The sequence below is a fragment of the Trachurus trachurus genome (genome assembly GCF_905171665.1).
Source record: "Trachurus trachurus genome assembly, chromosome: 13".
NCBI lineage: Eukaryota > Metazoa > Chordata > Actinopteri > Carangiformes > Carangidae > Trachurus > Trachurus trachurus.
This window is the reverse complement of record NC_139892.1, coordinates 31,150,523-31,202,662: the sequence shown is the minus strand read 5'-3', so window position 1 is coordinate 31,202,662 and position 52,140 is coordinate 31,150,523. Positions and strand designations below refer to the sequence as shown.

The following is a 52,140-nucleotide window of genomic DNA, read 5'->3' as shown; positions in this document are numbered from 1 at the left end:
TATATATATATATATATATATATATATATATATATATATATATATATATATATATCTTCGTCAGACCACAGGAGTTAGCATCATGTCACAAGATGTCCATTTTTGAAGGAATAGTGTACAGTATAAGCCTAAAAAGCAACATTTTGACTTGTTGAACCACATACAGCGATAACAGTTAATTTCAATCCTTACACCTGTGCTTTTCCAACTGTCCAAAAAAAAGTGTATCCATGGCAAAGTCCTCTCGTGTAGAGAGAAGGCCAGGCTGTACTGCAGGATGAGACAAAACATGCAGCAAGCACATTTTTATCAGAGATGTAGTTTTTCTTCATTCAACAGTTTTTACTCAAAATGAACAGAACTCTCCTGCTTTGACTATTTGTGTGTTATCTCAGTCCAAACCTTTATGGTGTTTGGCCAACAAAAATGTGTTTACCCACAAAGCACTATATTCGGAACAACTGTCCACCTGCTTATTTATCTAGTCTGCCAGTCATGTGGCAATATTGCAAAGGATAAAATCAAGCTGATACAAATCAGAAACATCAGTTGTATGTTCATACTGTATCAAACATCAAGACTAAGGGAAAATGTGATCTTAGTGATTTTCATTGAGTCATTATTGTTGGTGCCAGATGGGCTGGTTTGAGTATTTCTGAAACGACTGATCTCCTGGGGTTTTCTGGGATTGTCTCTAGAGTCTACTCAGAATGGCACAAAAAAGAAAAAAAGAAAAAAGTCCAGTGAGTTAAAACTCTGTAAATGGAAACACCTTGTTAACGAAAGAGGTCGGATAAGGGTGGCCAGACTGGCTGGGGCGCATGATCTGATATCACCAAGTAATTAACAGCCCAGGAGCGCTGTTATAACCAACCGGTTAGGTTTAGGGTTAGGGTTAGTCCTGGGCTGTTGTTTACTTGGTGATATCAGATCGTGCAGCTGGGACTGACAGAATGGCTATGGTACCTTAGAAAACCGCTCTTTGCAGAGAACACAAAAGCAGCTCAAAATGAACTAACACATCAAATTGTCAGGTAGATGAGCTACATATTGGACAAGAAGCCTGGTCTGAATCTGGGTTTCTGCTGAGTCCCATGAACCCAGAGATCCAACCAGCCCTCTGGCAACAGCCCAGGCTGCTGCTGGTGTAATGGTGTCGTGACTGTTTTCTTGACTCTGGGCCCCTTAATACTATTCAGTCATGGTTCCAATCTGTTGATGATCATGGCCAGTTTACCATTTTCTAATTGTTCAACATGGTAATGAACAATGCCACCAAGTGAAAGTTAGCTCAAACTGCTTTGATGAACATGGCAAGGCAAGGCAATTTCATTTATAGCCCATTTTTTACAAACAGTTTGTCTCAAAGGGCTTTAAACAACATCCTCTGCCCTTAGACTCTCACATCGACTGAGGAAAACTCTCAAGAAAACCTTTTTAATAGGGAAAAATTGGAGAAACCTCAGGGTGAGCAACAGAGGAGGGATCCCTCACCCAGGACGGGCAGACGTGCAATAGATGTTGTTACAGACAAGAAAACAAGACATGACAATAAATACAGTTGATACAGTACATAGTTGATGTGGAGATTGAATGTTCGGCTGACAGCTAATTACATGATGTGATTTAGATTTATATGTGATTTACTGTAGTTATTGCTGTTGTTGTTACTGTTTCAAACAAGCTAATGGCTCACATGACAGTTAAACACCGGATACTAAAATCCTGCTAGCTGTCATATTAATAGTGAAATTGATAATTATTTCGAAACAGGGCTCATGTGTATTCCTGTCAGATTGGTTCTTCATGCCTCACTTCCTTCAGGTCATACGTGCAAAAAAAAGGGAAAACAAATTTGCACGTACCTCTGAGAACAATTCACGAAGTTGCCTCCTACACCCAGCAGTATAAAATACATCCTTGCAAGTAATGTGATGGTGCCAAAGGCGAAGCTCTGAAATGACAACAGTCACACTTGTCTTCGTAACACTGTTCAGTTGGATAGTGTCCTCTGGCACATGGCTCAACCAGGACCAGTGTACTGACCTCAGTCATTATGGACATGATGCAGATACTAAGGGCCTTATCTTAAGCGCATTATATAAAAACGCTGTTATTCATGACAAAACAAAACTGACATGTGAGAGGTAAGTAGATTGTTAGTAAACTGTGATGTTTTCTGAGTTCTCTATTTCCTGCTCTTGTGCTGCTGCATTATCTTGCTTTTTTCTTGTCAATGATACCCAAGTGTGATTTACCACAGATTCAGCAGCAATTAGCTTGTAATTTAATGATTTTCTCAGCAGGGAACCGACCTGAATTATAAGGGGTCTAAACACCATACTGTGAGACCCCTTAAAAGACAATTAGACAATCTCTTGAGGAACTTTTATGAGGCAATTACAATTTGAAGTCATTATAGTGTAATCATGGACAAGGAATCACAATTGGGTTATTACGCTTTTTGTGTTGCACTGTTTATCTGAAGATGTTGCTGTAAAAGCATTTCAGTTTATGTGCAGCTTGTAATGGTGAACAGTTGGAAAAATGCAGCATATAACAATAATTAGAAGCAATGTTTGTGAACGTGTTTGGTTAGTAATATAATCATTCACTGTTTGTGAACTTTTTTCTCTGTCCTTTTTAGATCTCATGGCAAGAGATTAGCCTTGAACAGGATTTTCACTGAGGACAGGATCACAGACTGTATACGCAGATACTGTGGTTTTGTGAAGCCTTTAGAGAGGGTGAAGGAGGCTATGCATGGAGAGGAGCAAAACAGGCATGTCTACAAATGTAAAATTCAGCAGGTGTTGGTGTATTACTGGTCGAGGACCAGCCTTAAGCCTATTCTACTGACAATGCAGGTGAGTGCAAGTTTTAAACAGAGGTAATATTAACCATGCATGTAAAATTAAATAGAAGGTCAGTGTACGGTGCTTATTAATTTTTGGTAATGCAAATTTATAATGAAATGTATAATGAGTTAATGTGTTTGTCTGTAATTTCCTTCACACAGATAAAGACTGATAATCACACCACATATTTGAATGACAGGAGTACCTGTGCTTCATCTGTTCGCCTGAGATCTGCAGCACTCTGCTGTCACATTGTTCTAGTGGACCACCGGAAAACAATGGATTCTGTCTGCATCTGTAAGACACAAAACCTTAAAGTCAAACTTCTGCATGGTGTTTTGTACAGAGAGTTTGATCTCACATTCCTACAATCCCTGATCTTCATACCAACGGAGAGACAAGTGAATCAGATGTCCTCTGAAGAGTCAAGAGAGGCTTACATCAGGATCTGCCACTTTCAGGTTTTAATCTTCTTTTGTAATTCTGCTTTATTTTCTGAGGAGCAGTTTTCATATTTTACCGTCAGGAATGGATGTTGTTAGAACAATATAGCTGATATCAAAGCAATATGAAAATACCTTTGTGTGGATGTGTTTAAGTAATTTGAGGCTTGCTCATAACATATACAAGCTTATTTTTAATTTATTGTCACAACACCCACTCATTGCATAAACCTGTGAGGAACAAGCAGTAATTCATTTTTATATCATCAGATGCTGTCAAAGTGTTATGCAACACATCATCCAAAAGAAGCATTTCCAATACAAGAAGGTAACAAAAAAAAATGTATTCATTACAAAAACAGTATAATTAAATGTTCTTAAACAATTCCAGTTATAATGTGTAACATTTTTTTTCTTCCTCGTTTTTACTTTCTACACAGGTAGGGTGGAGAGTGTGCAGCCTGACACACATGGATGGGCTGGAGGATTTTTTCTGGCGGCAGTGTTACTGCTTGGAACCTACATGACAAGAAGAAAAATATCATCACACAGCATCAGTGGTGCTCGTGACAGTAACTCTGTGATGGTGATGCTGTTTAACCTGACTTTGCATTGCTTTTCACCATCACTCACCATGCACCGGCCAACTGAGTGGTCCCACATTGCTGTTGGGATTTCTTTTATGGTCTACCTCTCTTGCGCTCTAGGTAGAACTGTGCATGTCTCACTGGCCTGTAGGGCTGCTCATACTGTCATGAAGCTGTTTTATCTAACACCACAAAAATGTAGGGCTTTGCCTTTTACTGCCTTGTTTCTCTGGCTGACTTTCAGTCCTCCCTTTCCAAATAATAATGTGAAACACTGGTTTGAAGACATACTTGTTGAGGGAAGTGTGGGAGCAACACTAAGATCCTGGACTGTGTTTGGGCAGATAGAGCTCATGGCTACTTTCTACTGTTTGCTTGTCTCACTTACTGCTTTGCTACAATCCATCCTGACTAAAGTGACTTATTTGACTCTCCTCTTACGCGTGCCCATGATAACTTCTCTGCAGAATTCAAGGGTACCAACAAAGTATGTACTAATTATCAGGATCAACAGGTTAATGTAAAGTTACTCTTACAGCTTCTTTCTTAACCATGGAAGCTGGCATATCATGTGCAATTGAAGTGACCCCCTTCCTTTTTAATATGTTATGCTTGAATGAAAAGATAAATAAATGAAAAACATAAATAGGAAGCAAAAATCTAAATCAGTTTCATTCAAATCCTCAGGAGCTGAGGTGATGGTGATCTTTGTGAATGTTTTCTTTTTCTTTCATTTTTTTTCCTTCGGCACGAAACAGCAGGAATTGATTTAAACAGTTTCATTACAAAATATAAGAAGCATCTGTAACTATGTTTTCATTAGCTCTGCTCCACATTGACACATTGTATGACTGCAAACAACACTTGTGCAAAGTTATTCATGAGACTGTTAAAATTTGTGTTAATATGAATGTCTCCTGTGTGTTCATTTATGACTATCTATTGTCATAGTGTAGTGCTATAAACCTCCCCCTCTTTATACGTCCATATAAGTTAGTTAGTTTGAAGCCTTAATCGAAATTACGCTTCAATTATACCAGCTCCCTTTAATAATAAAATGACAATGATAATGAAACTTAAAGATGGCGCTAATTCATATAAGCAGTTGCTGATGCTATTGATAAATGTATGTTTAAATAAAAGTACAAATTAGTACAAATTAGAGACTGCAATGAAGAGAAAGATAGTTGAATGGTAAATTAAAAAAACCCTTCTAAGTGTAGCCCTCCCACTCAACTCTAATTTGTCACAGATTTTTCATGGCATACCCCTACACCTGATAACACCTTAAACATGGGAGGCGAATTTGAGGGAGTGTACTAAAATATTCAATTTGGGATCTACTTTTCTAGAGCGTATACTGTCAATGTGAGCTTACAAACTCCCACGTATACCTTTAACACACCAAAGTCCAACCATAACCACATTTATCAAACATAAATAAACATTGCGTCTGAAAATATACATTGCAACAACATGAAATGTGTATTAAATTAATACACATTTCATGTCGGTGATTGTCTGTTTGTATTAATACAAACAGACAATCACCCTTTAAAATGACCTGGTGACCCTTTTAAGTCAATAAAATAAAATAAAATAAAATAATACCCAGGGTTTTTGTAAAACTCAGTTATGGTACCATGTAGTTGGCGCGCATGTTTCAAGCTCATTTGAATCCTCAGCAAAAGTATCTTCTCAGTATGTAGGCATGTAGGCTTGAGGAAGATACTTTTGCTGAGGATTCAAATGAGCTCGAAATATGCGCGCCAACTACATGGTAGGGGTATGCCATGACAAATTTGTGACAAATTAGAGTTGAGTGGGCGAGGGCTACATTTTTTTTATTCTTAATTTACCACAGCATATTTAACCAACTTTTCGAAATGGCACACTTTTTTCAGGTTGTCTGCAGGCCGAGTGCAGCCCCACTAGCTACAACCTTCCAGGTCAAAAGATCTAACTCCCACAGAATTCGCTTTCGCCTTTTCACTTTACCGAGACATTATCTGCTCAGCATTTCCCTCTCCGAGTTTGACGACTATCTCTCCATTGTGCTCGACATGGCATTACGCTTCAGAGGAACAGGGTTCTATACCTACCACATGCATTTACAGTGGGTACTAGTTTCATTTGGAGGGTTTCACGCGAGATTCACGCGTGAGTCACGGGAGGCTCACGCAGATTTTTTGTGGAGGAGTAATTGTGTTTTCACCAGAAGCTGCAATGTGCCCAAACAACCGCCAGGTGGCATCTGTGAGCAGCAGATCGCCTCTATAAGACAGCAGCACGGAGCAGTGAACACGAATGGGGAATGCAATATAATAATAATACAGTATAGTTTTTCAATGAGAAAAATGTAACGACGGCAGCTATACGTCTCACTCTCTTTTATCGATCCTCTTGTCAGCTCCAAACACACCCATCTGCACCGCGATTACGGACCACAGCGTGGTTTTCTACACAGCAGTTAATTAACTCAGTGGGCGATGCTGCCGGTGTGTTTTTAAAATGAGCCAACTACTGTACAGTAGTGTTCATTCCCCACCTTGTTTGACTGAGAGTGTAGCTGGATGATTTCTCATGAATGAACGGGCAATAGCCTATGTCACTTTCGGGCTGGGCAATAAAACAGGATATCCTGAAATAACTTTCCCTCGATAGAAATAGGCTACAAGATGTGTGGATATAGGTTTCATTCATCCATGTTTTGGATGAATGGCCACAGCAGCCGCGACCGAAGATGCAGCCGTGCTGATGTGACCGCAAAAAAACAAAAGTCAGTCGGGGTCAGCTGGTTTACAGCCGGCCGACTCTGAAACACTCGAGACACAATAACATTAGTAACGCAAGAAAGGTATAGTTCACTTAGTAGAGCAGCTCTCACTGTAAGCAAATATTTTATTTCAGTCTGGGATGCCAACGTGCAGTTTTAGTGAACAATGCATTTTCTCTTATCATCATTATTATGATCACTGATATAGCCTATATGTGCGGCTATATATACCTGTTGATATACCGTATGTGTGTGTTTGTGTAATGCAGGGGTGCTTTAAAAAAAACACAGTTGTCTGCACAGCAGGCATTTTTCCTCACAACCGACCTCAAAAGCGAGGGCAGGTCCGCCGAAGCATCATTCCGGGTGTTGTCTTTGTTGTTACTTTATTGCGGCTCCACAGAGAGCACATGGCTACTTAATTATGCACGTGCTGACCCTATATGATTGTGCTGATGCATTCTGGGGGTGGAATATGAGGTGTGTTCATGTCCGCACCATTCTTGGGTCCGGTGTGATTTATCAATGGAATATTGCGGAGAGTTGTGCGTACGCACAGCTTGATCAGTGTTTCCCACAGAAAAAAAAAAATAAAAAAAATAAATGTGTCCAAGTCTCACGTGTGTTTACGTGCGGTGCGCCCGCACACGAGAGAGGCGGCAGGTTGAGAGGCTGACTGGCGGAGATGAGAGCTGGTGAAACGCTATAGCATGATTATTAAAAAAACACCATCTCTGATCTCTGCCTGCACATAGACAGACACAGGTTCACATACACAGGGGCGCACGGCAAATGCAGCTGCAGCGCTATTAAACTAGAGCAACAGCAACTCAATTGTGTTTTATATTGATTTCATATATTTCACTGATTGCAATTAGGCTATAGAATGCTAGTGTGTGTTTTATTGAAAGCGAGGCTAGGTGAATATCGCTAGTGTGGTTTATATGCAGCGGTCTGTAGGACCAGCTTAATAGACACATCAGCGACACATTAGCACCTTCATTTATCTCTGATCAATAGGTGTGCTTGTGGATACTTCACTCAAGTAGGCTACAGCCCTGCCCCCCACAGAACTTCACACAGCTGTTCAGTCAGCTTTGAACAGGAAAACCGGTTCTTACAGTAGCTAGGCTACCTCTCCTCACACTTTTCATAAACTGGAGGACAAAACTATAGGCTTCATTGTTTCGTTTCATTTCGTTAAGTGAAAATCATCTCTGAATTATGGAACTAAAAATAAAACAGGCCTATCTTTGAAAAAAAGATCCTATGATATTTAGCCTAATTGCATTATTTGTATTCAAATGTGACTGAGACCTTTATCTACCTAAACAGAGGGTAACATGAATAAATATCCTGTTTTGTATTTCTCTGGAAACTGTTACATTATGTAACGTGAACGCGGCACTCTCTCCCCCCTCTCTCCCTCCCGAATTGGGCATATTATGATAAATATACTGTAGTCCTAGATAAAAACAATAATTGAAGAAAAAAATAAGCTATTGTCGGCCCGAGGTATAAATGCCCAGAAATCGAATGTTTCATTTGTGTAAGTTGTAAGCTTCAGAAACCATCACACATGGAAAAGTCACGGACTGAGAGACCTGTAGTTTTAATGTAGCCTAAACAAAGTCATTTAGGCTACGTAAGAAAAACACAAACATCTGTGTGAGACCATCTGGGTGGTTCTAGTGTTAACATTAGCCTAATGAAGAATGAAGAAAACATGTTACAAATGAACTATAACAGAATTGACAGCAGAAACAGTGTGCACTTATCTCAAGGACATTTAAATCGAATGCAACTGTAACTTGTAATCCAAGAGGCTTCAGCCTCTTGGATGAGAGGTGAAACGTCTTCCTAGACGAATAACCAAGTCCAGTTACATTCGATTTAAATTTCCTCTATGACCGGGAGTCCGAAACAAACGAGAATATTCACAGGCATGTGCACACGCCGGCCGGAGTCACTCGCAACAATGTAGCTTTCCCTCGATTAAAGTAGTTCTGTCATCTCCCACTTTGTACCGGATAAGAGACAGCACCAGACAGATATGCTAAATGTTTGGATGCAACAAAGTCACTGTTAACAAAATCAGCATCTAATCTGTCCCTTCAAGAGCAGCTGCTGACAGATGTGCATTATTGCTCCGCTCGTGAGTCCAGCAGCATCGGGTCCAGGCTGCTGGCACGGACGAGCGATCGTGGGCTATGAGTGGATTGTTACATTCACCAGAACTTGCAGAACTCAAACTACTCAAACTTGGAGCCACCCAGCCAGGCTACAGGAGAGATCAAAAATATGCAGGGGACCCCCAAAAGGCTGAGAACCACTGATCCTGTTGAACGTAGGCTACTGTAACCACTGTGAAACAATAAAACAACAACATTGATCTGATTGACCGGCGTAGCGGTCCCTCTCTCCATCCACTCTCTAGCTCTCTCGACCACAGCTGCAAATGAAGTACCTATGACCTATGAACAGCGCCACTCTCCATTGCAGCTACGTTGTGGTCAAACGTGGAATTACCCCAAAATCTTTTGAGCTGCATCTCAGTACGATGCTTCCACCTAGTGGCTACAATGTGACCTACAATTTCACGCAACGCGTGAATCACGCTTTCCGTGAGGGAAACGTCCAAATGAAACTAGTACCCACTGTAGCTAACCAAGCAGCAAGGCGCATTCAACAGTTCAACCAGGGTTGGGGGGTCCTTGATTCGGAACTATACTGCTGCCTTTTCGCTGCCCACACTTCACTCTCCAGCGAATTGTGTGGAGTCCCTTCTCATCCTGCTTCAGCACACAGTCAGTAACCCACTATCTCGCTCATGTCCCTCCAATAGTCTATATCTGCTTAGACAGGACACGCCATCTCGTCTTCAGCTGTCCAAAGGAGTGCTCAACTTTCACACGGAGGCACTTAAATGTTCATTGAAAGTCTCTTGTGTGACTGTTAAATTGGGACCAGAGAAGCCCTTCATGAGCCAGGGTAGTAGCGGGTATGCAGCATCACCAACAATGAGTAGTGTCACTTGGACTCCATCTATGACCTTTATTGCTTGGGGTTGTTTACCTGGATATCTGAGAACACAACAAATATTTTTTGTGGTGTCACATATTAAGTAATATTTCACATTAAAAGCAAAAAGCACACTAAGGTTAAAAGAATGCATATGGAACAATTGCAAAATACTTTTTTTAAGATAAGATAATTACGTATATTTTCATTTGTGCCATTGACTTTTTTCTTTCTTTCTTTTTTTTTTTTTTTTTACAAAGCAACAAGCAAACAATACTCTATACCTCACTTAAATGTCACAATTTAGATGATTTAGACTTGAGTCATAGATAAATATAGAAAATGAGTTTAACCTAAACAGATATGTGATGTGGCAAACACAGCAGCATCATGAGTGCTTCCAGGTGTTCCCACACAGATGTCCCTGATAATTAATCGATCATCAACAACTGCCTGCAGGACAATTGATGACCAACCCTTCCTATTCACGTAGCCGCGATAGCCATTGGGGCATGAACAGGTATGTGAGACCCATCGATTGCACCATAGACCTGGGGTATTTTATGTGCCTCATAATTACGTTGTGCTATCTCCAGGGCTTCGTCCACATCCAGCAAACGGATTTTTCTTTTCATCAGCACACACATCTGTGTACAGTGGTTTTGCTGACACCAAATGTTTCCCCTATTACTCTACTCAGCGCAAGCACCTATTGATTTGCTAATAACAGATTGACACCTGGTTACCCAAATAAACAGAAGAAACGACATGAGACATTCAAAGACCTTTAAAAAACAAAAGGTCAACAAAAAAACTTCCAAAATAAAGTACCAAATATGGTTTTCTCCATATTACTGTAATGCAAACCTATTTCCTAACAGCTGTAATTTAATAAACAATATAACAAAATATACTACATATTTGTTTAAAGTCACAAAATATTATAATTTATAGAAGGGCACTACATAAGTGAAGCATGATCATTAGCAAGAATCCTGTTATTGCATCAAGACACTTTGGTTTTCAAGATGAGTTTTACATCAAGAGATTCAGGGAGATCACCAATGGTCACTAGAGAAGATATTCCTTAATTTTTCCCATGATGGGGAAATTGTTTGGCATTGCAGCAGCAAACATCAAGGAGGAAAAAAAAGAACAGACAACAATAAATAATACATACATTGCTATAAAAAATTGAGTTTGTAAAAATACATAAAAAATCATTGTGATATATTATGTACAAACAAATACAAGCTATTTACACCCTATGTTATTGACCAACAGTGTTGGGCACGTTACTTTAAAAAAGTAATAAGTTATAGTTTCTAGTTACTTTCCCCAAAAAGTAACTGAGTTTGTAACAGAGTTACTACATGGTAAAAGTAATTAATTCCCAGGAAAAGCGGTACTTTTAAAAAAAAATTAAATGCTCAAATATGTCAAATTACCTAGACTTCTCTCCCTATACAATTAACCAACTTGCTCAGTTACATAGTGCAGGCTCCACAAGCTGCTGTAGTATCACTCCACCTATCAGCTGTTTGGATCAGCAGCGTGTGGAAGAAACTGAGTGATAAAAGGCTAGAGTAATTAGCACAAATCATTTATGAATAATAATTGATTAATTAAGTGAGTGAACTGAGTGACTTTAACGTTAATATTCAATGCAGCATATCCAAAATATCTTCCATACTTGAGTAACCTAAAAGAAAGTGTGTAGAAAAGATGATTGAGGCCTCCTGTCATCTACATGTCAATCAGCAGGATAAAGAGTCATGACGCACGTGAAAAAAAAAAATCTTCAGAGGATTGGCAGGATGCTCAGATTGGCTGCTGAGGTTTCTCTACTAGCAGAGGAAGCTAATAAAAGTCAGCTCCCAGGTTGTGCTTGCTTTAGTATAGGGTAAGGTGGCTATAGTGATGGGTTGGATCACTGTTATCTTATTCACTTTGCTGGCAGGGATAGAGTCAGAAAACCAAACATGCAAAATGATTGGTCAGACGGGGTTCATGGAATTTTCTCAGGACGGTGATCTTATTATTGGAGGGGTTTTCTCTGTAACTAGTACACGCAAATTGGTTGATAATGGCTACCAAGCTCTTCCGTATTCGTACTGCAAAAAGTAAGTGAATATGCAAGGGATATATTAAAAACTATGTTTTATTATAGGAATGTAATGTTTTATGTGTCAGTCTGTGTTGCAAAATGATAAATTAGTGATGTGTCAACACTGCTGTTTGCAGGTGGAATGACAGGGAATTGAAGTTTGCCAGGACAGTGATGTTTACAGTGGAGCAGATCAACAGAGATGCAAATATTCTTCCTGGAGTCAGTCTGGGCTATAAGCTGTTCAATGGCTGCGGGAGTGAAAACCTGATTCGAGCAGCTGTAGATGCTGTGAATGGAAACCACACAAAGGACTGCAGTGGCCAGATACAGGCTCTCTTAGGCCATTCGTCCTCTGGAGTGAGTGAAGATATAAACATCATACTAAGCTCACTATCTATTCCACAGGTGAGAAGACATGACAGGGAAACAACAAGAAACTGTGCATGATCTATTCACATTTACATCCTTCAAAAATATACTGTGTGTTTCTAACCATGTCCTCTTTCTTTGAAGGTGAGCCACCTCTCTACCTGTGCTTGTTTGAGTGACAAAAGATTGTATCCCACTTTCTTCAGAACTGTGCCAAGTGACCGCTTCCAAATCCTCGGTCTGGTGCAGCTTATGAAATACTTTGACTGGCGCTGGGTGGGGATAATTTACTCTGAAGGCTTGTACTCAGCGGAAGGTACAAATGAGTTTGTTAAGGAAGCAAAGAACGAGGGCATATGTGTTGAATACAGACTGCCTTACTCAAAGACTTCTGAAAAGCAGTTCAACACTATTGTAAAGACTCTGAGTGAGTCTTCATCAAAGGTGGTCCTGTTGTTTGTGTCCTTGTCGTACACCAAGTCATTCTTGTCAGAAATACAGAGTTATAACATAACTGGGAAGCAGTGGGTTGGCAGTGAGGCTTGGATCACACAAGTAGACCTGGCTTCAGATGAAAGAAAGGCAATTTTACAGGGGGCAATGGGATTTGCTCTCCCTCAGGCATCTATTCCAGGTCTTGGTGAATTCTTACTCAGCCTGAAACCTTTTGATGAACCACAAAGTGCCCTAATCAAAGCTTTCTGGGAGAATATCTTTGACTGCAGCTTCTCTCCATCAAATACTTCTGCCCTGTGCACTGGCACGGAAGATCTCAGTACAGTCTCCAGTGACTACACAGAAGTGAAAAATTTCAGGGCTGAGAATAATGTGTATAAAGCCGTATATTTGGTGGCATATGCCATTCATGCACTGTTGCAATGTCAAAATGGCTCAAATCCCCTCACAAGAAAACCCTGTGTGACCAAGAATGATGTTAGGCCAAATCTAGTAAGTTCTGGTTTATCTAATCAGGGATAAAAAAGAAAAAATGTGTTGTTCAATGTTTCTATTATTTGTGGCATGATGCAAAAAGTGAAGTAGTAAGCATTGAGTATACCCTTTGAACATTAAATATAATGATTGTTCCTGATTTGATTGTAAGTTATATGTATGCTAAGATGTTCTGATTGTCTCTCCGTAGGTGTTAGAATACATTAAGTATGTGAATTTCACAACACAGAGTGGGGCAAAGGTTTTCTTTGACAAAAATGGAGACTCAGTTGCCCAGTATGACCTAGTGAACTGGCAGATGAAAGATGATGGATCTGTTGAGATTGTACATATTGGTCAATACGATACCTCTGAGGTGGAACATTTCAAACTAAAGGAAAACACCAAAATAGTTTGGGGAGGAAATAGTAATGAGGTGAAGTGAGAATCATTTCAATTGGTCCTTTTACAGCCAAATCACAGTCTGTTGCATTAGTGAGTGTTTTACATGTGTTTCCCCCAATCAGGTGCCAAGGTCTGTCTGCAGAGAACCATGTCCACCAGGGACCCGGAAGGCAGTAAACAAGCGAAAGCCTGTGTGCTGCTTTGACTGCTTTGAGTGTCCTGAGGGAACAATCAGTAATCAGACAAGTGAGTCAAATTCATACATGTGTATTGGAGTAACGGAAAATAAAAGTGATGAAATTGATTTGATTGAAATTCAATTTAATACTATGTTTGTAGTTTTATTTAATTTCAAATCTTCCACACAGATTCTCCAGAGTGTTTCATCTGCCCCCCTGAATTCTGGCCAAATGAAAAAAAGGACCATTGTCTTCCAAAACCTACTGAGTACCTTTCCTACAAAGAGATCATGGGCGCACTTTTAACCGGATTTGGCTGTGTTGGAGTATTTTTATCTCTCCTCACCTCTATAATCTTTTTGACACATAAAGAGACACCCATTGTAAAAGCCAACAACTCTGAACTGAGCTTCCTGTTGCTCTTCTCATTAAAACTGTGTTTCCTGTGCTCTCTGACCTTCATCGGCCGGCCCTCTGAGTGGTCCTGCATGCTGCGACACACTGCGTTTGGCATCACCTTTGTCCTCTGTATCTCTTGTGTTCTGGGGAAAACTATAGTGGTGTTAATGGCCTTCAGGGCAACACTTCCAGGCAGTAATGTGATGAAGTGGTTTGGACCAGTACAGCAGAGACTCAGTGTTCTGACTTTCACTCTAATTCAGGTTGTGATTTGTATACTATGGCTGACAATCAACCCTCCATTCCCAAAGATGAATTTGAAGTACTATAAAGAAAAGATCATCTTAGAGTGTGCCTTAGGTTCAGTTGTAGGATTCTGGGCTGTGCTGGGTTATATCGGACTTCTTGCTATCATGTGTTTTATACTTGCTTTTCTTGCTAGAAAGCTGCCAGACAGCTTTAATGAAGCCAAACTGATCACCTTCAGCATGTTGATATTCTGTGCAGTCTGGATCACATTCATCCCAGCATATGTCAGCTCTCCTGGGAAGTTCACTGTGGCTGTGGAGATATTTGCTATTCTGGCTTCAAGTTTTGGTTTGTTAGTGTGTATTTTTTTCCCGAAGTGCTATATTATCATCTTCAGGCCAGAGCAAAATTCAAAAAAGCATATGATGGGAAAAATACCAACAAGAACTCTTTAAAATTTGAAAAGTTACCCAAGTGTGACTATAAATAAACCCACTTTTATGTGCAGTCTGACAGATGTTGTAGATGCACAGGCTACTGTTGTGACCTGCTGACTTGTTGTGATGTGCTGAATAAAGTGTAACTACGAAATTAGGTCTTCTCCATTTTTATTGAAATCATTCTGTAAAATATAAGCAGGACATGATGTTCAATTTGCATGAGTTCAATATATTAATTTTGGACATAACATTTTCAAATGACAAACATATTCAACTGATAAGAACTGGAAAAATGCAAAAAGTTTATTAGAGCAACTGCATTACAGAACAGGCAACAAATACATGTTTTGCATAAGATAGTAAACGTTGTAACGTATTGACTCATAGAAGATATGCAAGAGGTTAAATACACATTTATATTTGATATAAAGACACACATTTTCTAGACTACTGCAATTAGTATTGTATCTACATACGGTTAGTCTTAACAGGGGCACCTCTTTATTACTGAAGGTAACACTCTGCCATACATTTGAGTTTAACTGATACAACTAGGCCACAGTGCAGGATATATCTATTTTATCAAATGTTTCTGGGATTCATGCATTGATGTTAGATTCAAATAAATCAATAACAATGTGTCTGAGTTAACCCTTTGATAAATGTAGAATCAGGAGTTGTCCAGCAGATGTCACCATGTTAACTGCAAAAGTTAAAGCAGAAGTAAGGGGAATATTTGTGTTAATATAAGTCTTAAATAGTTATATCTTCCAACAGTAATCACTTATATAGAGTGTTTGGTCTGAAACACGGGTCTGTCAGTCACTCTGCTCTGCTGTAAACCGAGGAGAAAACTTTCCTTGTATCCTACAACCTTTATCCAATGAGGAGAGAGAACGGCATAAAGGGGCGGTCCTCTCTGTGTGTGCAGCCAAGGGATGCCCGTGAATGTGGTGACGTAGGGACGAGGGCGATGACTGCTAACTCCATCGGCTGAAAGGAAGTTACCGGATCGCTTACTTCTGCTTTAAACAATAAATTTGTTTCAACACAGTTCCTCCAAACTGATAGAATGATGTACAGTACAGTAGTACTAATACTTGGGTTTATATCAGATACCATCATGAGCAGCATGGGGGCACCGTGACGGTCCTGTCACCCTTCCTGTTCCCACTTTACACCTCCGACTTCCAGTTCTGCTCACAGCCACCTGCAGAAGTTCTCAGATGACTCTGCCATAGTTGGCTGTATCAGCAGAGGCCGGGAGTCGGAGTACAGGGGTGTGGTGGACAGGTTTGTTGAATGGTGTGGTCTAAACCACCTCCAGCTCAATACGACCAAAACAAAGGAGCTGTTGGTTGATTTTAGAAAATGCAGGACCAGTCCCTCTCCAGTCATTATCGACGGGATGGACGTGGACATTGTGGACAATTATAAGTATCTGGGGGTCTACATTGACAATAAACTGGACTGGGCCAAAAACACAGACGCAGTCTACAAAAAGGGTCAGAGCCGTCTATATTTTTTCAGGAGGCTCAGGTCATTTAACGTCTGCAGCACCATTCTGCAGATGTTTTACAACTCTGTGGTTGCCAGTGTCATGTTTTATGCTGTGGTGTGCTGGGGGAGCAGGTTGAAGACAGCTGATGTCAACAGACTCAACAAGCTGATCAGGAAAGCTGGCTCTGTCCTGGGTGTCGAACTGGAGTCTGTGGTGGAGCGGTCAAAGTGGAGGATGCTGGCGAAGCTCAGCATCATGGACAACACCTCTCATCATCTGATTTTAATCTCAATGGATCATTCCTGAATAAATAAAGGTTAAATAAAAAAAAAATCATCCTCTGCTTTCAGAGCTGTCTATCGTTTTTTAAATAATCAATCAATCAATCCATCCATCCATCCATCCATCCATCCATCCATCCATCCATCCATCCATCCATCCATCCATCCATCTATCTATTTGTTTCTACCAGCAAGAAAGCAACTGGACGCTCTCAAGCCAGGAAAAGTGGCAGATACACAGTTATTGGGGGCGCTCACTCACCTGTGCGACCCGTGCAGCTTGCAGCAGCGTTTGTTTGTTTGATTGTCTGCGTGTTTTGATGTTCCTCTTTTCACGCTCCTAATATTTAATGCCTCGGAGTACAAGTGGAATCACGTTTTAACCATGAAGGGGGTCTACATTGGGATTTTCGCCACACTTTGGACTCTGGTGTGTCAATGCACTAGCGGGCACCAAGATGGTGGAGAAGTGAATGCTGGAAGGATCACCTACAGCTGGGAGTTACTGCTGGCTCTCCGTTCACCAGCAACAGGACACCCCCCCTGCTCACCATGGAGGACTTTTAACACCACAGTAAGTGGATCTCCTCTGAGGAAACGCCGGAGGAAAAGAGGGAGGAGAGATGGCGTTAAGCGCAGGCTGAGAAGATCCGGGCTGGGTGATAGACGTCAGCTTCCACCTCTCCCAACAGTCTTACTCTCCAATGTCCAGTCCATTCGGAACAAAATGGACGAGCTTGAGATCTACGCAAGGTGGAAACTTGAGTTTAGAGAGACGTGTCTCCTCGCGTTCACTGAGACGTGGTTGGGAGAACGAGATAAGAATGAGGATCTTCACATAACTGGCTTCGGCCCCCCTATCCGTCTCGATCGCTCTCCTCTCGCTACAAACAAGTCTAAGGGAGGCGGAGTATGTTTTTATATTAATGAGAGATACTGTAAGACTGTAGTGGTGCGGAAGAGAATATGCACATCGGATATTGAACTTTTGTGTATCTCACTTCGTCCCTTCTATCTGCCGAGGGAATTCCCTCAGCAGTTTTTTCCCTTGTTTACATTCATCCGAGAGCTGACGTCACGGCAGCTTGTCAGCTGATCGAGGACGTGAGCAACAAATTGAACGCGCTCTGCCCTGATGCTCCTAAATTTGTTTTAGGAGATTTTAATCACTGTCGAATTGACAAAACATTGAGAACATATGAACAGTATGTCACCTTGTGGTATATTGATGTGTTGATGAAAAGAAGGGATCACCGCTGACACGTCTTCAATTGTATTCAAAAAAGAAGTTTATTAACAAGAAGAAGATCAGTGTACAAAAATGCTGAATCCTGGAGCATCTCTGGTCCAAAATGAGATCTCTCTCTCTCAACCCAAAAACCTTCCTTTTTATATGTTGGCTTATCTCCAACACTCCACCTTCTCCAGACAGAGAGAAACCTCCCGTCCAGATGTCCAATGACCTTTGACTTGACCCTTTAACTTTTAGGCTAGCGAAAAACCCCATGTCCTGTATCCCATGTCTCTTACCCATTAGAGAAGACAACCGGGTCATTCAGTCGTCTTGGACCATGCCTATCCCATTAGGTCGGATGACTTCTAAGCAAATTATGGAACGCATGAAGTAGAGCATCTGTCCAAAAAAGGCCTACATACATACAAAGAAGAACATACAAACATACAAAGAAGAACATACAATACTTTAAGTTATTAAAGTAAAAAAGTTAAGGTGTATAATACACTACAACCTGTCCAACAACTATGAGGAACTCCACTATCGACCTGTGCTATGGTTCAGTAGCCAATGCTTACCGGTCCATTCGTATGCCCTCCTTTGGAGCTTCCTATCATAGCAGTATTCTACTTCTACCGATCTACAGGCCAGTCTGTAAACGACGAGAGCAGACTATAAAGACAGTGAAATGCTGGTCAGAGGACAGTATTGACAATCTGAAAGCTTGCTTTGAATGCACAGCTTGGGATGTTTTTTATGATTCTTGTTCCAACCTGAATGAACTGACACAGACTGTCTCCTCCTATATATCCTTCTGTGTTGACATTAATATCCCCCAGAAGAACATCACTGTCTACCCCAACAACAAACCGTGGGTCACTAAAGACTTAAACATTTTTATAAATAAGAAGAAAAAAAATATTTTACACAGGGAACAACCAGGAAAGGAAAGACATCAACAAAGAGGTTAAGAACGAAATTCGGAAAGTCAAAAGAGCTTATAAAGACAAGGTGGAACACAAGTATAGCAGTGGTGATCTGAGGGCGGCCTGGAGAGGCATTAAATCCATGGCCTCAGTCACTAACTTCCAGGATGAAAACATCAGGGCACCAATTAGAATAGAGGGTAGCAATGAAGATCTGCCCAATGCTTTTAATCTTTTTTACTCCCGGTTCGAAAACCATGACCTCTCAGACAAATTTTCTCTCCAATGTATTTCCACTGTCACTGACTGTGATATGGTCATCAGTGAGGAGTGTGTAAACAACCTCCTGAAGAAGGTCAATGTAAGAAAGGCCTGTGGCCCAGATGAAATTTGTGGACGCACATTTGTGCTGACCAACTTAGCGGTGTTCTCCACCACATTTTTCAGATGTCACTTAATTGCAGTCAAGTACCTGATTTATGGAAATCCTCAACCATAATCCCTGTTCCAAAAAACTCATCCCCCAAACAATTCAATGATTTTAGACCAGTAGCACTTACATCACTGTGTATGAAGGTCTTCGAGAAAATTATGAAGAACATGATTATGTCACGTAGGGGAGCATTAACCTACTCCAGATTGCTTATCAGGCAGGGAAAGGCGTGGAGGACGCCAAGCTTTTTATCCTTAACTGCCTCTACAAACACCTGGAAAAACCCCAAGCCCATGCTCGGCTCTTATTCGCTGACTTCTCTTCAGCTTTTAATTTGATGCAGCCGCATCTTTTACTCAAGAGGCTAATAAGTGATTTTAATTTGCCCCACCAGATTGTTTTATGGCTGTCAGATTTTTTAACCAACAGAAAGCAGAGGGTTTATGTAAATGGATGTGTTTCAGACTCCCTATCTTTGTCCACCGGTTCACCACAAGGGTGTGTCCTTTCCTCCCTACTTTTTATTTTATATACAGATGAATGCAGGAGCGTTAGGCAAGGCAGCTACCTAGCCAAATTATCTGACGACACTGCACTGCTGTCCCTTCTTCAGGGATCTGAAGCAGGACACGGGGAGGCTCTTGTTGATTTTGTTTCATGGTGTGACAACAACTACTTAGACTTAAATGTGTCCAAAACGAAGGAGCTTATAATTGATTTTAGATGCAACAAAATCCCAGCTGCAGATAGCACCATCCATGGTAAAACTGTGGAAAGAGTTCCCTCATATAAATATCTAGGTACCTTTTTTGATGAGAAGTTAAAATTTGATGTGAACACTGCAGACATTGTAAAGCGAGGGCAACAGAAAATTAATCTTCTCCGCAAATTGAACTCTTTTTCTGTCAGCCCTGTTATTCTGTGTCGTTTTTACCAGTCTTTTATCGAAAGTCTCCTGTGTTTTTCCTTTATCTGCTGGTTTCCCAGCCTCACAGTGAAAGATAAAAACAGCTTGTACAGCATTATAAAACAGTTTTTGTGACCAACAAACTTTGAGGAAAGTAAATGGTCACGTGCTGTCAAGTGAATTCTCTCTGTTGCCCTCAGGTCGTCGCTATGTTTCACCTGTCTGCAAGACAAACCGTTTTTTAAAATCTTTTATCCCCTCTGCTATTCGCCTCTTAAATTCTTTATAATGATTTTATTCCTCTTACCATGCACATTTTATTGGTCAAACATGTGCAACGTATGTATTTATTCACTCATTCAACTGATCTTTGACAACACTGTACCCTTGGCATCCTATTCTATTTATTTACCTTATCTTTTATATGTATTTATTGTGTGTACTGTGATTTTTTTGGACTGTGCGAGCTGCTGAAATCAATTGCCCCTGGTGGGATTAATAAAGTTGTTTGAAGTTGAAGTTAAAGCGAATGTGACAGTTGAGGGTCCTGTCACTATACCTCCAATTGATCATGCCAAATTCTGGCGTTGTCGGCAGGATCCATGTACTGTAGCACTAGTGGTGGGTCCATGGATTCCTAATGTGTGGCAGCCTGCATGGAGCACGAAGACGTGCTTGTGAAAAGAGGGGGAGAGATGTGACAGTTGAGGGTCCTGTCACTATACCTCCAATCATGCGCCCTGGCTACTTGGCCAAGGGGATGTCCCTTTGGCCAAGTAGTTAGCGTGCATGACTCTTACCCGGGAGTCTGGGGTTCGAAGCCCGCCCGGGCCCTCTTCACCTTGCCACACGAAGAAAAGGAAATCTGAGTCCAAGCCTTGAGAGCTATGTTGCAATGAGTAGGAGAACCGCTGCAGTAAGCTTGGAAGCCTATAGGTGGAGCCACCATGGGTGATAGTAGCTTGATGGTCTTCTGACTTGACAGCGTCCAGTCGCTATTTTTTATACAAGCCCACGCACCAAACGCCCAAATTCACCTGCGCTCTGTCATTCTCCTCAGCACCATACCAGAGGTGCAGGTTACTGGCAATGGAAAGGTCCTGATCAGGAAGCGTATCATTGCCTGAGACATCCTCCACATATCTGACCACGTGATGGCTCTCTTAATCATCGCAGCCAGGTTGTCCATCTTCTTGCTGATTCTGGCTCACAGCTTTGATTTGGTAGCTCTCCTCTTCCATCTTTATGACTTCAGAGATCACAAGGTCTTCCCTTTCTTTCTTCGTTGATTTGTACCAATCCCCACCCAAAACCTGGTCTGCCTTGCTGCAGAAACCCAACGATCTCCTGTTTTTTTCTGGCAATGGATTGCCTGGTTGACTGTGTGGCATCCCACTTACATCCTGTGTGAACTCTGGCTTTGCTGTTTTGGACAAACAGGTCAGGTGAGTCTCTCAGCTAAAACACACAACGCTTATAAATAAACAGTTAAACACACATAAAGATTGCAGGATGCCAATACCTCACTGGTGCAAGGTGTGATACATTAATATTGGCATGAGGCATGTCTGTATTGATATGGATGTGTATAAAAACATACTTACTCATCAACACACATACATATTGTATACAGTTACACTAATCCAATCAATTCTCAAGAAATACAAATGTGCTCCTGTGCCAGTCTCACCATATTTTAGAGCGTCAAAATCATGTGTGTCATCATGTGTTTAATGCCATCAATAAATGACAAGGACTTAAAAGTGTAATACTGTATAAAATAAATAAAAGACTTATAGAGTCACTCAAAATAGTAAGTGTATTAATGACATTATGTAATTTGTGAGTGATTGTGTTACATATGCCTATACTTTAATTATGGCAGCCATATTTCCCTGTCCTGTGGGAAATGAAATAGCCTTTTATGAAGAGAGCACATCTCCCTACACTCGACTCTGTTGTTATAAGAGCTGAGTCCTCACCTCTTAAAAAAAACATGCAGAGACTTATTCATTTATGGTTGTCCATTCTTTACATGAGCACAGTGTATGGCTGTGAACTGTTTGCCAGATTTGACATGCCAAGTCTGTTCAAGCAGGGAGATATAATGATCGGGGGGATTTTCCCAGTTTTCAACAAAGAGATTGGCAGCACCACTACATATGAAAGGGAGCCACCTGCAGTGAAGTGTACAGGGTAAGTTTTACAAATCTTACTTATACACCTTTCACATGTGCTTCTTCATTTTGTAGCTGTTCTTCATTGTCATACCAAAATCCCTTTAGATTTGACCTGCGAGCTTTTCGATGGACCCAAGTCATGATATTTGCAATCGAAGAAATCAACAAAGAGTCTGCTCTACTTCCAAACATATCTCTTGGCTACAGGATCCTTAACTCCTGTGCATCTCCTACAAACACTTTACGTGCTGCACTATCTCTGGCTAGTGGGCCAGAGGAGATAAAATCAACCTCCCCCTGTCCTCCAGCTATATCTGCCCTCATCGCAGAGGCAGGATCATCTCAGTCCTTAGCTGTGGCTGGAGCTCTGGGACCATTTCAAGTGCCAATAGTAAGATATGAAATAATGTTTTATTTTGTTGGTGACCTATGATATTTGATGATGATGCTTTTGTTGAGTTGGCTTGTATTTCATCAGATGATCTTTTTATAGGTTAGTTACTTCGCAACGTGTGCTTGTCTGAGTGACAAAGCTAAATACCCTACTTTCTTCCGGACAATCCCCAGCGACTTTTTCCAGGCAAAAGCTTTGGCAGCACTGGTCAAACGTTTTGGCTGGCAGTGGATTGGGACCATACAATCAGATAATGACTATGGTCGAAATGGGATCCAGGCTTTCAGTGAAGAGGTGAAAAAGCTTGGTGTTTGTATTGCATTTGTTGGTACAATTCTACGCACATTCACTAGAGATAAGATTCTGGATGTTGTGGAAATTATCAAACAGTCCACTGTCAAAGTTATTCTGGCTTTTGCACCTGAGGGTGACTTTTATCCCCTGATGAAAGAAATAGTCAAACAGAACATTACTGGAATTCAGTGGATTGCTAGTGAGGCCTGGATAACAGCATCACGGCCCTCCACACCTGAAATCTACCAAGCTTTTGGTGGAGCCCTGGGATTTGTGGTGCAGAAGATGGCTATTCCAAATCTAAAACCGTTCCTGACAGGCATTAGCCCTTACACAGATCCAGATGCGGCATTTGTGAAGGTCTTCTGGGAGATTATGGTGGGCTGTAGAGCTGTTTTACCTGGAGAGCAAACAGCTACAACAACTGAAGTATGCACAGGCAATGAGACATTAATACATTCCCAGGATATGTTCTTTAATGTCACAGAGCTCAGAGTGTCCTATAATGTGTATACAGCAGTTTATGCCATTGCACATGCCCTACATCAGCTGATATTCTGTCATCCAGCTGGAGAAAAAACCACGAGGGCATGTTTAAATATTTCAGAAATTCAATCCAGACAGGTGAGAATTAAGTCAACTGACTGTCTGCACACCAACAATGATTTTATCTTTAGAGAGATTAATATGAACTCTTGACTTTCCTTTTACCTCAGGTCACTGCTCACCTACATAAGGTAAATTTCACAAATCAGTTTGGGGATAATGTGTTCTTTGATGAGAATGGCGACCCTCCTGCTTCCTATGACATTATTAACTGGCAGCTGAGAGATGGTCAGGTACGACATGTGACACTGGGTCATTTTGCTTCTGCTGCTAATGGTGATTATAAACTCAGCATCCAGGAGGAAGAGATAGTGTGGAGGACAGGGAAAATGGTAATCATGTAGACATATTTTTTCATGCAATAATATTGTCTTTATTAATATGTCTATTTGAATAATGACATTAACTGAATATGGCTGCACTAATCTTTTTTTCCCCTACAGGTTCCCTCATCAGTGTGCTCTAATGTTTGTCCAGTGGGAACTAGGAAAGCTCAAATTAAAGGAAAACCCACTTGCTGTTTTGACTGTATCCCATGTGCTGATGGAACTATAGCCAACACAACAGGTACAACTACGTGTCCAAAGTATGTGTATATGCAGTTACTGTAGTAGAAGTGAGACGAATCTCCCTGCACAGCCACAATTCCTCAGGTGCTGGTGGGCAGCAGGAGGCCTGACGACGCACAAGCAAAACGCGTTGTTCACAATAAATTGTATCAGCACAGAGTCTTATCAGTGTGCAGTGGTTGTTTTTCTCAATCTGTTTAACATGCAGTTAGTGTTTGCATATATTTCATGTTGACAATACTTATACATGCCACTGTACCTGCATTGTGTTGAATTTGTATTGTCAGCAAACAGGATTATCCAGTTGGATAACTCATACTTTCTATTTATTTGCCCCCACAGGTGCAGCAGACTGCACACCATGTCCACAGGAATACTGGTCCAGTGAAAAGAAAGCTGAGTGCGTTCCCAAAACAATAGAATTCCTGATCTACCATGAGCCAATGGGGATAGCTATCACAGTTGTTTCCCTACTAGGGGCCTCCCTGTCACTGGCTACTGTTATAGTTTTTGTCAAGTACAGAGAAACCCCTGTGGTTAAGGCCAGCAACTCTGAGTTGAGCTGTTTCCTGTTGTTTTCTCTTTTTCTGTGTTTTCTCTGTCCTCTCACTTTTATTGGCAGACCCACAGTCTGGACTTGCATGCTCCGCCACACGGCTTTTGGTGTGACATTTGCGTTTTGTATTTCTTGTGTGTTAGGAAAAACCATTGTTGTTGTAACAGCTTTCAAAGCCACGTTTCCTGGAAACAAAGTTGCAGGAAAGTTTGGTCCTGCACAGCAAAGAATTATAGTTTGCTCCTGCACTTTAATTCAGATTGTAATATGTATATTGTGGCTTAAATTAAATCCCCCTTTCCCAGACATGGTCTTCAGATACAGCAACAAAAAGATTGTATTAGAATGTAACACAGGCTCTGAGGCTGCATTCTATGTAGTGCTGGGCTATATAGGAATCCTTGCAATCATTTGTCTGGTACTGGCATTTCTAGCAAGAAAGTTGCCTGATAACTTTAATGAGGCCAAATTTATCACCTTCAGCATGCTGATATTTTGTGCAGTCTGGATCACATTCATCCCTGCATATGTCAGTTCTCCTGGGAAGTTCACTGTAGCAGTGGAAACGTTTGCAATTTTGTCTTCAGCATTTGGCTTATTGATCTCTATTTTTGCACTTAAATGCTACATAATATTGATCAAACCAGAAACAAATACCAAGAAACATGTCATGACAAAAAAAATTGGACAAAAAATATAATTTCTTGATTTTAAAGGACAATACTGGTGGTACTGCCAATCTTTTATGGTGTTTGTATGAGGATCTGCATTTCATATGACTTCATAGAATGCATCAAATGTTCTGCACCATCAGTAAAGACAATGGAAGGAGATTATAAATGAGTTTGTGATTTATAAGTAATTGATTAATCATAATTAGCCTACTCAATAATTGTAATTTAAATTGACAGAATAATAAATACTGTATGTATGACTATGCACTGCTCATACTTGTGTGTTCAGTAAATGTGTTTTATAAAACTAAGCTGTGACGAGTAATTGTTTATTTACAAAAAAAAAAGAAAAGAAATCTGTGATCACTATATAAATTATATTTGGCAATAGGAGTGGACTGACAAAAAAATAGCCCTGACATTTTTGAACACACAGCGCTTACAAATAAACAGTTAAACACACATAAAGATTGCAGGATGCCAAGACCTCACTGGTGCAAGGTGTGATACATTAATATTGGCATGAGGCATGTCTGTATTGATATGGATGTGTATATGATGATTTATGAGTATGAACCTGTAAAAAAAAACATACTTACTCATCAACACACATACATATCGTATACAGTTACACTAATCCAAACAAATGTGCTCCTGCGCCAGTCTCACCATATTTTAGAGCATCAAAATCATGTGTGTCATCATGTGTTTTATGCCATCAATAAATGACAAGGACTTAAAAGTGTAATACTGTAAAAAATAAATAAAAAATAAAATGAATAAAAGACTTATAGAGTCACTCAAAATAGTATATGTACTGAGTGTATTAATGACATCATATAATTTGTGAGTGATTGTGTTACATATGCCTATACTTTAATTATGGCAGCCATATTTCCCTGTCCTGTGGGAAATGAAATAGCCTTTTATGAAGAGAGCACATCTCCCTACACTCGACTCTGTTGTTATAAGAGCTGAGTCCTCACCTCTTTAAAAAAAAACATGCAGAGCAAACATGCAGAGACTTACTCTCTTATGGTTGTCCATTCTTTACATGAGCACAGTGTATGGCTGTGAACTGTTTGCCAGATTTGACATGCCAAGTCTGTTCAAGCAGGGAGATATAATGATCGGGGGGATTTTCCCAGTTTTCAACAAAGAGATTGGCAGCACCACTACATATGAAAGGGAGCCACCTGCAGTGAAGTGTGCAGGGTAAGTTTTACAAATCTTACTTATACACCTTTCACATGTGCTTCTTCATTTTGTAGCTGTTCTTCATTGTCATACCAAAATCCCTTTAGATTTGACCTGCGAGCTTTTCGATGGACCCAAGTCATGATATTTGCAATCGAAGAAATCAACAAAGAGTCTGCTCTACTTCCAAACATATCTCTTGGCTACAGGATCCTTAACTCCTGTGCATCTCCTACAAACACTTTACGTGCTGCACTATCTCTGGCTAGTGGGCCAGAGGAGATAGAATCAACTTCTCCCTGTCCTCCAGCTATATCTGCCCTCATCGCAGAGTCAGGATCATCTCAGTCCTTAGCTGTGGCTGGAGCTCTGGGACCATTTCAAGTGCCAATAGTAAGAGATGAAATAATGTTTTATTTTGTTGGTGACCTATGATATTTGATGATGATGCTTTTGTTGAGTTGGCTTGTATTTCATCAGATGATCTTTTTATAGGTTAGTTACTTCTCAACGTGTGCTTGTCTGAGTGACAAAGCTAAATACCCTACTTTCTTCCGGACAATCCCCAGCGACTTCTTCCAGGCAAAAGCTTTGGCCGCACTGGTCAAACGTTTTGGCTGGCAGTGGATTGGGACCATACAATCAGATAATGACTATGGTCGAAATGGGATCCAGGCTTTCAGTGAAGAGGTGAAAAAGCTTGGTGTATGTATTGCATTTGTTGGTACAATTCTACGCACATTCACTAGAGATAGGATTCTGGATGTTGTGGAAATGATCAAACAGTCCACTGTCAAAGTTATTCTGGCTTTTGTACCCGAGGGTGACTTTTATCCCCTGATGAAAGAAATAGTAAAACAGAACATTACTGGAATTCAGTGGATTGCTAGTGAGGCCTGGATAACAGCATCACGGCCCTCCACACCTGAAATCTACCAAGCTTTTGGTGGAGCCCTGGGATTTGTGGTGCAGAAGATGGCTATTCCAAATCTAAAACCATTCCTGACAGGCATTAGCCCTTACACAGATCCAGATGCGGCATTTGTGAAGGTCTTCTGGGAGATTATGGTGGGCTGTAGAGCTGTTTTACCTGGAGAGCAAACAGCTACAACAACTGAAGTATGCACAGGCAATGAGACATTAATACATTCCCAGGATATGTTCTTTAATGTCACAGAGCTCAGAGTGTCCTATAATGTGTATACAGCAGTTTATGCCATTGCACATGCCCTACATCAGCTGATATTCTGTCATCCAGCTGGAGAAAAAACCACGACGGCATGTTTAAATATTTCAGAGATTCAATCCAGACAGGTGAGAATTAAGTCAACTGACTGTCTGCACATCAACAATGATTTTATCTTTAGAGAGACTAATATGAACTCTTGACTTTCCTTTTACCTCAGGTCACTGCTCACCTACATAAGGTACATTTCACAAATCAGTTTGGGGATAATGTGTTCTTTGATGAGAATGGCGACCCTCCTGCTTCCTATGACATTATTAACTGGCAGCTGAGAGATGGTCAGGTACGACATGTGACACTGGGTCATTTTGCTTCTGCTGCTAATGGTGATTATAAACTCAGCATCCAGGAGGAAGAGATAGTGTGGAGGACAGGAAAAACGGTAATCATATAGACATATTTTCTCATGCAATAATATTGTCTTTATTAATATGTCCTGTTGAATAATGACATTAACTGAATATGGCTGTGCTAATCTTTTTTTCCCCTGCAGGTTCCCTCATCAGTGTGCTCTAATGTCTGTCCAGTGGGAACTAGGAAAGCTCAAATCAAAGGAAAACCCACTTGCTGTTTTGACTGTATCCCATGTGCTGATGGAACTATAGCCAACACAACAGGTACAACTACGTGTCCAAAGTATGTGTATATGCAGTTACTGTAGTAGAAGTGAGACGAATCTCCCTGCACAGCCACAATTCCTCAGGTGCTGGTGGGCAGCAGGAGGCCTGACGACGCACAAGCAAAACTCGTTGTTCACAATAAATTGTATCAGCACAGAGTCTTATCAGTGTGCAGTGGTTGTTTTTCTCAATCTGTTTAACATGCAGTTAATGTTTGCATATATTTCATGTTGACAATACTTATACATGCCACTGTACCTGCATTGTGTTGAATTTGTATTAATTGTCAGCAAACAGGATTATCCAGTTGGATAACTCATACTTTTTATTTATTTGCCCCCACAGGTGCAGCAGACTGCACACCATGTCCACAGGAATACTGGTCCAGTGAAAAGAAAGCTGAGTGCATTCCCAAAACAATAGAATTTCTGATCTACCATGAGCCAATGGGGATAGCTATCACAGTTGTTTCCCTACTAGGGGCCTCCCTGTCACTGGCTACTGTAATAGTTTTTGTCAAGTACAGAGAAACCCCTGTGGTTAAGGCCAGCAACTCTGAGTTGAGCTGTTTCCTGTTGTTTTCTCTTTTTCTGTGTTTTCTCTGTCCTCTCACTTTTATTGGCAGACCCACAGTCTGGACTTGCATGCTCCGCCACACGGCTTTTGGTGTGACATTTGCGTTTTGTATTTCCTGTGTGTTAGGAAAAACCATTGTTGTTGTATCAGCTTTCAAAGCCACGTTTCCTGGAAACAAAGTTGCAGGAAAGTTTGGTCCTGCACAGCAAAGAATTATAGTTTGCTCCTGCACTTTAATTCAGATTGTAATATGTATATTGTGGCTTAAATTAAATCCCCCTTTCCCAGACATGGTCTTCAGATACAGCAACAAAAAGATTGTATTAGAATGTAACACAGGCTCTGAGGCTGCATTCTATGTAGTGCTGGGCTATATAGGAATCCTTGCAATCATTTGTCTGGTACTGGCATTTCTAGCAAGAAAGTTGCCTGATAACTTTAATGAGGCCAAATTTATCACCTTCAGCATGCTGATATTTTGTGCAGTCTGGATCACATTCATCCCTGCATATGTCAGTTCTCCTGGGAAGTTCACTGTAGCAGTGGAAACATTTGCAATTCTGTCTTCAGCATTTGGCTTATTGATTTCTATTTTTGCACCTAAATGCTACATAATATTGATCAAACCAGAAAAAAATACCAAGAAACATGTCATGACAAAACAAATTGGACAAAAAATATAATTTCTTGATTTTAAAGGACAATACTGGTGGTATTGCCAATCTTTTATGTTGTTTGTATGAGGATCTGCATTTCATATGACTTCATAGAATGCATAAAATGTTCTGCACCATCAGTAAAGACAATGGAAGGAGATTATTTAAATGAGTTTGTGATTTAAAAGTAATTGATAAATCATAATTACTCAATAATTGTAATTTAAATTGACAGAATAATACATACCGTATGTATTTCTATGCACTGGTCATATTGTGTGTTCAGTAAATGTGTTTTATAAAACTAAGCTGTGACGAGTAATTGTTTATTCACAAACAAAAAAAAATCTATGTGATCGGAATATAATTTATATTTGGCGATAGGGGTGGACTGACAAAAAAATAGCCCTGACATTTTTGGCCCAGACCGTCTCTCAACACTATCGGTTCGGTGCCACCAGGGTTAGGGTTAGGGTTTTTTTTTAGTGGTTGTTTATCCATGTCCTCCTCACCTGAGGCCTGGCTGTCTAAGGCTGTCTTTACACTACAAGGTTCAAGTGGCCCAATTCTGATATTTTCCTCTCAAGTGGCACAGATCTGATCTGTAACTAACATGAATATGTGAATGGGAAAAAACGCAAGATATGAGATATTGTCAGATTGGATTCAAGCCCTTGTTATATGTGGAAATAAATCAGATACAAATTGTTTATTCGCCAATGCGTCTGCAGTCTAAACAGATAGATCGATTCCCTGGCAATGTGAGTCATACACAACATCAATAATGCTTTGATAGTGCATATTGATGAGTGGCGTGCACAGATAGACACTAGGTGGTGCTATAGCACCTGCCCTTTGCCCTCTGGACCAAGCAAGTGCCCTTATGAAAGTTTTTTTTTTTTGTGTAGATCATGTTGACATGATCATTGACCAATTCTCAATTAAAGACGTGTAATAATACTGCCCCAAAATGCGTGCCCCCCTTAAGCCTGCATCATGAAAGTGAAACGCAACATGTTGCACATGTAGCCGATGTCATATCTGGCCCTCTGTGTTGTGTTTCTCACGGCCTGCCCTAGGTGAGGTTCGATCCCACGACCTCCCGTACCGGAGGCGACGATCCTAACCCCTTCGCCAAGAGGTTGACAACCGCTTGGCAGGTTGGTTAGCATGTCATTTATGGGTGGAGTGAGTGCACATCCGTTACACGCACTGCCTGTTAGTCACAGAGCAGCGGCTGCTTGACCTCTGAGTTTGGCGGCATTGCCGCGGGGGTATTGTCGTACTCTTTTGTGTCTATTTCCTTAACGGAAAATGATAGCGACATAATAAAATCACAATCATCTTAGAGAGATGTGTTTTTAACAAAACATTTTATTGCATTTTAAGTCTACATTTCATCCATGTGGCTTTCTTGCATACAGTGCAATAGGAAAGTGTTCAGACCAGTCCAAGCAAAGAGAGAACACATGAGATGTGTAGAACACATGAAACATTTGTGTTTTTCTTTGTTTTCTAGAACAAGGTTGCAATACTTTAAAATGTGAAAACATTAAAGAGGTGAATGAGTAAACACTTCCCCAATGCACAGTATGTAACCTTTTTTGTCAACACATACACAGTGTATGTGCTGTTTTCACCTTTGCATAATTTTTTTCTTGCTGTTTTTTTCCGGTTTCAGAATGATAATATAGCACTTGGGAGCAAAAATGCAAAACAGAAGTCCAAATGCAGATGCCAAAATAGCAAAAATATGGACAGCCACTGTGTACTTCCCAGCTGTGCTCACATAAACTGGGATAAAAGTGATCCACACTGCAAAGAATATCAGCATGCTGAAGGTGATGAACTTGGCCTCGTTAAAATTGTCAGGGAGCTTGCGAGCAAGAAAAGCCATGAGGAGACACATGCAGGCCAGGATGCCAATGTATCCGAGAACACACCAGAAGCCAACATCTGAACCAGTAACACACTCGATGATGATGATAGCACTGTGGTAATCTGTGTTGTTGTTGGCATAAGGTGGGCTGGTGAGCAGCCAGATGAGACATATGATTACCTGAGCAGAGGGGAAAACAGCAGGCTTTTACTGAACACTGTTAAGAAGATATGTCTAGAAAGCTGGCTTTTAAAAAGGTTTTCTACCTGTACAGCTGTTCCTACAAGCACACTGGCTCTCTGCTGGTTGGGTCCAAACCACTTCATGATATTACTTCCTGGCAATGTGGCCCTAAAAGCCATTAGGACCACTGCTGTCTTAGCCAAGAGGCATGAAATGCAGAGGGCAAAACTGATCCCAAATGCTGGGTACCTGATTCGGCAAAGCCAATCTGAAGGCTTGCCAATGAACAACAGAGCAACAAGGAAACAGACGGCAAGGAACACCAAGAGGAGAAGGCTCAGATCCATGTTGTTGGCCCGCACCAAGGGTGTATCTTTACATGTGAAGAATATGGCGAGGATGGAGAGAGAAATACAAGCTCCGAGAATAGATACAACACAAAGCATCACACCCATTAACTCGTGGTAAGATAGGTACTCAGTGGTCTTTGGGATGCATCTGTCTCTCACTTCATTTGGCCATGTGTCTTCTGAGCAGCGGAAGCACTCTAAAGAATCTGCAGATGGAGAGAGAAGAGGATTTTCTTTAGTTTAGAGAACCTGACTTTATATTTTGATTAAGAGGGTGAGGGTGAGGGTGAGAAGGTGATAATAGACAGAACACACCAGTCTTGTTGCTGACTTCTCCCTCAGCACAGGGGACACAATCGAAACAACAGATGGGTTCCCCCTTTCTCCTGGCGATGCGGGAACCTGGAGGGCAGCTATCACTGCATACAGATCGGGAAGCCTGAGAGGCAAAGGTCAGCCACTCAGAGAATATCCCTACACAGTTCATTCTGTACTACAGTCTCTGACTAAAAGGTGAAAAGACATTTGAAACCTAAATTCAGTGTAAACCAAAGAGGTGTATTACAGGTGAAGCTGAATACTAACCCTAACCCTAACCCTAATACATCACTAAAAAGATAACAACAGGTCATTACGACAATTACGGTTAAGACAGTATTAGTATGGATGATCAACAAGGAAAACTTGGTGTATAGCTGACATTAAACAGTATCTAATAACATAACAATGCATGTAATTTTTTTTTTCCTGTAAACATTGAATTACTTTTTGTACAAATGTACTAAATCATAAGATTTAGAGCTGTATTACAAATATATTTGGCATTATTCCATTTATTTATTCAAATTATACTCAAAGAACATAACTCTGTTATCATCTTAGGTATTAACTATTCACATATTTACTCTCCAAGGGGAAAATATGCTAATTGGTATCACAATTTGGTTACTATTGAATATATGGAATGCAGTCAGGCTGCACTTGAAAATAAGAATTTTGTTCTTAATTTGCTCGCCTGGTTAAATAAAGGTTAAATAAAATAAAAAATATGAGCTTGAAAAGAGACATGTCTTCTGCTTTTTTTTAACAATAAAATACATTGCACATGAATGAGAACAAACTCGCTGATGTGTTAATCAACAGAACATAAAGTAGTCTAAGAGGTGAACATGGTCTCAAGCCTGTTTGCAGAGAACACACCTGTTTCCCAACAGGCCACTGTATCATTGAATCGTTAATGACCAGGCTGTGCCCAGCAGGTGATGAGGCGTCATAAAAACCTACTTTAACTAAATGTAGGGAGCCATCAGGACTCCTCTGCCAGTTCATTAGGTCATAATAAGCAATAGGGTCACCGTTTTGGTCAAAGTTGACCTTTGCACCCAGTGCAGAAAAATTGGCAAGCTTCATGTAGTGGATGAGCTGAGGGAAGAAGAGACCCAAGTTATCTAAAAAAAAAAAAAATTACAGTGTATTTTACCACTTTCTCAGACTTTTTTTTAGGAAGGATTTTACGACAAAATAATATTTTACCTGGAGTTTTTCTTACCTGCCATGGTTTAATTTTTTTAGGGTCTGCACAGGTGCTGTTACGAAAAGGGCCATTTCCAGCTTTGCAGTTACTCATATCTTGCAAGGCATGGGCCACCAGATAAACTGCCTTATAGACATTATAGGACACTCGTAGCTGTGTCACGTCAGAATAAGGAGAGTACACATCATCTAAATTCTCTGTCCCTTTGCATGGCAATCTGTCCAGGTAGGTTTCGACCCCGTGGTAGTGGCTGTTCACTGACCCATTCAGTCGACAGTTAAACGTCTCCTCCCAAAATTCTGCCAATAAAGCAGATAGATGAATATTGGATGGTGTGATACTGGTGAGATGTTGTTCCAGCCCTGGAATCACATCAGCTCTCCGAATGGCAAATCCTAGTGTTCCAGTCAAGAGATCACCAAACTTTTCCCAGAGCATGGTGGCAGTGGCCCAAGCCTCACTGGCGATCCACTGCAGGTCAGTTATATTCCGACGCCTGGTCTCTCTGAGAATTCCCTGCATCTCTGACTCGCCAGAAAAGTTAATGATGACCTTTGATGATGCCATCTGAAAATAATTAAATAAAGGTTAAAAGATTTGGTCAAGAAGATTTGGAGACCTTCATTACACAATGGTTGGTTGTGTTGTTGAGTACTCATAATATAGATTCAACTATAAAATACTGCACCATATATATATATATATATATATATAACAAGAAACATGAACAAGGGGAAATCAATCACAGTTAATACAACAGTGGGCAGTATTTAGAAAAATAGATTTTCAGTGACTAAAACCATATTTCACTGGCAATGTGTATGCTTTATCTGATTTTAATTGATGTTATTGTCTTTTGCTAGAGAAGTAAATACTACATTAATACAATTAAAGAAACATAATACAATTTTCAGGATTAGGGGCACATATTCAGAATTGTAGGTCACATTTCTGGGTTTATTTTTGTATGATAAATCCGTAGTGACAGAGATACCTGAACAACATCCAGAAGCTCATCTAGTGCTGGCTGACTCAGGGCTACAGGGTAGAAGTGAGTGTAGGCAGCACACACACCGTACTGCACTGATTCCTGGAGGAAGAGCTGGATGGCAAAGCGAGCATAATCAGATTCCACGCCAATGAGTCCCACCCAGGTCCAGCCAAAATAGCGGACCAGCCGGGCTAGGGCTCTGATCTGGAAAGCATCACTCGGCATTGTGCGCATGAAAGTGGGGAACTCCCTTTGATTACTCAGACAGCTGCAGGATGCAAAATAGCTCACCTGGTATTACAACAAACAACAGTTAACATTGTGCAACATTTGAAGTGTCTTATTGTAAAAAAAAAAAAAAGAAAAGAAAAAAAGAGTTGTGTCATTAAATAGCAACAAATACATATTTTTTTGTGATTCAGTATGATTACTGAAATAATAACTTTAAAGAATTACAATTTTGATCACAAATCTAAAATGGAGCAGGTTTTCTTTGTCCTATGAAAAATTGTATTTTAGACAGAACAGCAACAGTTTTGTAACCCTATGCCACCCATGAATATAAGACCACAACAGGATGGGATGGTTAAATACACATTATTAATAACAAAATTGCACAGATCAGGCGCTCTTACCAGGGGGATGTGGAAAGAACCTAGGCTTCTCAACAGAGCCATAGAAACCCCTGAGCCAGCATCTCTTATGACAACTGGGGACACAGTCCTGTGCACAGCAGAACAGCCTAAATTAAATCCATTTCTTTCTACATCTTCATCCCTGTTCCTTTGCTGTGCTCTGATGCCTTTCTCTGGCTGGCCGTTCACCAACAGGAGCAGTGCTTTCAGAGACACAGGTATGTCATCACAGCTGTCACGGATATGGAAACCCAGTTTGAGCTGTGGCAGGAGGTCTCCACGCTGATTGATCTCCTTGATTGTGAAAATCATGGTCTGAATCCAGCGCAAAGCACGCGCACTGAAACTATAAAGAAGTGAAAAGCAGTTGATGACAAAGCACAAAATATACATACATTAAAATAACCACACCAACAATGCAAACAATTGAAATCTACACACGCCATATACTACTAAAAAAAAACACTTACTACTTATACATATTAGGGGCTGGTTTTGTTTTGTATGTTTTAAGAGAAAACACAGGGCTGTAGTGTAGAGGAAATAAGCCTCCGATAACTACATCTCCATCTTCATACAAACTGTTTTTTTCCTCTTCCCCCAAGAAAACACAGTTATCCAGAGCAGCAGATGAGCTAGCTGTGCCCCTAAAGACAGAAAGAAACATAAAAATATGAGCAGCCCATAATGCCATGGTTGGCCAAGGTCAGAAGGAAAGCTCTAGCACAACAAGAGCAGTTGCCCTTCCTGTTTACATGCAAATTATTAAAATATTTCATGACGAGCCTGATTTATATACTGTAGTTGGCACCCTAAATCTGAAGGGACTGCCCAGAGACAGTACATGTGACATCATTAATGGTGTTACCACATGTTTCATATTCAACTCGAATGAGAATATGAGTTGAATAGTGTACACATTAAATAAATGTTCATTACTACTGATATATTGTATGATTTTCCATGTCCTTTTATTTGTGATGACTTTATTCAAATTGTACTGAATTAAATTAAAATTTTAATTAACAAGTTAATTGAAACAAATTGACTCATTTCATTTCATTTAACTTTTATTTAGATGTCATTATCTTTACCTGTTGCACTTCCCCTCCCAACAGAAGCTGCCCTTTGTCAACTCTTGTTAACATTTCCATGTTTTGCATATTCTGTGCTATAAAACGATGGTTACGTCTGTAACCGCGGTTCTATGAATTTCGGATGACTGCCAGAAGCAGTGCTTTAAGCACCTGACATCACATGCATGTGCAGGTCGAGTGTCTATAACAACAAAGTCACCTGTGACAGGGGTGACATATGCCTCCGCCCCGGTACTTAAAGCAGAAGTAAGTGATATATTTGTGTTAATATAAGTCTTAAATACTTATATCTTCCGACAGCAATCACTTACATAGAGTGTTTGGACCGAAACACGGGTCTGTCAGTCACTCTGCTCTGCTCTGAGCCGAGGAGATAACTTTTCTCGTATCCTACAGTTTTTATCCAATGAGGAGAGAGAACGGCATGCAGGGCTGTGTGTGCAGCCAAGGGACGCCGTGAATGTGGTGACGTAGGGACGAGGACTGTTATGGTGCGTTCAAGGCAACTTGTATTTTTCCGACCTGTGAAGTCGTACCAGTTCGATCTGGTTCATAGACTGTAAAAAAAGACGTACTGGTACGAGTTCACGGGTCGGAAGTTACGAGTGGCCGTTATAGTGCACTTTCACCGGTAAAACAGGTCGGAAAAACACAAGTGGGTTGCCTGGAACGCTACAAAGTCGTAAGTTGTGACTTGAAGCTGTAATTTACGGTTTCAAAAGCCGGCCTGGAACGCAGAATTAGCCAAAACGACCGGATCGCTTACTTCTGCTTTAAGGCACACTCACCCCGGAAGTAACCCCTTGGCAATCTTTGACTGCCAAGCTCTGGCGGTCATCTGAAATTCATAGAACCACGGTTACAGACCTAACCATCATTCTATTCCATTTCTACTGACCACCGGAGGCGGTGCTTTAAGCACCTGGATGACTAATACCAACAGTGTCACCAGGAAGAACTACTGACCCCTTCAGAAAGGTTAGGAACCGTGAGAAAGGGTAGCTGTGGTCAAGGAGTTTTGTATGGCCACGTTGACCCTATAAAACCTCACAATAAATGTGCAAGTCAATACCCAGGATGCAGCAGCGTAGATGTCTGAGAGCAGAAGTCCTCGTAAGGCTGGCCACTATGTCAACATATTCCTAGTAGAGTGTGCTCGAAGGTGAGAAGGGGCTGGTAGGCCACTGTCACTGTAGGCATAACTGATGGCCTCCACAATCCACTGTGACAACCGCTGCTTGGACAAAGAAGGGCCCTGCCTATGGCCTGTGTGACCGACAAACAATGAATCAGACTGCCGGAATGCAGCAGTCACCTGGATGTACATCCTCAGTGCCCAAAATGGGCACAATAGAATATCAGGCCCCTGAGCAGAGGGTTCAAAAGTTGCAAGGCTTAGAGGCTGGTTTATGTAAGACGTCTTGGGCAAAAATGCCTGATTAGTATGGAGGTTATTTTCTATCATAAATCAAGAGCATATTATGTTGATTTGAGAGCATTACTTTTTGATTTGACGTTCAGAAAACTCTGCTCTCATATTCAAATTTACTCTGCTCGCGCTCAAACTATGTGCTCGATGTTTAAACCTGTGCTCTCGGATTCAAAGTTGCCCTGCTCGTGCTCAAACTTTGCTTTCGCATTCAAGTTTGCCCTGCTCGTGCTCAAACTGTGTGCTCGCACTTGGTCACAGCTGCCTGCGCAGAGTGTTTCCTCTTGCGCGGAGGAAAGTCCTGCTCTCGGATCTCTGCTCTGCTCACGGAGTTTCTGTCAACTGTCAACCAATAGAAGACCGGCTACTGTTGACCAATCAGATCATCCCTACTTCTATGCTTCTTTGTGGGTGCGTTCACTGTAATTCAAGGAGCGTCACATACGGGCGGGCACTCTTTCTACCGGGTTTATCTATTTCCGCCCCACAGGCTGTTAAATGTGGCGGCTCCCTTTATGTTTTGACAACTTTTGGAATAAAATATCAGTTAATTAATACACAAGCGCCCGTGCTTTTCATTACAATAGGTAGCTATATAAACATAAACTAGCAGTAGTAGCGGATGGGTGCCTTATGTATGTTTTTTTTTTTTATCCACGTTCATCGGTATATATGTTTTATAGTCTAAATGCCAAGAGTCACTTGTAAGTGCTATGATGGTACAGTGGTTAAGGCAGATGACAGTAGCTCTTTTTGTTGATCATGGGACCGCTGGTTCGAATCCCGGCCCTGCCGGCACCCTCATGTTATGCTATTTGATTTTTAAGATTTTTTTTTTTTCATTGAAACCCTTAACAAGAGATGGTGGGTTAGGGCAACATGAAACAATAAACTTACTTGAGTACTTCGGTCGGCCATGGTGACTGTCTCCCCGCTCACTCAGTCTCTTTCTTCTTGGGAAAGCACTGATCCAAAGTAGTGCGCCCCCTGGCTTTGACCCCCGGGTGTCACGCACCAAAATTATTATCATCATGGCATATTTTTTTAATTTTCATTTCATCATGTTTTTAATCACGCATGGTAACCCACCATCTCTTGTTAAGCGTTTCAATGAAAAAAAAAAATCATAAAAATCAAATAGCATAACATGAGGGTGCCGGCAGGGCCGGGATTCGAACCAGCGGTCCCATGATCAACAAAAAGTGCTACTGTCATCTGCCTTAACCACTGTACCATCACAGCACTTACAAGTGACTCTTGGCATTTAGACTATAAAACATATATACCGATGAACGTGGATAGAAAAAAAAGAACATACATAAGGCACCCATCCGCTACTACTGCTAGTTTATGTTTATATAGCTACCTATTGTAATGAAAAGCACGGGCGCTCGTGTATTAATTAACTGATATTTTATTCCAAAAGTTGTCAAAACATAAAGGGAGCCGCCACATTTAACAGCCTGTGGGGCGGAAATAGATAAACCCGGTAGAAAGAGTGCCCGCCCGTATGTGACGCTCCTTGAATTACAGTGAACGCACCCACAAAGAAGCATAGAAGTAGGGATGATCTGATTGGTCAACAGTAGCCGGTTTTCTATTGGTTGACAGTTGACAGAAACTCCGTGAGCAGAGCAGAGATCCGAGAGCAGGACTTTCCTCCGCGCAAGAGGAAACACTCTGCGCAGGCAGCTGTGACCAAGTGCGAGCACACAGTTTGAGCACGAGCAGGGCAAACTTGAATGCGAAAGCAAAGTTTGAGCACGAGCAGGGCAACTTTGAATCCGAGAGCACAGGTTTAAACATCGAGCACATAGTTTGAGCGCGAGCAGAGTAAATTTGAATATGAGAGCAGAGTTTTCTGAACGTCAAATCAAAAAGTAATGCTCTCAAATCAACATAATATGCTCTTGATTTATGATAGAAAATAACCTCCATAATTAGGCCACAAGATCATGCCAGTACCATCGGGACTCCAGTGCAGGCACTCCCGGCTAATAGACAACGCGTGTAACTCACCCACACATTAAGCAGATGCCATCGCCAAAAGAAACACTGTTTTTACCGACAACCACTTCACTTCAGAACCCCCCAGTGATTTGAACAGAGGCTGGCACAATGTCCTCAGCACCAGAGATGTCTCAAGAGGGCAATGGTAATGGGACCCAACTGTTACCCTGTCTACTCTGCCGTGCAAGGCAGATATGGCAGCAATATACACCTTGATGGTGGAAGCCGCAAGGCCCTCACCAAGACAGGACTGCAGAAAACTAAGTGTGGCAAGGTAAAGAGGGCCCAGGCGGGGATTGAACCCACACCTCCCGGGAGAGAGTCATGGGCGCTTGCCAGTCACCCAAAGGGACATCCCCTTGGCCAAGTAGCCAGGGCACATGATCAATTGGAGGCATAGTGACAGGAACCTCAACTGTCACATAAGGATGACAGGTATTGAGCAGCGAGTCGGCTCCTGAGTACGTGCTTAGCACCACTGCACAAAAAGCTTCTACCTGTTAGCATAAAGCACATTAGTGGAACGTACAACTGCAGGATCACATGCTCCTAACAATGGTTCAGGCCCATCAGAAGCTGCCATATCCCGTCCCCCAGCTGTGAATGTATCTGGTAAACCACAGATGTATTATCTGTCCTTACAAGGACGTTCCTCCCTGCCAGAACTAGGAGGAAATGTTTGAGGGTGAGAAGGATGTCACGCAGCTCCAATGCATTTATGTGCTGTTGTTGGGGGTCCCACAAGCCTCGGGCAGTCCTGCACTGCCACACAGCGCCCCACCCAGCCAGGGATGTGTCTGTTGTTACAACTTGTCTGTGACAAGTTATGGACCCTAAAAGAACCCCCTGGATCAGCCGTGAATGCAACCTCCATGGGTGTAGACACCTCAGGCAACTGGCGGTAACCCTGAGCATCTTGTGCCTCTCCTGAAGTGACCTGTGCGCTGGATAATTCGATTCGACGTTGAGACGGGTTGCCCTCATCAGTTTGGAGTCCAGCTGGATTCCAATAAAAATGGTTTGCTGGCTGGGTGCTAGGGAGCTCTTGGCGTAGTTCACTGTGAGCCCTAGCCTGGTGATATGGGACAATAGCAGCGCTACATCTCTGAGTACATCTACTTGCGACTGGGAACAAATTAACCAATCGTCGAGGTAGGGGAAAATGTCCATACCTTTGCTCTGCAGCGGAGCCAGTGTTGCTGGCACAAATCTTGTGAATATCCTAAGTGCCAGTGAGATTCCAAATGGCAGCATGTGGAACTGGTAGGCCCTCCCCTCGAAGGCAAAGCGGAGAAACTGTCTGTGATGGGGGACAATGGGAACATGTAAAAATGCGTCTTTCAAATCTATGGTTGTAAACCAGTCGTCTTGTCTGACGCCTTGCAAAACATCTGTTGTGGAATGTGGAATTTGAGCACTTTCAGGTACCCGTTTGAAGCCCTTAAATCCAGTATGGGGTGAAGCTATGGGACCAGGCTAGAATTAAATGTGACATTGAGTTTCTGGCCTGGGAACCTATGTAAGGTGCTAGTGGGCCAAGGGAGCTGGCAAGGATCTGGACCAGGTCAGGGTGACCAAATAGCACAATCTCTGTTTTGTTTTCATTTAATTTTAAGAAGTTAAGGTCCATCCATGTTTTAATGTCCGTCATGCAATTTAACACTGCATGGAGGGATTCCTTGGAGGGGGCCTTTACTGGTAGGTACACCTGCACGTCGTCAGCAAAGCAATGGAAAGGGATGCCATGTTTCATAAATATCGACCCCAGGGGTAGCATATAGAGGGAAAACAGTAACGGGCCTAGAACTGACCCCTGGGGGACCCCGCAGGTCAGAGGGGCCACTGAGGAGGAAAACTGCCCTAATTGCATACAGAAGGATCTATCTGCGAGGTAGGATTTAAACAGAGGTGGCAAGTGACGAACTAGAGAGGGAAAAGAGGGACAGCTCGGACCGCGGGAGTGAGGCGCTTGGCTGGTCGCACAGGGAGCGTACTTCTTCTTCTCTGTCCGCGCCTGTCAGACATCGACTGCAGTCGTCCATAGCCTACTCGTATTCACTCGGTTTTCCACACACACATGTCATTTTTCTGTATGGATGTGTGTTGTTTTTGGTGTCCTCCGGAAAGCCCTTGCCCCTCCCACCTACCTCTCTCTGTTGCTCCGTGTGTACTGTGTGTGTGTGTGTGTGTGTGTGTGTGTGTGTGTGTGTGTGCGTGCGTGCGTGCGTGTGATTTCAATGCAGTTTTATGTATATCACAACATGACAACATTTTTTTCTGCAGTTTGCTATTGACTGTCCCAGACACATTTTAACACTGTTACATCATGTTCTCTTTTTACTCAATTTGCATCAAACTATTTCAGAAAATTTAGGTGGGGCTGCTGATGTCCAATCCAGGGACACTGTCATTAATAAGATGCAAGAATATGTAGATCGAGTAGTGTATATAACTCGCCTCATTATTCTCTCTCTCTCTCTCTCTCTCTCTCTCTCTGGAATGTGTAACATTATGACTCCGCTTTTCTTATTTACCTTGCTTTACTCTGTCAGTATCTTCCCTTTGACTTATACCCAAATTTCTAGCATCGACACTCCAGTCCCATTGGCAGACAAATTGTGCACTCTTCAAAACAACTTTCAGCCCAGCTTTGTGGTCAACGGTGACTATGTTATTGGGGGGATCTTTCCCCTTCACTATAACCAGGAGATGCCAGACCTCAACTGTACGTACAGACCTCCACCAGTGAAGTGCAATGGGTGAGTTTACCTAATGTGGACTGAAAGTCACAGCAGAAGTATTCAATTTATTATTTCTTGTTGAATTATATTTACATCCATGGCAGAGACATACAAAAAACGTCTTCCATAGAATGGAATATACAGGATGTGTTTAACATGATAAGAAACATTTAGTGTTGTCCTGATCTGGTTTAGGATAAAACAAATATGGACCAAGAGGGGAAAAAAACACCACACAAATACCAAGATAAATGCGAAAACTTAAATCATCATCTCTTTCTGTTTTACCTTTTCTTCACTCGTGTTGCTCTTGTTGTGTTTAATGTGTGTGTGGCATGTGTATCTGTCTCTACTGGGCAACAGATTTGATCCCAGGGCTTTCCGCTGGGTTCAGACTATGAGGCTGGCAGTGGAGGAGGTAAACCATAGCCCAGAGTTATTGCCCAATTACACCCTTGGGTACAAAATCTTTGATTCATGTGCATATCCCCTGACTGGACAGAGGGCTGCTCTGGCTGTGTTGAATGGGCTGAGTGAGGATGACTCTCCCATGTGCAGTGGTGCCTCTCCACTCCTCGCTGTGATCGGGGAGTCTGGATCTGCTCAGTCTATAGTGGTGTCCAGAATCCTACAGCCATTCAGAATCCCAATGGTAACAGTGACTCTTTTTGTCTGTAATCACCAGAAAACATGTTACTCTGTGATTGCTGCAATTGTGCTCTGTGCTGTGTGTTACACAGATCAGCTACTTTTCTTCATGTGCATGTTTGACTGACAGAAGAAAATATCCCACCTTCTTCAGATTAATCCCTAATGATGACTATCAGGTAAACTTGATCTCAGATTTAGAAGGACTTAATAACCTGTGTAAGTGTAGTCTATTAAATATTACATTTTACTGAGAGCATTGCTTTGTTTATCTTACAGTAACTACCACTACTACTACATAAGGGAGAATGTGGTCTCCCCTATCCATGCTAAATAAACAGCTAATCACCACAGCAGTCCTAAAAGCAATGACAGATGAATTTATAATAATAAAAAAAGTAATATGAGTAGGCTATCTGTTCATGTAACCTTGCAGGACTGTACAGAATCAAGTGTTGAACAAATACTTGAACACAATATTTTTGGGTCTGTGCTATGTAACTGTGTTTTTCTGTTGAACCCAGGTGAAGGCCATTGCACAGATGTTAGTGCGTTTTAACTGGACCTGGGTGGGGCTGGTGCGAGGTGACCATGAATACGGCCGCTTTGCTGTGCAAGGTTTAATAAGAGAATTGCAGAGTACTAAAGTGTGTGTGGCCTATCAAGAAATGATTCCTCTGCTCTACAACCGAAAGAGGGCACTGGAGATCATGCAGGTAATTATGTTGAATTAACTTTTTTAACATTAGTTTTTATTTCACTTTGAGACCCTTTAATAGTAATGTAAGTAAAAGTAAAACAAGAGAAGGTAGCACTGATACTGCTATAAAGTATCTATTTCAGAATTACTTTGAGTTTCACTACTTCATAAAATGTCAAAGTCATGCCTATAAGAACTTAATTATTTCGCATTATTTACCTCTGAGGCTTCCTTACTGTTGCATAGTTTTATACTTTTTCTTTTTGCTGTCTCCCCTGATTGTAATTCCCTCCCCTCCTCCTCATCTGTGAAGGTAATGCGTAGCTCTTCTGCAAAAGTGGTGGTGGTATTTTCAGCTGAGGGGGAGATGACTCCTTTCTTGAGAGACTACATGATGCAGAACATTACTGGAATCCAATGGGTGGCCAGTGAGGCCTGGGTCACATCATCTGTCTTTACAGGGAGCGAGTATTACCCATACCTGGGGGGCACCATTGGGTTTGGCATCAGAAAAGGTCATATCTCTGAACTCAGTGACTACCTGCAGACAGTAAACCCTAAGAGGTATCCCGATAATCCTCTGGTGCAAGAGCTGTGGGAGGCTCTGTATGGTTGCAGTCCCTCTCCATCCTCTAGCTCTGAGCTGCCGCCCTGCTCAGGGCAGGAGTCCCTCTTGGAACAGCATGCAGCCTATATGAATACCTCCAGCCCTAGAGTGGCCTATAATGTCTATAAGGCTGTATATGCGGTAGCTCATTCCCTGCACAACCTCCTTCTCTGTCAATCAGGCAGTGGGCCTTTCCAAAACAACACATGTGCTCAAAGCAACAACATACACCCCTGGCAGGTATACATTTTTTATGCAACAGTAACACACTGAAAGCTTTGTTTGAGGAATTCTATAGTGGTTATTATTATCTGTTGGTTTTCAAGCTCCAACACTACCTCCAGGAAGTGACATTTAACATTGATGGAGAGGAGGTGGACTTTGATCTTAAGGGTGAATCCATACCCTATTATGATATCATCAACTGGCAGAGAGGCACGGGCGGCAACATTGAATTTGTCAACGTTGGGTTGTTTGATGGTACCAAGCCTGTCGGCGAGGAGCTGGTGATCCAGGAGGACAGGATAATGTGGGCGGGGCATCAGAGTGAGGCAAGCTGCTCACACCTTTTTACCTTCATCAGATGCCAACTGTTGAAGTTCTGTAGGTTGAGGTGGAGGTAAGTCAGGTGGGCAGGATGAGCTGGATTTGACATTGCATTCATACAGTCAACAATAGAGATAGAAGCCTGCCAAAAAGTATGACATACCAGGTGATTTGATCCCTACCACTGTATTCCCTGTAGAGGAATTGTTTCTGTATGATGCTAAGTGCATCCTATATAGTGCTCATACACCTACCGTCAAACACAATGTATAGCTCTACACATTCTTATACAATAACTGAGTGTTTAGTGTACAAAAATATACCTAATCCAACTTTTGCTGAAGAAACACATTTGTGACTAATGATTTTCTTTTTTATTATAACAAGCATATCATTATCAGTAAAATAACTATGCTCAATCAGTGTTACATAAAAAAACATTTGATTTATAGTGGTGTTAAACAGTGCAGTTCTCACATTTCACTCAAACAATACAATATATGATGCAATACGTAATAGATGATACCTTATTTTTAATAAAACTTTTAGTGTTTCTGCATTTTACTATGCATTTTCCAACTTTGCATTTTGCTTTTAAGTAACTTACTGTAAGGGCCTATATGGTAAAGAGCCTCAGCGCACTAATTTCAGACTTTAGAAATGAGTGTGAAATGAATGTGAACCACCTCTGTGCTCCCTATAGGTGCCGGTGTCTGTATGCAGTGCCAGCTGTCTTCCAGGGACCCGGAAGGCTGTCCGTCGTGGGGAGCCTGTCTGCTGCTTTGACTGTGTACCATGTGACAGTGGCAAAATTAGCAATAAGACAAGTATGTGTAAACCCAACAATACAAATTACAACAATACAATCTAATAGTCTGTTACAATCAGGTAATATTTGAATAGTAATATTTTTAAATTTGTAAACTTTTCTTGACCCTCTTCACTTTAGACTCAATAGAGTGCACATTTTGTCCCAAGGATTTCTGGTCAAACGAGAACAGAACAGCCTGCATCCCCAAGAAAGTGGAGTACTTGACCTTTGACACCTTGGGTATAGTCCTGACAGTGATATCTGTGCTGGGTGCCTGCCTCACTTTAGCTGTCTTTGCAGTCTTCTTCTATCACAGAAATACGGCCATCGTCCGTGTGAATAACTCTGAGCTCAGCTTCTTCATCCTGTTGGCACTGACTCTGTGCTTCCTGTGTTGTCTGATTTTCATTGGAAAGCCAACATCTTGGTCCTGTATGCTGCGCCACACTGCCTTCAGCATCACATTTTCACTTTGTATCTCCTGCATCCTGGGGAAGACTCTGGTGGTGTTGGCTGCTTTCACTGCCACCAGGCCAGGTGACAATATCATGAAATGGCTTGGAATCAAGCAGCAGCGGGGCATCATTTTCAGCTGCACTCTGGTTCAGGTGGTCATCTGTGCTGCCTGGCTCATTGATGCCCCCCCTTATCCATCACGAAATACACAATACCAGCGCTCAAAGATCATACTGGAGTGCAGCGTGGGCTCCAGCCTGGCATTTTGGTGTGTTCTGGGATATATTGGTCTTCAGGCCTGTCTGTGCTTTGTACTGGCTTTTCTAGCTCGCAAGTTGCCAGGAAACTTCAATGAGGCCAAGTTTATCACTTTTAGCATGCTGATCTTCTGTGCTGTGTGGCTGGCATTCATCCCTGCTTACATCAGCGCCCCGGGAAATTATGCAGATGCAGTAGAGTCATTTGCTATTCTTGCTTCCAGCTTTGGCTTGTTGTTCTGCCTGTTTGCCCCAAAGTGTTACATTATTTTACTGAAGCCAGAAAAGAATACAAAACAGCATCTAATGGGAAAATAAAAGAACTGATATAGTTGTAACAGATGTAGTAGTGTGTAAGCAATGTATGCTTTGCCTTACATTTATCAAGTGCCTATGTCCTGTAATCTAATGTTTGAAAAGTGTACTCAATGTTATGTAATGGTAATCCACTCAAATGTTGATGTATTTCACATTGGTGAATTGGCAGTGACACTTATTGTTACTGATAGGTCAGCCTTGCAAATGCACGATGTACAAGGAAAATAATATGATTATATTTTGGTTTTGGTTCATTTTTGGGTTTAAATTGTCCCAAAGGACACAAAATATGGTGTGCTTATGTGTTTTAACATGGTCAGGCCTTAGGGAACTAATGATGAATATGCGTGCTGATTTTCAGTAATTACTTAATTGTCATACAGATTTCCATAAATTAATAAACAAAACTGTTAGACTGTAACCTGAGTTCAAAATACACAAGGAGGAAGGATCAGGGGGGCATGACATGGGAATATAGAATTTAAAAAAAAATAAGGCAAGGCAAGGCAAGGCAATTTTATTTGTATAGCCGGTTTTTACAAACAGTTTGTCTCAAAGGGCTTTACATGGCATCGTAACAACATCCTCTGTCCTTAGACCCTCACATCGACTGAGGAAAAACTCCATGGAAAGCTGCATCAAAATCAGATCACACTGTGTGCTGATCAGTACAGCTGTGAAATACCTATTACACGAGTTTTAATGAGGTACATGTGTTCTCCATTATGATGTATTGATAGGTTTGGGAAATTCCAATGTCTAGGGCTGTTATTATACAGTAGTTGATTATAAAAAAAATAAATTATAAAAAAAAATCAAATTCAGTCCTTATTCAAAACATGTTGGTGGAGTGCTTCCTGGACTCCAGATGTGCTTGTGTGAGGTGCTGTTTCGGGAAGGACAAATATGTACTAAAAATCACAATCAACTCCAAGGCATTCTTCTTTGAGACTATTAAAAGCCTTAGACGTTGAAGTTTTTGTTTTTGTTTGTTGGATTGGAAGAAAAGTCCTCAGAATGCTAAGGTTGAACTAATTTCACCCTTGGTCAGGTTATTACCTTCATCTTGAGGTCATGCCCTCATGTGTTAAATGAGACCCTCAAATGAATATAGCAAATGAACCGTGTGTACTCTTAAACTAAATTGTTGTGTCATACGTTTCTGTATTCATTTCAGGGGCTGAACATACTGTATGACCCTCACTCTGCTTTCACTCTGCATCACCAGCTGTACCAACCCTTGCTATTGTGTCACAAAGCACAGCTCCTGCCACTTGCCTTCATAAAAACAAATTTGCTGTCAGGCCCAAGCATGTTTAATGTCAAAACACTCAAATACATTTCATATGGCATTTTATTTAGTTTCACATTAAAATATTCAAACTTCAACTTAAGTACTGTAAAAAGTTATTTTCATGATTTCAAATTGTCTTTGCTTTGTGTGAGGTTCATCTGGGATATTTTCCAGTCATCCCTTTCTTAACGTTTCTCTCAGGCCGCAGTAAAATAATGTAACATTTCGGCACAAAAATACACACTAACAGTCCAAAACTGGAGGCTAATATAGCAAATATTTCCACAGCCACAGTAAACTTCCCAGGAGAGCTAACATAAGCTGGGATGAAAGAGATCCACACAGCCCAGAAGATCAACATACTGAAAGTGATGAGTTTCGCCTCATTGAAGGTATCAGGTAGCTTGCGTCCAAGGAATGCCAGGAGGAGGCAGAGGAAGGCCAGGAGACCGATGTACCCAAGGACCAGATAAAATCCAGGAGGCCATGGCTCTTTACACTCCACAACAATCTGATCAAGTCCAACAACAGATCAATCAATGCATAACCTCTTTCTTCTTTTTTTTGTTTGGCATTTTCAAAAAATGGCTGTGACATCACAATCTGTACTTACTTTTCCAGTTGTAGCCTGATAGGTTGGGTTCCTGAATGGCAAAGGAGGTGCCCCCAAGAGCCAGCCTGCACAGAGACAAACCTTGTGGGCAACATAAGAAAAAAGTAAATTTTAAAGAATATACATAAAACTCTTAAATGGTCACCACCTGAAGAAAAAATTAATTAAACCCTCCAACCTGAGGAGCTGTAGTGCAGAGGATGAGAGTCCTCTGTTCAGATGGCCCAAACAGTTTCAGAGCCCTGGGACCAGGTACATTTGCCTGGAAGGCCAAGAGAACTACAATAGTCTTAACAAGGAGGCAGGACAGACAGAGGACAAAGCTGATTCCAAATGCTGCCTGGCGGAGCCTGCATGTCCACACTGACGGTCGGCCAATGAACACCAGGGAACACAAAAAGCAAAGCTTGAGGGACAGGAGAAGTAAGAAACTTATTTCTGAGTTGTTAGCCTTGACGATGGGTGTAGAGCGGAAACGATGAAAGACACCGGTGATAATGGTTGTCAGGACGACACCCAGCAAGGTGAGAATGACCAGGATGATGCCCATGGTGTCAGAGAAAGAGAGGAATTCCTCAACCCCAGCGATGCATTTCACCTTCTCTTTGTCTGACCAGTAAAACTCGGGACATTTTGTGCACTCAGTGGAACCTTTAGGGACACATACAGCAGAAATATAGTGTGTAAGCCCACACAGTTGTAATTCTACAGCCGTAATGGCCCTTTGTTTCTTGCAGAAGTTATAGAATATGTGAACCTACCTGTCTGGTTGCTTATTTCTCCATCAGCACAGGGCAAACAGTCAAAGCAGCAGTGAGGCTCTCTTGGACGTCTGGCCTGTCTGCTGCCAGAGGGGCATGGAGCACTACACTGAGATACAGGAACCTGAACAAAGACCAGATAATGGCTTGGAATAACAAAGTTGGATCTCTTTCTGTACAACACTCTCTGAAACAAAGTAATTTCTCTAAAAGAAAAAGGGCCACATTTTTGATCATGTAGATAAGTTCATTTTTGAATCACATAAAGAAGCTTAAATCATTTTATGTCTGTGTTTGTGAAACTGTTAGGGGACATATGACCCACCTGTGACTTTCCTTTGGTCCACACAATGGAGCTCTGTTCCATCTGCAACTGTTGTCCCATTGGAGCTGAACCATCATAGCTTCCCACTTTTATAAATCTAAAAACAGTATAAATGCAGTCACACCAAACAATTTACCAGCATATAACAGTTTCTCAACTTACATGATTGCTAACCTAGCCACAAAAAACATAAATATAGCATCTTAATCACAGTTACTGTAACTGACAGTTGTGTTCAAGTAAATTGCTCTACCTAATTTCACCCTTGTTGTCCTTCTGCCAGTTAATGATGTCGTAAAGAGGGACCGGCTCTCCGTTGGAGTCAAAATATACCTTCTCTCCAAAATGGTTGGTGAAATTAACTGTTCTCAGATGATCCAGCAACTGAGTGAGAGAGAGAAAAAACAAAGAGTAGAGAACAACGAGTGAAAAGAATCACACATAAACTTCAAATTAAATCATCTCACAAATATTGATTTATGTGTTTTGTTGTGTTTACCTCCTTTACCTGCACAGATGTAAATGATTTATGTTTCTCACATATTCCCATGTTAAATTCTGCCGAATCACAGTTCAGCAACTTGTGCAGCGCATGGGCGATGGCATACACAGCTTTGTAGACATTGTAGGATATCCGGACCTGAGATACATCAGTGTAACTGCTGTCAGTGTGCCTCAGATCCTCTGAACCTGTACATACACGCTTTTCATTGTCAGGTCCTTTAAATGTGCTTTTTTGTCTTGCTTTAGACCCAGTGAAGGACCCAGACCTATTTTGAGAGTTTGGTTTGTAACCAAACCCATCAGATCCCATCAGGTTATCCACAGTATGTGCTTTATTCTCTTTCGACTTGTCTCTTACAAAATTCAGCTTACAGTCAAACAGCTCTTCCCAGAACATGTTAAAAAATTGCATTCCTGGTTCAGGGGAGGGACGGACATTCAGCAGAAACTCCTTCAGGCCGGGGATTTTGACTCCAGGGAAGGAGAAACCCAACGTGCCCTCTAAGATAGAGTGGAAGCTGGGTGAGGTCAGCAGGCTGGCAGTCACCCAGGCTTCACTAGCGACCCACTGGATCCCTGTCACATTTCTCTGAGCCAGCTGGAGAGGCAGACATTGCAAAATGTGATGATCAACAGTTTTTTTGACAGTCCTAATTATCAGGTAAAACACTGCACAATGACATCAACTGATATGTAGAGTGATTACCTCTAAGAGAAATTTCAAGAGTTGTCCCTCAGTGGCAAAGACCACCACGACCTGTGCAGTTGAACTCTGCAGCCTGTCCGCCATTTCTTGTATCTGAGCTGCAGTGGGTGATTTGGGGATAGTCAGGTGAAATGCCACACACCCCCCTTGCTGTCTAAACTGATTAGAAAAAGCTTGGATGCCATACTGGCTGTAGTCATCCTGGAATATTATAGAAGGAAAAAAAAGTTTAAATCACATTGGTGTGTTTGACTCTAATGTTGGAGTATAAAGAAAAAAAACCTTCCATCTCACCGTGGTCCCTATTGTTCCCACCCACAGCCAGTCTAAGAAGGTAACCAGCTGGACAAGGCCTCTAACTTGAAAGAGATCACTCGGAACGGTCCGCAAGAATGATGGGTAAACATGTTTGTCAGTCAGACAGGTACAAGTGGCAAAATAACTCACCTAGAGGGAGATAAAGTTACTTTACCTTGACTGGATAAAACAAAAGACAGAAAAAATATTATTGCCCATTTTCAAATGTTGCTGCTCAGGACAGTTAAAATAAAGTACTGTGTACAATCCTGCCTCTGCAGTCCTGTCTTACCAGTGGGATGCTGAAAGGGCCAAGAGTGTGAGCTACAGCTCTTGTAGGGGAAGAGGATGCAAGGCCAATCACAGCAGTCAAAGGAGAACCAGTAAGGCATGAGAGGAAAGCCTCAGGTGTTATATTAAACCTGTTTTCAGTTTGTTTTGTTACAGCTTTGGAGAGGTTGATTAAAGAAAAAAGAGCTTGCATGCTGGTATGGACATGGTCACAGCTGTCCATGATCCGGTAGCCAAGTTTAATACCTGGTAACAGGTTTGAATTATGATTAATTTCTTCCACTGCAAACACCATAGTCATCATCCAGCGGAAAGCTCTGTGGTCAAAGCTGCAGAGAATTAAATACAGCTCAGTTCAGTTTTTGCAATTCATTATGACTCAGAAAACACAACATCATAAAATAGCATAAATCAGAACATGTAAACAGTGACAACTAACCACGGCAAGAGAAAATTATTTCCTCACACTCACCCGCTGCAAGATGTGAGCTGGGGTTTGCTGGAGTAGCTGTGTAGTGGCTTTGGGGCTATATAATGCAGA

At 41.4% G+C, this 52,140-nt stretch overlaps 6 protein-coding genes across 6 annotated transcripts; 4 read left to right on the top strand and 2 right to left on the bottom strand.

Moving 5' to 3' along the window:
* Positions 1-11,605: 11,605 nt before the first annotated feature.
* On the top strand, positions 11,606-14,781 carry LOC310995899 (extracellular calcium-sensing receptor-like; the record flags this gene model as incomplete). The annotated part of the gene is made up of 6 exons (XM_083985089.1): positions 11,606-11,808; positions 11,930-12,200; positions 12,309-13,112; positions 13,306-13,530; positions 13,622-13,745; positions 13,868-14,781. The coding sequence occupies 6 exons, from the start codon at positions 11,606-11,608 to the stop codon at positions 14,779-14,781; spliced, it is 2,541 nt and encodes an 846-aa protein (XP_083841215.1).
* Positions 14,782-22,125: 7,344 nt separating this feature from the next.
* On the top strand, positions 22,126-25,347 carry LOC310996348 (extracellular calcium-sensing receptor-like; the record flags this gene model as incomplete). Its single annotated transcript, XM_083985724.1, has 6 exons — positions 22,126-22,244; positions 22,334-22,619; positions 22,722-23,540; positions 23,633-23,854; positions 23,966-24,089; positions 24,434-25,347. 6 exons carry the CDS (start codon positions 22,126-22,128, stop codon positions 25,345-25,347), a joined length of 2,484 nt encoding a protein of 827 aa, XP_083841850.1.
* Positions 25,348-26,417: 1,070 nt separating this feature from the next.
* On the top strand, positions 26,418-29,643 carry LOC310996347 (extracellular calcium-sensing receptor-like; the record flags this gene model as incomplete). Its single annotated transcript, XM_083985723.1, has 6 exons — positions 26,418-26,536; positions 26,626-26,911; positions 27,014-27,832; positions 27,925-28,146; positions 28,258-28,381; positions 28,730-29,643. The coding sequence occupies 6 exons, from the start codon at positions 26,418-26,420 to the stop codon at positions 29,641-29,643; spliced, it is 2,484 nt and encodes an 827-aa protein (XP_083841849.1).
* A 1,609-nt stretch (positions 29,644-31,252) lies between these two features.
* Positions 31,253-36,061, bottom strand: LOC310996346 (extracellular calcium-sensing receptor-like; the record flags this gene model as incomplete). Its single annotated transcript, XM_083985722.1, has 8 exons — positions 31,253-31,675; positions 31,762-32,234; positions 32,344-32,467; positions 33,229-33,450; positions 33,578-34,129; positions 34,557-34,844; positions 35,189-35,534; positions 36,057-36,061. The coding sequence occupies 8 exons, from the start codon at positions 36,059-36,061 to the stop codon at positions 31,253-31,255; spliced, it is 2,433 nt and encodes an 810-aa protein (XP_083841848.1).
* A 3,805-nt stretch (positions 36,062-39,866) lies between these two features.
* LOC310996345 (extracellular calcium-sensing receptor-like) lies at positions 39,867-46,808 on the top strand (the record flags this gene model as incomplete). The annotated part of the gene is made up of 9 exons (XM_083985721.1): positions 39,867-39,998; positions 42,368-42,483; positions 42,829-43,117; positions 43,206-43,292; positions 43,638-43,829; positions 44,127-44,660; positions 44,747-44,971; positions 45,670-45,793; positions 45,916-46,808. The coding sequence occupies 9 exons, from the start codon at positions 39,867-39,869 to the stop codon at positions 46,806-46,808; spliced, it is 2,592 nt and encodes an 863-aa protein (XP_083841847.1).
* A 1,448-nt stretch (positions 46,809-48,256) lies between these two features.
* On the bottom strand, positions 48,257-51,921 carry olfcu1 (olfactory receptor C family, u1; the record flags this gene model as incomplete). Its single annotated transcript, XM_083985090.1, has 10 exons — positions 51,601-51,921; positions 51,306-51,458; positions 51,012-51,212; positions 50,310-50,903; positions 50,055-50,185; positions 49,802-49,898; positions 49,477-49,600; positions 48,894-49,366; positions 48,716-48,796; positions 48,257-48,613 (listed from the first exon to the last, which is right to left on the bottom strand). Exons 1-10 carry the CDS (start codon positions 51,901-51,903, stop codon positions 48,257-48,259), a joined length of 2,514 nt encoding a protein of 837 aa, XP_083841216.1. The 5' UTR covers positions 51,904-51,921.
* Between the last annotated feature and the right edge of the window lie 219 nt (positions 51,922-52,140).